General features: G+C 47.8%; 1 protein-coding gene across 1 annotated transcript; it reads right to left on the bottom strand.

Annotated features, from left to right (window-relative positions):
* Positions 1–4,876: 4,876 nt before the first annotated feature.
* ANKRD11 (ankyrin repeat domain 11) lies at positions 4,877–37,390 on the bottom strand. Its single transcript, XM_006860102.1, has 11 exons — positions 37,245–37,390; positions 24,053–24,191; positions 16,785–16,955; positions 16,488–16,691; positions 15,800–15,942; positions 14,997–15,144; positions 8,297–14,748; positions 7,906–8,004; positions 7,686–7,829; positions 7,381–7,473; positions 4,877–5,062 (listed from the first exon to the last, which is right to left on the bottom strand). The coding sequence occupies exons 1-11, from the start codon at positions 37,329–37,331 to the stop codon at positions 4,877–4,879; spliced, it is 7,866 nt and encodes a 2,621-aa protein (XP_006860164.1). The 5' UTR covers positions 37,332–37,390.
* Between the last annotated feature and the right edge of the window lie 25,805 nt (positions 37,391–63,195).

Below are 63,195 nucleotides of genomic sequence, written 5' to 3'. Positions count from 1 at the left end.
GACAGTTGATTTACATGGTGGGCAGGGCAAAAAAGGTAACAATTCCTATTAGTGCAGTGATTCTTGCCATGAGAGTAAAGACACGTGGCATGTTTAAGGGCCAGGCACGGCAATGATTTGCCTAGCTTCTGAAAACATTAACAGACAATAAAGCATATGATGGTTGATGAACGATCGCAAAATCAATAACATCTGTTAACTCCCCATTCCCCACGCTCGACAAGCAAAGCAGGAGAAAATCCCTCTGTCTCTGAACAGGTGCATTTAATCCATTTACATTCAGTGTAATTATTGATAGGTATTGATTAATTGCTGCCATTGTTTGTTTTTTGTGGTGTTGCTGCTTCTTTGTTCTATGTGTCTTCCTTTGTTGAGTTCATGCTTTTTGTGTTATTTCTGGTGAGTTTCCTCATAGTTTTAATGTTTCCATGTTCTTGGATTTTCATTTTCTTGGTATGTTGTGACATATTAATTTTCTTTGAGGTTGCCTTATAGTCCATTAACTTTTCTCTCCATTTAGTGCAGTCTATTTTATCCTGTAATTGACCTGATCTTCTCACTATCTGGATCTCTGTTCCTACGTGTTTACCTTCTTTCACATTGTACTTGTTTTGATCATAGACTGATCTCTCAGATTCTCTGAGTTTGTTCTTATAGTTTTGGTCTGTTCTCAACTCTTCCTTCTGTTGACTTAATTTAGGGTGATGCTGCCACGTATGTCAATCTCTGGTTGTTATCTGTTCTTGTTGGTTCTCAGTCCACAGAACTCCCTTTAGGATGTTTTGTAGCGCAGGGTTGGCTTTGGCAAAATCCCTTAGCTTCTGTTTATCCTGGAATTTTTTTTGTAACACCGTCATATTTGATTGATAGCTTTGCTGGATAAAGGATTCTTGGTTGGCAATTTTTGTCTTTCAGGGTTTTATAAATGTCTCCCCATTGCCTTCTTGCTTGCATGGTTTCTGCTGAGAGATCTGAGCTTATTCTGACTTGCTTGCCTTTGTATGTGACACTTCTGTTTTCCCTGGCTGCTTTCAGAAGTGTCTCCTTATCTTTGATTTTGGAGAGCTTGTCTTGGTGATTTTCTTTTGGGGTCTTTCCTTCCTGGGGTTCGTTGAGCTTCTTGAATGTTTATCTTTTCACTTTTCAGGATGTTAGAGAAATTTTCTTTCAGGAGTTCTTGAACTATTTCCCCTGTGGACTTGTGTGATTTTTCTTGTTCTGGAATACCAATAATTCTTAAGTTATTCCTCTTCATGTTGTCCAACATGAATCTTAGATTTTCTACAGAATTTATCCTTTTTCGTGTTTGTTCTTCTGTCTTAGTGGTATTGAGAGATTTGTCTTCCAGCTCACTGGTTCTGCCTTCCATCTCATCCATCTCATCTATTCTACTCCTCTGCCCTTTCAGAGTGTTCTCTATTTCTGTTATTTTGTTATTGATTGTTTGGACCTCTTTCTGTAGGTTTTGAATTGTTTCCAATGCTATATCTATCGTATTTGATTGTTCCTGTTGCACTTTCCTGGCTTCTTCCTTATGTTTCTCAACTCCATTGTAAAGTGTTTTGAAACATTTTATGATCATTTTTCTGAATTCCTTCTCAGGCATTTCCAAGGCCTGCCCTCCTTCCAGAATGGAGTTCAGGTCTACTTCTAGGTCATTTGTCTCAGACAATCTTGTTTCTGGACATGTGCTGATAAGGTCATCTGCTTTTGCTTCTTGGACATGATTAGTGTTTACCTATGGCCTTAATACTTGAGTATGTGTTTTGGTATTTTTTTATGCTCTCTGATTGCTTCCAGGAAGATTTGATCAGGATGTAAGCTTCTCTTTTCACTCTTCTTATTGTTTAACTTTCACAGTGTGGTCTGTTTCCCTGCTATATGGCAGTTGGTATTGGCTGGGTTTTGGTGTTTTATAGAGTGTGATTGTAGGTTGGCTGTATGGCAGCAGTTGCTGACTCTTCTTGTGTAATATAGGGAGACAAAGAGTCCTCCAAAGGCAGAAGGGGGGGCATATAACAGCCAAACACCACCAGCGAAAGAAAAAAAAAAAAAAGACTGAAAAACAGCAAAACAGCAACAACAAAAACAACAAAAATAAGAATAAAAAAGAAAAAAATCTGTTGCCTAATATGAGCTCTCTTTCCCTCCCTACAGCCCTCTCCTTGTCTTTCCCATGTTAAAAAAAAAACAACAACAACAACAACAACAAAAAGCAAACAAGAAAAGTTCAAGGCTTGCTCTTGGGCTGAGTATCTGTTGGCCGTTTGGTTTTAAGTGGAAACTGTCTTTTTAAATTTCGAGGAGATCTGTGCGCATGCGTAGTAGAACCCTCTGAGGGTGGGGCTGGGGTGCCCACTAGCTCAGGCACCCCTAGTCACCAGAATGGAGGTGTGCAGACAGCAAGGGACCAATGAACTGCTACCAAAAGAAAAGAATGTCCACACCTTTATCTCAGCGGTTCTGCCAGGCATCTATGGCCGCTCCGATCCTTCCCCACGTGGTCTCACCCAAGATGGCGGCTCCTGGAGCAGCCGAGCGTCCCGGACTAGAAAGCAATAGATTTCTTGCTTCTGCCACAAATTCCCCCAGCTGTGAGCCTTCCAACCTTCTAACTATTCCTTTGTATGTGGTTCAGAGTTCTGGGACCAGCCCCTGAGCCTGCTTGGTCCTGTATTCTGTGTTGTTCCCAGCACAGCTTGTTACTGCACTTCTACCCACTAAGTTTTGTTTTTGTTTTTTTGTTTTTTTTTTTGAGAAGATTCATTAATGCTCCTGGTGGTTGTCCTGTGATTTATTCCTTTTTCTTCTTCCCATAGTTAAAAGTCTAGTTGACTTCTGCATTTGGAAGCTCTGTTACTACATTCTTTATCTCTTTTTTACTTTATAATTATCTTCATTATAAATTATGTCTCTGGTTCCCAATTCCCAGTCTTTTTGGGTTATTTTACTTTGTGTGGATCAAGAAGAAAAAAAGAAAAACAACAGCAAGAAAAAATATTTAAAAAGACAAGGAAGGGGAAATAAAAATAAAAATAAGGGAAGTAAAATTTTTTAAAAACCTACAACAAACCTAGGGAGGGAAAAGAAACAAATAGTAAAGAATCAAGAGAAGAAAAATAAGCAAAGAAAATCCTCAGACTAGAAAGGCAGAGAAAGGAGAGGGGATAAGTAAAACGGGGAGAGAAAACTGGGGCTGGCACCTGCTCAAACCAAGTGAGCGCATGAGATCTGGGAAGGGTCCTGGTTGGGTGTCCTGATGGCTTAGATGTTGTCTGGGTTCAGGACACCTGATCGGGAAGTAGCTCTTGTCTACTCAGAGCATGGCTGAGGTCAGGGTCCTTACTCCCGAAAGGGGGTCCCACAGGGTCACTGGGACAAGACAGCTGTGTATGGAAGGTGTTCCTACTTGTTTAGGGCTGGTGCGGACCTGAGATACAGGTCTGTGTGTTTTGCTGGTTTGATGGTGTTCACATGACTCCAGATCTTGGGGCGTTCCACCTGGCACCTGATCCGTGAAGGCATGGCTGTGACTTCGGCCAGAGTGATGTCACCAGCCACTGGGTGAGTGAGGGGAAGTAGGGGGGATCTTACCTTTCTCTTCACTAGCCACCGGTGTGTGTGTATCGTGAGGCTACTGACTCAATCACAAGCTGCTGTATCAGGCCAACCAGAAATTCACCTGCCTCCTCTCTTGCTAGTCAGCCATTCACCCTCTTGTCCCTGTTGGTGTTCCGTCCACTTCTGTCTCCTTTCCACTGAAGCTCAGGTTCCACGGTTAGCATTCGTCTTTTTGCATTTAGTCTCTGAAATCTTAGTTGTCAGACTCCTGGAGTGGTGCTGTAGGATCCAGTACTGGACTACGAATCACAAGGTCTGTACTTCAAACCAACCAGGGTTAATGTGCTGGACTGCAGAGTCGGTTTGAACTTGGAAAGCCTATCGGGGTTTCTATGGGTCAAGAGCCTACTCGATGGTGGCTCTTAACAAGCAGGCCTGCTTGGCTCCGAGGGAGACCTCCCAGGACGGTGCTAGGCCTGTGGCTGAACCGCCCCCACCACCCATCTCGGCTCCTGTCCAATCAGAGGCAGGAGTCCGGAAAGGTGGTGGGGGCTTGTCCTGGAATACAGGACCGCGCACACGTACGTCTGTGGCCCCGCCATTGCCTGGGGTGGGGTGGGGTGTCGTGGGGATCACAGGTGTACCGAGAGCATTTTAATTAATTTATTTATTTCTTTACACATAACTGAAAGTGATGTTACAGTACATAAGTTATTTACAACTGTGCAGTAATGTGTTGCAAAATAAATTATCTAGAAGGCAGCAAAAGTACATTGTGAATGTGTAGAAAACTGTACAGCGTTTACGGGATACACTTTTATATGATTATTGGCTCTGTAGTGTTTCAAGTTAGGTTCTCAGAAAGAGAAACAAAATGCCCAAGATTAAAGGAAAAATATACAAACCACGTGGATTTGACTCCATATTAAAAACACAATCGGAAGAGTCCTGGCTCTGTCCCACCAGTGCTGGGTGGGCGGGAGTGCACTTGGACCCTCCGCTTAGCCCAGAAGCCTTAGGTTTCGCCCGCCTCCCCCAACCTCGAGGTCTTTGTCCACGCGAGGTGGTGCCTTGGTGTGTCCTGTAGTCGATCAGAATGGAACACGGATCTGAGAGCGCTGGAGACAAGGAGCGCCATGATGTCCGTGTCTCACCCGCCCCTCATGTCCCTGTCATCACGGCTGGTGGCTGAACAAAAGTGCAGTCTCCCCTCGGCTCTGCCTCCCGACGCCGCGCGCCCGCCCGCCTCCTTGCAGCCCGGCCGTCAGCACCGCGGGCACCCTGGAGGCCGTGTCCTGGCCAGCCCGTCGCTGCGTCACGCCGGCAGCAGCACGAAGTCATCGTTGACATCGACCATGGGCACGTAGAAGGAGGGCACCTCGTTCACACACAGCGACTTGTGCCCGGCAGGGTCCAGCTCCTGTACCTTCAGCTGCCACTCCATCCTCTGCACAGCGTTCAGTGCCGCCGCCTCGTGCTGTTGCCGCATCAGGAGACACGTCTGTGGACAGACAGACAGACAGTACAGGGAGGGGCTGACCTGGACCCCTAGTGCTCAGCAGCCCTGCCGCCGCCTTAAAAGGAGCTACTAGGAGTCCTGGGATGGTGCTGTGGGTTAATGCACCAGACTGCAAAGCCGTTTGATTTGCAAGGTTGGTGGTTCAAGCTCACCAGCTGCTCCTTGAAAACCCTATCCAGGCTCGCTATGGGTTGGAACCGACTCAGCAGCACTTCACAACTACACAACAACAACTAGCATAGTGGCTTGTTTGGTTGGCAGTTCAAACCCAGCAGCTGCTCCATGGGAGAAAGGTGTGCTGGTCTGCTGTTGAAAGAGAAACACTGGAGAGCAGGCTGGGCCCCACAGGGTGGCTCTGAGTCGCAGGCAAGACGATTCATTTTAAAGAGTAACGAGCCGGCACAGAACAGTGGCAGTTTTAGCATGGAGTCCCCGAGGAGTTGGCTGCCGCTGGCGGGGTACACCCAGGACTCGCCTTCCTATGGGGCCTTGAGATGTGTCCTAGACAAAGGTCGGGAGGGAGTCCAGAGTGGCTCTTGAGATCCTCCTTTCATGAGAAGGACCTGGAAGGAATGCCTGGCCAAACTGGGGACAGTTTGGGGTACTTTAAAACCCACAACACCCAGAGCATTACGAACCTCAGCGCAGACAGCAGAAGGACTGAGTCTGCGCATGCTCACACTCTGGGGACGGGGGACAGTGGGGACGGCTGTCAGAGTAGAAGAACCTGTATGAGGGGCCAGTCTCGTGTCTATAAAGTCAGTCTGTGGGCACTCATGCCTCCCATTACTCTGTAGTGGCTTCTGGTGTGACAGTTGTGACAGAGACAAACCATGTGTGCTGGTCCTGCCCTGCTCTCAGGACAGATGGGAGTCTGACGAGCCTGGGAAATGCTACACTGACTGAGGGGTTGGTGGACTGGCGTGGGGTCCAATTCCCTCTAAAAACGTTGATGCTTGCTGTCAGTGAAGCAGCCCCAACCCAAGCAATCCCGTATGTGTGTGTGTGTGTGTGTGTGTACACCAAGTTGGTCGCCAGCCCTGCCTTCCGAGCACCTCTAAGTGGGCTTCAACTGCCTCTACTTTTCAGCCTCTACTTTAGTAGCTTTAACTCCACCACAGAGCAATTCCCTCTTCAAACTTCCATGGTTGGCTGGTGGCAGGTGGTGCCAGGTGGGGTTGTCTGTGTCTTCCCCATGCATACACTGTCCCTCAGGGCTCCCTCTTGTGATTTCTGGTCTGCTGCTCCCTGTACATATTTCTAGATGATAGTTTTTATGTTGTAAATGAGGACAAGTGACATTTTCCAAGTTGTGTGGAACGATAGGATCAGCACTGGATTGCTAACCACAGAGTCGGTTTAAACTGCAATGTGAGCATTTCAAGCCCACCAGCTGCTCCTTAGGAGCCCCATTATATAGGTTGCTATGAGTCAGAACCAACTTGATGGCACTTTTTTGACTGTACCCTGACTACCAGAAGAACGAACAAATTTGTCCTGGGGAAGTATAGCCAGAATGCTGTATAGAAGAGAGGATGTGATATAAGGGGTCTTCTGAAAGACTGTAGAAATGCCATTTTTCCATGAACTTTTTGAGCAGTCCCTGGAAAAGGAAACCACGGTTAAAGTAGGTGGTCAGCGAAGAAAAGGAAGACGCTCAGGGACGTGACTTGACATAGTGGCCTCCAAGATAACAACTGTGCGGGTGGTACAGGCACGGGCGTGTTCCACACTGCGGTGCATGGGGGGGTCAGGGCTGCTGTCCCTCCGAGCAAGGCTGTGCTGTTGGCAGTGGTCCACAGCCGCCGCCTCTGGCCTCTCACCAGGGACCCCGCACGAGCTCCGTGGGACATCTTCCTGGAAGGCCCAGCATTTCCTGGCCATTCTCTTCCATCTTGTTGTCCTTTTGGTTTGCACGCTAAGAAACGAATGTTCTGTGGCATGTTTAATGTGTTCCTGTTAAGTGCTGTTGTCGAGTCGGTTCTGACCCATAGCAACCCTGTACAGGGTTTCCGAGGAGCAGCTGGTGAGCTTGCACTGCCGACCTTGCAGTCCTTTAAGGGCTTTGCAGTCTGGCGCGTTAAGCCACAGCGCCACGCCAGGACTCCACGAAGAAACCCTGGTTCCTGCCTTAGGTTCTTGTTCTCGTGTCAGGAAGAAGCGCTGGGGGTGAACGCAGGCCTGCTGCTCTCCTCTCAGTGTGGCCACACGGTAAAGTGGAGCTCAGGGATTGTCCTGTGCCTTTGAGGGCCAGGACCTCTCTTGAGAGGTCTGTTCAGGAAGCAAAGGCACTAACTAACCTTCATGCGGTCGTACTTGTCGTCCACATCCTGCAGCCACGAGATGAACTGACGTGCGTTGAACCGGTCTCGCACCGACTTGTTCTCGTCCCCCTGTGGGAGAAGTCAAGCACTGAGCTTTTATAGGGAAGCTCCTCCCACAGCTGGGGGCGAGGGGGGGTGGGCGTCACAAGAGACCTGGTGGCCTCCTGGTGTGGCCAAGCCCACCTTTTGTTTTACACTGAAACCTGCCAAGCGGGGCCATCAGGGCAGCCAGCAGAACAGGGGGGTGGATGGGGTTTGTGCGTTTCCTGCTCTAAGCTCACCTGGCTCTCCAGGGGCATGTTGTAGACCTCTGAGTCCAGCAGCATGGTGCAGGCGCTGAAGGGCACCGCTTGGTTTGCAATGGTCCTCGCCGCCCGGCAGTGTACCCGCAGGATCTCCTGTTCACAGGACACGATCAGCTTCTCCTGGAGGGAGGAGAGTGGGTGAGCCTGGACGCGGTGTGGCTGCGTGGCACCGTGCCCAGGGCCCTGTGCGCCTTACCCGCTCGATGCTGTGTTGCAGGCGTAGCTTCCCACGCACAGCCTCCTGCTGCTTGAACAGCTCCTTGAGGGGCTCCGCCAGGGATGGAGGGGGCGCGATCTACAGGCAGAGGGGGAGTTGTCGGTGGACCCAGGTCACACCTTGCCCGCACTAGTGAGCGAGCAGGTACTGCGGTCCACGTGGTGGTGCTGGCCTTCCTCTTTCCAGGCGTGAGGCCTAGCTCTCAAGACCGAGACACCCCCACCCAAAGGAAACACCACCTCAGAGAAGAAAGCCCGCGGTCACCAGGCGGGTGTGTGGCCAGCCTAGGAAGTAAGATCAGGCGTGCTGAGCAGTAGAGGTTCCCGGGGGCTCTCACTGGGTACAGCGGGGTCTGGGTCTGGGGACTCACCACTGGGATGTGAAGCTTGCTTAGGGGTTTGCCGTCCAGGAGGTAGGAGCCAGTGTAGGTGACGTACTCGGCGTAGCACTGGGGGGCCTGGGGTGTGATGTAACACAGGATCTTGCGCTTCTCCTCGATCTTCTTGCGGATCTGCAGGTACTCGAAGTAGGGGTTGGCCCTGTCACTGTGGTAGGGTTCAATGGCATCCAGTTTGATGGCGTCCACAATGGCGGCCAGCGTCTGCTGGATCATCTCCCGCGTCTGCTGCGTCGACGTGTTCATCTGCTGCTGCAGCTGCTGGCTGGAGCGCTGGAAACGGCGCTTGCGAGGGTGCTGGGCCTGGGCATCCTCGTCCTCAGGACTGCGGCCCTTGGCTCTGGGGGCCGGGGCGGCGGCCGGCAGTTCCCTCTCGGGGGGCGGTGTGCCCTGCTTGCCCTGGCTGGCCAGCATCTGTGCCCGGTTCCTGGTCATGCGCTGGGGAATCTCCTCGACGCGGGGCACCTTCGGGGCCTCTGGTGGTGGCTTTGGGGCGGGCTCTGTAGCTTCCGGCTGGATTCCGCCTGCGGGGGTTTCTGCCTGGGTTCGGCCAGTACTGTCGGGGAACCCAGCCCCATCGAGAGCCTGGGCCTCCTCATCAGCAGGGGGGCTGTCCAGAGCAGAGTGGGGTGCCACCTGTGGGTCCATGGCCTCTCCTCCCTCGTCCCTGTTCCCTGCTGGGTGGGGCTCAGTGGGCACCCCTGCGGGTGCTGGATCAGAGTCCTCAGGGCTCGTCTCTCCTGACACGTTTTCCACCTGCACCGCAGCATCCAGATGCGCTTCCGCCTGGGTCTGGTCTGTGGGCACAGGCTCGGCACAGAGCTGTGTGGAAGCCTGGTCGGGGGTGGGCTGCTCTTCAGCAGTGGAGGTGGGGAGGTCCCCCCCACTCATGACCGTGGGTGCCCCTGATGGGGCTTGTTCCAGGGGAGCAGCGGGACTCGTATCCATAGGTCCCGTGTCCACGTCTGAAACGTCTTTTGTTGGTAGCGGAAGTTCTGGCAGTGAGAAGGGTCCCAGGTCTAGATCATCTTCCGGGTTTGTGAAGGGATCTGGCCAGGGGACCGGCTCCTCTGGACCAAGGGCAGAGAGGCCAGGGTTGCTGTCCAGGTGGTAGTTGTCCAGGGGACCCAGGGCCTCCACCTGAGCTGCAGTGGCCACACACGCAGGCTCAGGGGGTACGTTGGGGGCCGTCTCCACAAGGGGCTTGCAGTTGCTGAAGAAGGCCTGCAGCCCCGAGGAAGGGCCATACGGGGCTGGCTCCTCTGAAGGCGAGACCCCCACTGGGACCCCTTCCACCATGTCCTCCTTGGCCTCTCTGAGTCCTGGTTCAGGGACCGACAAGGGGAATGCCAGAGGAGAGGCGGGGTACGGGGGCTCTGTGGCAATGAAGGGCACGGGCTCCGTGGGGCAGAAATGTTTGGGGGACTCAGGGAGTCTCTGAGGGGATTTCAGCAGTAGCTCCGCCCCCACAGGGGGCCAGCTAACAGGGTTCTCGGGGACTCCCCCGACCAGGGTGGTGAGGGAGTGCTCGGTAGCTGCAGGGTGCGCCCACTGGCCCGGGCTCTCCTCGGTGATGACCGTGTTGAATGGGCCCTCGTCGGACGGCTCCAGGTAGCTGGGCTCCGGGGGGATGATGGCGGCTGTGGCCTGCTGGTCCTCCGTGGCGTCGAGTGGGAGGCCCAAGTCTGGCGGCAGGGCCCCTTCCAGGGCAGGGGCCACCAGCTCATCCCTGTGGGAAGGCGGCGAAGACTTGGCATGTAAACTAGAGAAGATGCCCTCTGGGGACGGGGTGGTGTTGATGGCAGCGGCAGGTGCACAGGGCAGAGTCTCCCCTTTGGGCGAGGGCAGCCCATAGTCGGGGGAGTAATACCCAGGAGACAGGCAGGGGAATTTCTCAGGGGCGGCAGCCACTTTGTCCTCAAGCAGGTGCCGTGCTGGTGAGTCGTAGCTGGTGGTGGCAGGGACACTCTGCTGCCGGAAGAGCTTGTCCCCGACACTGACTTCCTCCTCGGGGGTCCTGCGTGTGTCCACGGACACTGAACGGTAGAGATTTGTGGGTAGAGTCCGCGTGGGGGTCTGGCTGGGGTTCTCGGGAAGACCGCTCAAGGCGGCAGAGAACCTGTCGAAGAAGGAAGGGGAACAGGTGCTGGCGGGTGTGCTGATGGGCTGGGGGTCGGCGCAGTCGAACATGAGGTCGGAGTAGTCGTCGGTGCTGCAGGACGGGGTGCGGGGGGTGTGCATCACCTCCTCATAGCTGGGACATGAGACCACAGAGGTAGGGGTGGGCACCCCGGTGGGCCGGCTCTGGTCTGGCCTGGGGGAGGCGGGCAACACCTCCTTCATCTGGGGTCCCACCAGCCAGTCCCTGGGCTCTGAGCCTGCTCCGGGGGGCCCTTTACTGTCGCCCACGGGCGTGGTCGGAGCCAAGGCCGTGGAGTCCTTAGGCTTCTTGTCTCGGAGCTGCGTGTCCAGCCCCAGTGGCTTTTTTGTGGGAAGCTCCAAGCTCTTCTTGCGCACGTCCTCTGCTGACTTGGTCTTGTCCTTGAGCTTCGGGTCCCCTGACCGGTGCCGCATCTTCTCCATCTGCTTCATGCGCTCCTTGTGGCGCTTGTGGCGCTCCTCGATCTCCAGGTCCTTCTGTGAGAGCATGCGCTCAAAGCTCGTCATCATCAAGTCCCCGTCCCCGAGCAGCTTCTCGCGGGGCCTGTGCTCCTTCCTGCTGGGCTCTCGGGGCGGCAGCAGCTTCTCGCTCCCGTTGCTCAGCTTGGCCGAGTCGCCCTTCTCCTGGCTCTCCTTGAACTTGTCTTTCAGCTTGGCCTCACCCAGCCGCAGACTCTCCTCCTTGGACTTGTCTTTGAAGTTGGTGTTGGGGGGATTGTCCTTGGGGTGCCGCTCCCGGTGTTTCTCCTTCTCGTCCCTCCACTTCTCTCTGTGTTTCTCTCGCTTCTTCTTCTCTCTCAGGACACTCAGGGCGCTGGAGCCGTATGGTTTTAATTCTTTCTCTATTTTCTTGGAAGGCTCTCTTTCAGAATCGTTTTTCTTTTCAGTTGAAAACAACTCCATAGTCTTCTCTAGCTCGTCTTCGATGTCGCCTTTCGTGTTACAGGACAGGCCATACGTGTCCCCGTCCAGGAAGTCCTTTTCGTACTGGCTGGAGTCCTTCCTACTGCCCGCCGTCTCCTTGTAGTCCTCGCTGCGGTCTTTCTTCTCTTTCCGCCCCCTTTCTCGGTCGTGGCTTTTCTTGGATGAGGATGAGGAGGAGTGTCTGTGCCTCTCTTTGAGCTTCTCCTGCAGGCACGAGCCCTCCCTGACCTTTTCCTCGGGGGGCTCTGAGAAGGACACCTCCAGCAGGGTGGCCGGTCCGGGCTCCTGGCCTCGGTCGGTGAAGCTGTCAGACGAGATCTCGCTGATTTTATCATTGGAGTCATCTCGGTACTCGTGGAGAGCTGCTTCCTCCAACTTTTCCAATAAGCTCTTTTCCATGTCGGCACTTTTGGAAGCCTTCCTCTCTTTGGAATGCTCCTTGTGCCGGCTTTTCACCTTGTCCTCAGCCGAGTGCTTCTTCTCCACCTTTTCACAGAGTCTCTGTTTGCTTTTCTTCTCCTGAGTGGAGTCAACTGAAGTTCGGTCCTTCCTGTCCTTACACTTTTCTATGGACTCTTTGTCCTTCTTCTCCTTGTGCTTGTCCGAGAGTTTCTCTCTCCTGTCTTTGCCCCCTTCGCTGACGCCTTTGTCCTTTTTTTTGTCCTTGGGTTCTTTATCTTTCTGCTTCTCTGAGGAATACTTGCGGTGCTCCTTCCCCTCCTCTCTGTCCTGTGGACCCTCCACCGCCTCCCCGAGTTTGAACCCGCTGGCAGCATACTCCTCTTTTTCATCTTCACTCTCATCTGTGAAGATGTCTGCGATATACCAGCTTTTCTCCTTGCCCCTTTTTTCATCTTTTTTTTCCGAGAAGTCTTCTGAGAGAATCCCAGGATAAGTCTTCTCCCTTTTCTCTTTAACTTGATCAAGGGAAGGTTTTCTTTCTTTGTCTTTGCTATGTGTATCTTTATGTTTGTCCTTCGTTTCTTTTTTCTCCTTAAAACATTTATCAAAGTCTTTGTCTTTCTGACTCTTTTCAAGGAGGGATTTTTCATTCTTGTCCTTGTCACCAGACTTGTCCTTGTATTTTTCTGCTTTTCCTTTCTCTTTTTTTTCCTTATCGAGACTGTCCTTCTTGTCTTTTTCTTTCACCGAATGGTGTCTTTCCCAGGACTCCAGACTTTTCACAAAGTCTGAGTCAGACTTGTCCTTGAAAAAACTGTCACAGCTGAACTCTTTGAGCTCCTCTCGGTAGGTCTCCTCAGGCCTTGGCCTAACTTCTTTCCTCTCCTTGGTGCTCTCGAAGGAGTCCTTTCTGTCCCTGCAGATGTCGCTTAGATCCTTGTCTTTCCGCTCCTTGGCTCCGTCCACAGACTCTTTCCTCCGCTTATCCTTCTCTGACAGGTAGCCGGGGAGACCTTTATGCTTCTCAGTTTGGTCTTTTCTCTTGTCGGCATTTTTATCCAGATAGTCCCTGTCTTTCTTCCGAAAGAAAGGGTCTCTGTCGCTGCGCCGCTCACCATGGTCCCTCCTGTCCCTGTTCTTGGCCTCCCGCCTCTTTTCCTTGGAGTCCTCTCTGGCCGTCCCCAGGATGAGCTTGGCCACGGACTCACTTTTCATCTCCCGGAAGTCGGGCACCGGAGAGTCCCAGCTGTCCTCCCCTCTTCTGAAGTCAAAGGATGAATCCGACAGGTCAGAAAACCACCGCTCCTGCTGCTCATCGGAGAGGCTGAACTTGGTGTCTTCATTCTCCAAAAACTGATTTTTATTACAATACTCGTCAAAAGCCGAATCGTCCCGGTACACTTTATCTTTTTTGAGTTTGTCTTCTTTAAAAGTCTTTTCCTTCTCTTTGGAAAGTTTGTCCTCTTTGAAATCATTCTTCTTCTCTAGTTTTGAGGGCCTGTCTTTGGACTTCTTCTTCCTTTCCTCTTTGTACAGCCTCAGCTTCTCCTCCTTTGGGGATTTCTCCTTCATGATTTTTTCCTTTTCTGACTTGTTGGTGCGATCTTTCTCTTCTCGGTAGCACTTAGCGACATCTTTACTCAGATCTTTGATTCTCTTGAGTGATTTCTCATCTTTGGAGACCTTTATTAGTTCATCTTTAAATAACCATTCTTTGTCTTCTGACTTCATTTTGCTTAGTTTCTCTTCTTTCTTGAAATGGTCTCGCTCATGCTTTAATGCCTTCAGCTTGTTCTCAGTGGGAAGATCGTGGTCTAGAAGGATGGCCTTGTCGGACTTTTGCTTGGAGTCCTCATACTCGTAGGTAAAACTTTTCAGTTTCACTTCCTGGCTGACCGAACACTGTCCTTTCTCCTTGTTTTTGTGTTTATGCTTTGTTTTGTGTTTTTTGATGACCTTCCCCTCCTTGTCCAGCTTTGGGATGGCACCATCCACGCTGGCGTGAAACATGCTCTTCTTCTCAGAGAAGGCGCCCTTCCTGTGTTCCCGCTTCTTCCGCACAGGTTTCAGGGACTCCAGGCTGGAGGCCTCCGAGGAGCACTCGGACTCACTCGTCAGCCGCGTCCTCGTGGAGTCGGACAGAGAGCTGACCTCTGACCAAGCGGGAGAGGAGATGCTTTTCCAATTGTCTGTCCTCCAGTGCCTGGTGTGCTGTTCGTTGTGGCTGGGGTTATGCTTCTGGGAGGCTGTGCTGCCATGGGAGGAGGTGGAGGAGGCGGAGAGGGAGCTGAACAGAGAGGGCTCCTTCAGCACTAGTGGGGAGCCCTGGGCGCAGCCAGAGCTGCCAACGGAGCCATCGTCCTCATCGCTGCCCAGGGGCTCGCTCTCAGACTCGGAGGAACAGAACTTGTCGCTCCTTTTCCCAAACCGCACTTCTTTGCCTTTTGTTTCTTTCTTTCGCTTCTTTTTCACTTTATTTTTTTCTTTCTGTTGCTTAGAACTAGAAGACTCTCGTGTTTTATTACTGGGCAGCATTGTGTGTGCCGACAATCTCAGTTTTTCTCCTGTCCCCACGGTGACGCTCACTTCCTCTTCATCTGACGTGTCTGACAAGATGCGATGTGCAGCTTTCTTTGGTGCAATTGTGTTGTTTTTAGTGTAACTTTTAACTTCCATTTTGGGTATAGAAATAAAGCTGTTGGACTTAGTCTCTTTCCTGTAATCCTTTTTTAACAAGTGCTTATCGTCCACAGGAGGGACCCTGTCTTGCTCGTCATCCTCGTCAAACTCGTACTCGTCCTTGACGGGGGTCACCGTTTTCTGGGGCTCTGGGTTCTTGGCCTTGTGCTTTAGGCCCTTTTCAAATTCAGAGTCTGTGTTATTACCATCCACCGAACTGGATGGGGCAAATGAAGGTGCGTCTTCCTCCTCTGAGCTTTCTGCTGGGGAGAGGGGAGAAGTGTCAGAAGGCATCTCAGAACAACACCCCCAAAACTCAGGCCCTGTGCAAACTGCTCCCCTTGGGCCTCTGGAGAAGCAGTGGACAGAAGTCCAAGGCTGACCACCAGCAGAGGAAACCAAACGGAGCGTTTGCTGAGAGACAGTGTTCCCTGAGCCCAGACGTTCCTGTGAGCGCCCAGTGTCCAAGGAGGCTCTCTGCCCTGACACCCTCGTTCCTGGGCCTCACCGGTGGAACTTTCTTCGCTGGATGTGTACGTGCCCTTGCCCAGCAGAAGGTTCACCATGGTTGGGGAATTGGCAACTTTCAACGGGGTTTCTCCTTTCCTGTTGCTTTGCTGAGGGTTCCCTCCATAGCGTAACAACAACTTCACCACCTGCAGAAGGGACAGCTCGTTAGAAGCTCTGAAACGCCCACCCGCTGAGTGAGGCCACCCAGGCTCTAGGGTTCTGGTCCTCCCGGAAAGAGGCCCCGTTCCTCGCAGTCCTTCCTTCACTCCTCCGAATGCTCTCACAGTGCGCCCTGAGAGGAAACATTACGGGGCTCGTCTTCACCCCGAACAGCCCTTTTGGAGGCCTGGGAAAGTCTGCTTTCCTGCTGCTTTTGGGCAGAGCCCCCCCATCTCCTGCTGCCTGTTGGCCTAAGGCCCTTTGCACCACTTAGGGCCTATATAGCTGACTCTGCCTCATACTCTGACCCCTGGGAGATACCCTGTGACCACACGGGCCACCATCTTCAGGGGCCTACTAAACTGCCCGTTTAGGGGGACGTTCTGTTGATCCGGTCATGTTCGTGGAAGTTTAGAGAATTAGGGCATGACCCCTCCCTGTGTAACCCCTCTAGGTGCCAGCTCATAACCAGTCTCTCCCGTCACCAACACCTGTGCACCACATCGTGTCCTGAATTCCTTAGTACCAAATCATGCAGGTGGCCCAGAGCTCACCTCTGACTGGCCCCCTCTCCCCTGCCTATGTTGCCTCACAGGACGAGAGGCGTTGGGCACATTCCCAGCTGGGGGACCCAGACCCCACCTTGTAGTGTCCGTTGTTGGCTGCATCATGCAGGGGCGTGTCATCATCCAGGCCTTTTGTGTTCACCTCGGCGCCTGCTGCCAGAAGCTGCTTTGCGACGTCGTAGTAGCCGCGGTTACAGGCCTCGTGCAGAGCTGTCCAGCCTGGAGACAGACAGCCATGACACATGCTGCTTGAGCCCAGGGCACCCTCCCAAAAGGTCTGGGGGATGGAGCACCCATGAGCCGTGGCAGCCACGCCTGGGTCACACAACAGAGAGCAAAGTGTCTAGAAGGAGACCGCCTCACATACCCCCTTCTCTGGAGACAGGGGCCCCGGCTGAGCTCCAGTAACGGGGCCCTAACAATGACCGGGACATTTCTGCTCTAGGTGTTCTAGCTGATGTCCTTTTGTGAGGGGTGATGTATGTGGTCTGTTTGAGAGGGCCTGAGACACCCTCGAAGTCACTTCTCATGTGGAATGAGTTGTCCCAATTGTCTTGAAAATAACGAATATTAAGAAAACAATCTTACTTTGAAACTCTTTCCAAGAAACACCATCAAAGTAGGTGCACTGAGCCCCAGGCTGAACAACGCGCCCCCCCCCCCCCCCAGGCTGTGCTGCCCCACTGAAGCCAGCCCTATAGCTGGCTCGTGTGCACCAGGACCCTGGGCCCTTGACTCTGGTCCCCCTAGCTGGCAAACAGTACCTGCGAAGTCCTTGACATTAACGTCCGCGCCTTCACTGATGAGCTCCTTGATGCGCCTGGCGTCCCCTCGGATGGCAGCCCGGTGCAGGCGCGTCTCCCCGCGCTCGTTTCTCTTGTTCACTTTATCTTTGGTTTTTGAGGCAGAGTTGGGCGTCCCCTTCTGACACACTGCAGACTGGGCGGGGTGCTTTGGTGTCGTGTCTACTGCAGAACAAGGGCAGGGCAGAGCGTCAACAGCCATGGGGGAATCTCCAGGGGTCCACCCTCTCCCTGTCCAGGGCCACCCTGTCGGCTCACCTGGGCTGTTTGCAGACTCCTCGGCGGTCATCTGCATGAGGAGGGCCACCTGCTGGCGCTCGGAGAGGGGGTAGCCAGCTCGGATCCCAGAAAGGCCCATGCCGAACAACAGGCCGGCCTTGCGCGTGGCGGGCTCCTTCTTGACTCTCTTGCGCTCGGGGCCCTGCTTTTCTGTGAGGCAGGGAGAAGGAGACACGTCATGGCTTTCTCTCAGCAGGCTGACTGACGGCTGACGGACGGAGAGCCAGGCCAGGAGCGCTCAAGCTCCCATTGCCCCTCTCAACATGGAGACTGTGAGACCAGCTTCCTGCCAGCTCTGCCCATTCCAGGACTCTCCCAAGCCCCAGACGATGGCCATACACAGCAGCCAGGCTGGGCAGCTGGGGTCAGCACCGACTGACACCAGGTTCCTAGACAGAGGTGTCTAGAGTCACATTCCACACCCCCTACACCTCCCTCCGACAAGCAGTGCAAATTATAAACCGACAAAAATTGTTTAACGTAAGCCAAGGCCCACGCGTCGGTACTGTACCTTTCTTCTTGCTTCTAGGAGCCTCCATTTCATGCCATGGTGCTTGGAGGGGCGCACCGGCCTGGTACTGCCGCAACATGGACTGAACTGGAGGCATCTAAAAGCATCAACACAGAGCACTAACGAGAGGCGCAGGGCAGCCGGCTACTTCCCGTGAGTTCGCCCTCCTCTCTGAGCTGCCAGCACAGTGCCCAACAGGGACACTGACAGAGCCCTAGCCGGTGGCACCTGCCAATGGAAAAGGTCTGACAGATGCGGATGTCTCCGCTCCACCCAGGCCACGGGGTTGAGAATCCAAGGCATCCATCAGGGTCACAAAGGGTATTTAAAGCTCCTTAAATGCAGAAACTCTTGCTTTTCTGGCCAGCCCATTCCTATAGCCGTGTGACAGTTCCCTCCCAAGTGGCTATCACTAGATGACTCACTGTCTGAGGGGGGCTTTGGCTCAGCTCAACACAGCATGAATTTGACTGGATGAAGTCACAATGTTTGTAAGAGTCAGACAGCCCCAGACCCGCCAGGGGCAAGGTGCCCCCCACAGGTGGACGCTTACTTGGCATGTTGGGGCCAACTGCTTCTGCTCTTCCCCCATCCATGTTTTACTACAGTTGAAAAGCACACACCAGGATGCAGTGGAAGCACCCTAAATCGCCTTTTAAATTTCAGTTTCAGAGCCTGAAATTCTGTGCAAGGTCTAGTGAAAACTCCTAAGAGAGGCCCCAATCCTCCCAGAGAGGCTCTGTATTGTCCATGATGAGACTCGGCTCCAGACCTTCTGGAGGAGGTCTGCAGCATGTTTCTGACGGTAACAGTTTCCAAAAGCAAGCCCTCCCAGAGACAAAACTGCCAGAATTCTGTCAAGCTGGTATCTGAGGTGGAAACACAACACCCAGCACTGGGCAGCAGCCTGTCTGGAAAGGAGGACTCGGTCTCTAGTAAATTAAAAGTGTTAAGGAGATCAAAATGCCATCCCATCAGGGAGAGTTGAACCCTAGTAAATAGAGGGGTATGTGAGTCCACTCTGGTTGTGAAACAGTAGTTGCCATGAAGTTGGTTCCAACTCAGAGCAACCCTGAATAGGGTTTTCGAGGACTGGCTGCTGAGTTTGAGCCACTGACCTACTGTGGCACCCACCCACTCTAGCCTCAAACAAAAGCTGCACAGCCAAAACCACTGATCCGCAAACAACAGCCTCTTCAACACAGTGCTCACACACAGGCAAAGCATGACGCTCACACCACAGTGGTTGCTGCTAAGTGCTGTAGAGTTGGGTCCAACTCCTCATGATCCCATATAGGGTTAGTGAGGAGCATCTGGTGCATTTGAACTGCAGACCTGTGACCCAGTACTTTATCCTACAGCACCATACCAGGACTCCCTCACACCACACATGACAGGTATCCAAAATGGATCACGAGCCGGAACGGAGAAATGCTTTAAAAACCCCTAAACCTCTGAACCTCTGATTTAGTGATGGATTCTTCTTAGGAGATAAGACACTGGCTGCAGGCACTGTCTTAGGGAAAGCTCAGCAGAAGGGCTGGGTCACCAGGGGCCTCTCTCAGCCCAAGTCCACTGAGGGGCTACAGGGGTGGTTGGGCTTCGCAGTTGGGAACCTACCTAGCTAGCATTTCTTTGGGAGAAGACTGGAGCAGCAAGCAGTTCCACTCGGCGCTGCAATTGTTGGTAAGGGCCGTCAAGTTGGTTCCAACTCGTATTGACCCTATGTAGGCAGGATTTCTGAGTTGTGGCTGGTGAGTGTGGTTTAAACCGACCCTGCGGTCTAGTATTTACCTAAAGCCCCATGCCAGGATGCTCTCCTTTGGGGACACAGGACATGTGCTGTTAGCCCGGCCACATGCCCCTTTCTTTGCATCAGTCTACGTGATGTCTTCACCTATATGTCGAGGTCACTGAAGCCCCTCCTCTGTGTCTGAGCCCCTGGATATGCCCATGTCCCTCCCAGTAACCAGCATGCTCTCCGTCTGAAATACCTACAGGGCCTTCTTGCTCTTTGTTAGGACATCTTACTCAGAAACTGGAACTGTCTCTTGGGGTTCAAAAGATACATTTCCTTGTGGTAGATGGTTCTTGCTGGCTCTCATGATGTGGTGTCTGGAAGCCAGGTTGAAGGGCTTTATCAAAGCCCATTACTTCTTCAACTTGATGTTTCCAGTAGCCTCAGGCCAATTTCATGGAGGGGAGGCATGGGTTATAATCTCTGGAAGTAACTCACAGCGCCTCAACCCTCCCCCCACATCTGGCTGGTGGACCATTTCTTCTTGCCAAACACCTCCTGGGGTGCAGCTCCCTTGAGGTGACGGACTTAGGTATTGGGTATTTTAGCCTTAGCGTTTCTGCCTTATGGTGGGCCTGGCTTCTCCAATGCCCTCAACAGTGTTTGAACCACACTTCTCTGGACATTCCATAAGGCCTGTGAAACTCAGCCTGTCATTGTTGAAGATGACTTGTATGTGTTTTGTCACTGATCATACCTGATTTGGGGGCTTTTCGATGCCATATTGTCCAAATAGGAAAATCTAACTCCTACATCTTTGTAAAACAAAACCCTAAAGGAGTGTTTTAATGTCAATATTTCAAAATGTTGTTAAGTGCCTTTGAGTCAGTTCAGACTTACAGCAACCCTGTATTGGGATTTCCAAGGAGCAGGTGGTAGGTTTGAACTGCCGACCTTGAGATTCCAAGTACAGTGCTTGCTCATCTTATAGTGTCATAACCGGAAGTCTAGTATTTCAAAAAGTTGGTAATTTATTGCACCTATCAGTAAGGAGCTCTGGTAGCATAGTGGTTATGAATCGGGCTGCTAATCGCGAGGAAAGCAGTTCAAAACTACCAGCTGCTCTGCGGGAGAAAGATGAGGCTTTCCGCTTCCGTAAAGATTTACAGCCGTGGAAACCCTGTACAGGGTCGCTATGAGTCGGAACCAACTCGACAGCACACACCAACAACAAATCAGTTCTGGATACTAACATGAAGCAGAACAGATGACATTAGCCACTCTGTTTTCTTCAGCATCAAAACCACGCTCTTCAACTACATGGCTGCTGAGATGCCCTTCGACAGAGCTCTCACCAAGAACCTCAGACACAGGTTGCGTCCCTCCAGGAGGCAAAGTAGGGGATCACTTGACCCTCTAGTGCACCTCACCTTCAGCGGCAATAAAGTGGAGACTTTTCCCACTGCCCCAGTCATCTGTGCAGTAGTCTTTTTCCATTTTCTCACTTATGTAAAAGGAAAGGGAAAATCCTAGACCTGCCCCTCCCTGGCCCTTGAGCTCTCTGGTCACCCTCACCCTACTCTGTGGGCGTTACGGCCTCTATGTCTGAACGACAGGCTCAGAACACCAGGTGGCAGGACTGCAGCAGCGCTAAATAAGCAGGAAACCAGAGCACAAGGAAGGGTTGTCACATGATGGGCTCGGGCCACAGGCAACCAAGAGCAGCAACCCAGCCACAGCCACTGTCACTCCCTCAGCTGGTGCTGGGCCCCTTCCAGACCCCTAGGAGTCACTGTGAGCAAGACTGTGCCACGGGTTGGGGCGCACACACATCCTGCCCTGATGGGGTGGCCCCTGGCACCTCAGAGTTTGGGAGGAGAATGCTGAGAGTGATGGCGCCCTGGGGAGGGATTTGGGGACACCTGCACGGTGTGCATTCATAGTATTTCTCCCTGGTGATGTGTGAGGTGTTGGCTCACGTTCGTGAGCACGGTTCTGACGTGTTACCGGGCCAGGGGCTGTCTTGATTTCAGTAAACCTGTCATACGCAGTGTTCGTGTCTTGGCATTCAAATACCAGGAACAAGCACTATGTTCACAAGGTGAAAGCGACTTTCAGAAAAACTGGGAGTTTCTCCTTATTCCAAAGAAGGGAGGCTGCCAGCAATCACTTCCTCTCCGCGAGTCACATGCCGCTGGGGGAGAGCGAGCAGGGATCCCCCAGGTCCAGACATGAAGGGCCAAGATGAAAATTCCCATCAGTCAGGGAGCCAGGCAGGGACCAACAAGACGCCTAATGTACTGCATTCTTTAAACAGAGGAGCAGTAGAGCTGGCAATGATATAGACGAGAGATTGTGAATCTCCACTGGAGGAGTGACTTGGGGGTGGTGATTTGTTTCATACTGGACAGACGGCCCGGAGTGTCCACTAGTGCCCACTGATTCTGGCGAGTGGACAGTCGATTTCCATGAGCATACACAGGGCAGATGAGTTGGATGCTGGGCATTCCCATTCATGCAGCAGAGGTGAGTCCAGTGCAGGGTCCTACTGATGGAGGCAAGCAGCTTCAGAGGAACACTGGCACATCTGCTCACCTTCCAGACACCTGGGCTCCAATATCTCTTCTGGTTGGCTCTGGGGGTTAACCCAGTGCAATACCAAGTGTTCTCAGCAGAGGGTGCTGAAGCAGCATGTCAGAGGAAGGGGCTCCGTGAAGAAGCCAGCACAAGCTCTGAGCCTTCTGCAGCCAGGGAATCAGGGCCTCCTTCTACACTACCTCTGGCCCTATGGCTAAATCCCACCTTCTCCACCTCTAACACCCTACCTTCTGAGTTGTCCCTCAGCCAGGGAACCACGATTTCACCCATCTCCCGACAGCTCAGGGCCTGTCTGTTCTGCACAGGGTCAGCCGTGACTCCAGCCACACTTGATGGCCCAATGTGGGTTGTCTCACCCCTATATTAAGTTGAATGGCTTCATGCCATCAGCTCCAGATTACAATCTGAGCAAGAAGTGAAGGTGGACAACTGGACTCATAAACAACTCCATGGAAAGACAGAAGGACAATGTCAAGGATCTCATTTCTACAGTCAGTGCTCATGGAAGTAACAGTCCATAAGTCAGACAACCTACTGCATTGTGAAAATCAACAGGAAAGACCTCAAAAATGGCAAAAAGCACAGTTGTTCTAAAGTCACTTCATTGCATGCAGAAGCTGGACAATGAGAACAGAATGCAGAACTGATTATTGGTGAAGGGTGTGTCTATCTAAGAAGAAAAAATAACCGGAATGATGATGGAGAGATTGCGTCTTGCTTACCTACCTTAGATGTGTGTCATCAACAAAGACCAGTTAATTGGTGGGAAAGGACATCACAATGAACTCTAATGTTACACACCTCAGGTCACCAAGACTCAGAGGCAAAAACAACCAAAAAGCAGCCAAACACCAGCCTGTGTGTGGAAGCAGCCTGCCACCTGACAGAAGGGGTCTGGATTAGAAGTCATCTCAGGAACAAAACACCTTTAGCCTGAGAGACTCTTGCTTACACAAGACACTTGTGTTTGGTACAAATGGTTCACGCTGGCTCGCAACTTAATTATCCCCAAGAACCCCTTCTGGTGTAGTTTGCTCTGTAAACTACAAAGGCTTCCATTGGGTTGGAGTCAACTAGATAACAACAGGTTGGAACAAGCAATGATAACCTTGCTGGAAAGTCTGACAACTAGAACCGGGCCGACATAACATTTCCTTGTACCCTTCACTACTGTCTCCGTTCAGCAGCACTCCCTCTTGGCCTCACTGAGAATGCAGAGGAGTCATGTGATTCAGATTAGCTCGGTAACAAGGTCTTCCCCAGGAACAGACCCACAGCAGTTCACAGAGGCTTTGGAAGAAGGCCCCTTAAGGTCTTCAAGTCAGGTCAAGAGGGATTTGCAAGCGCTCAGCCCGCAGCAGACCCCTGTCCTGAGACAGCATTAGTCTCCCCAGCCCAGGACAGTGCACACTGACTGGGGGGCACCCGGCCTCATGATATTTACAGAAGCAGATTGCCTGGGCTTCTCCCCGAGAGTTGCTAGTGGTTTCAAGCTGTCAACCTTTTGGTCAACAGGGGACATCAACCTCCCCTCCTACCCCCCACCCCCCAATTACAATTCCTTTTAACTAGATAGTCAACTTAAGCATCACAACCAGGAGTAAGGCGGCTCTGAGCCAACCACTGTCTACTCTCCCTTCCGTCTCCTCAGAGGAACATCTTGGCCCAGCAGCCAAGCACACCATGCTCCAGGACCAGAGCAACCAGTGAGTAAACATGGACCTTCTAGGAGGATGTTGAGCATCGCCGCCGTTGGCGCCCCGTGCTTCACCATCCGGCCCGCACTCTCTTTCCTGGAATCACTGGGTCCAGATGCTGTGGCTGCTGCTTCTCATCCCCTGATTCCCCGCAGTTTTCCCATACTGCGATCGGCCGCCTTCCCGTCTGCTGTGTACCAACACACTGCCATGGCCTCTAGCCTGGTCCTGGGTGGCCATACGATGTCTGAGGACCAGGCAACAAGATAGGGCAGCCCATGGACCCTCGGCAAAGTTCATGGGAAAGCATCCGCCACCCACAGGAGGTGGGCACATCTCACACAGCAGGTGAGGACCCCTGTTCTGGGCTTACTGTCTCATAAATTCATGTTACGGATTAAGGAACCGTGAGCTGGGAGCTTCTACTGGGTGGGTACTCAGCCCCACTGTTGCACTGGACCAGCACAGGTGGGTTCCCTGGCATGCTGGGGGCATTTCCCACATCTCTAGTCTTCCCCCTCACTGTATGTGTGGGAAATTCCGACTGTGATGGGCCATGCCCGAAGGGGAGAAGGTGCAGGAAGCCTTGAGGAGAAGGATGTGACAGTGGCAAAGATAACAAAAAGGTCAAAGGAGCAGTTAGGGGCAGCTTGACACGATTGGGCAGCCACCAGGACTGTCCCAGTGGCTCAGCGTCTCCTACCTGTGTCCGAGTCCTTCTGCTCTCCATTGGCGCTGACAGTGAAGGGCAGCTTGCGCTTGGTGGTGCGCTCTCTCACTTCCTTCCCTCCATCACTTCGGTCCAGTTTTGGGGTCTTGGTTAGAGAAACTTTATCTTTATCCTGAAAAGAAAGTGCAGCTTCAGACAGGATTCCCAGGGTAAATTCTCAGCAAAACAGCCGCTCTTGGCCTCACAGCCTGGCCACACTGCTCCTTGAGGATCTCGGGACATGACCGACAACTAATAGTGCCTACAAGATGGGGGAGAGACCGCACCCACAATGAGCTGAGGCCGCAAGGCACAGGGTCCAGTGCTGTCTGGGAAGGTGACGCATCACAGCCCACAGCTTCTCGCCGTGGGCTCAGACACACCAGCCCACAGCTTCACTGCTCAGTTCACCCACTTTTGGGCAGGCTTTCTGTCCTGCCTGCTTGGGGGGGATCATGGCTTTTTTCCTCATCAGTAAGCCTTCTTTTCTTGAGTGTTCTCCAGGTAAACTGGTATGTAACACAGCTCCGATCACTTTCCTGTGCCGACCTGGCAGTGTCTCCTTGCACACATGGCCAGATCTTGCTGGCTGGGGTCAGAGGCTGTTTGGGCACACTGCCATCACCTGTGACCACATCAGCAGAACCCCAGGCATGGCTTGACCACCAATCAGCTGGGGACATCATCAGCCTCCAGAGGTGCCCATTTGATCCCAACAGATTCTCCAGGTAGTCCAGTTAACAAGGTGTGTGCCAAACCTGTTGTTTAGAAGTGCCGGTGGTTATAAGTATCTCAGTGCTTCTTTGACAGCACTACACTGGCAGTCTTTAAAAAGAAAACTTTGGAGAACTGTGTTAAAGGTAATAAAATATTTTGCGTTTACATGTTCACAAACTTCTAGGAATTGTTGAAAAAGCACAGCTCATCAATTCTGGAAAAGTCATCAATAGACCGCTCTGAAGTCATTTTAAAAATACTGACACAGGCAACCATGAGGATAAACTTCACAAATATGAGGTGGATGAAAGGATTACACTCGTCCACCTGCATGAAACACGAGGTGCCGGTTGTGTTGTGTGTCTCAATGTAAGAATGCATAGTGAGCCTGGGAAAGGACGGAGCCCAGTCCATTTTCAGAGGAGACTTCACAGTACAGGCTACTTGGCTGTGTGGTGACAACTGCATCGATCCTGACCTGCGAGGCTCACAGGACATCTTCAGTCAGAGAAACCAACCTGCAACAGCAGGTACTTGGGCACAGAGCACACCTCTATCCTAGGCTCATCCAGACAGTAACGGAGACCTCCAGAACAAGGGGTCTGCCGATCAGAATGGTGTTCATTTGGGAGCCCCTCCCCTTCCAGTGGCATGTGTCTGACTTGACTTCAGGTCCTAATACAAGACAGAAAGAGCAGGGCCGCCAGGGAACCCGAGTGCACAGTTTTCGGTGCAGATGAGAAGGTTAGTCTTTCCTACTATAGAGCGCTTCATTAGTTCTCAGATCACACAGAATCTAAAATTAACATGCTTTCATTCCAACCCAGTCATGGCTGCATGGAGCAGAAGAGAATGAGCACAGTTTCGTGACTGTTCAGACACGGACAGCTGCTGACCTCTGCTTTGCTCCCCTCCAGAGACATGCACCTACCAGCTTCGACACAAAAGGATCTGCTGATCATTTTGAAATGGGACTACATTTTTTTTTTTTCCTTACATGTTTTATTGTGAAATATGTGAGAGTTTACACGGGAGAACATTAGTTTTACGGAGACTACATTTTTTGAAGGAGAATAGGAACTTATCAACTCCACGTTATTGTCATATTTCTGGTAGCACTACCAAAGCTCATCTCAAAACACACCCTGCATTCAAAATCCACGTGGGGCAGGCATTCTAGTGCATCCACTCCAAGCTCATGTCAAACCCCGCTTCTGCTGCCCACTGGGATGCATTGTGTGGCTGATGTCAGACGTTTGGAGCCTCCTGCTGAAGGCAGCTTAGGGGAAGCGGGACCCTTTCTGAAGACACTGGGAAACTACCAACAATCGGGAACTGAGGGCCCTGGAGAGAGAAGACTGACTGCAGTTTCTGCTCCTTGTGTGGAGGACGGAAGAGAATCAAGGCAGCCTTGTGAATGGGCTACACAAATAGGCAGCCTTGTGAACGGACTACATCACAAAACCCAGCCAAGAAATCTAGTTGGAGTAAAATTCTGGCAGAGAATTCAGCACTCACGATTCTTCCTAACAGAATTTGCCCATCCATGACAGAAAAGTGGGCCTAGATGGGGGTTCCCTTCATCCAATAAAGGTTACCTACCCAAGAAATCTGCTAGTATCAGCTGGTTTTCTTCACATTTTATTGGGGGAAATGTCAAGCATACACGGTAAAAGCCTACAGTCAACACTGGTTCTCCAATTCGTGTTTTCTGCGGTTTGCTTGATCACACTTTCTCTCCACCTATACATCCACCCTTCCAAGTAAACAACAAACATAAGCCATTTCACCCGTAAACATCATGCATGTGCCATCCTGAGAATTGACTATTTGTTGCCTGTGAAAGCCACATTCTATCTGATGAAATGAACATTTTGTTCTATGAGCTGGTGTTGGGAAGTACATGCACCTGTGAGATGCAGATGGCCGCTCTCAACTGGTCTCAGCACCCCTTTACTCATAAACTTGGCCAGACACATCACTTTTTTATCAACTGAGAATTTATATTACACTGGAACTTTAAAATGAAAATTAATTTATTTTATCACAAACACCTTTTAGCAATCAGAGAAGTGTTGCTTTGCGTCTCTGCCAATTATTCAATAGTATAACCAGACCGAGGATAGCTGGAGTATCAGATCTGACAGTCTTTTTGCTGCATTCGGCTGTCCTGACTAATGTACAGGCAGCAAATCTGGCCTCACACAGACTAGTGGTTGAAAAAGGGAGTGTGATCCCTTAACATCATGTGCTTGATCATTTGTCAAATATTGACTCCCAAGTGTTAACAAAAATCAAACATCATTATCAACATGGATTTCATCAGGAAAGTTTTCAGTTCTTAAATATGGGGAGAACTTGATATTCAGTTGAGACACATAAAATTCTCCAACACTGCAAATCTTTTGAAACTTACAAGGGGGGGCGGGGGCTATCTTTTTAAAGAAGTGACAGGATCACTTCACACATTTGGCGAAAGTGTCTGCTGATAGAAAATGTCTCTGAACAAGCAATGTTTGTCTGAAAGATGCTCTTTCAGGCTCAGAACTCCCACAGCTGCACAAATGTGCAGAGCCACAGTCTCTTCTGACCTGTAGCGGAAGCGTTTCCGTGCAGCTCCCTGTTTGTCAGAGAGTGTCAAAAAGAAGTGCTTCCAACATACCCTCATGAGGCCTTACGCGGGCTAGCAGAGGTCTCGGGGTAGGTGGAGAGGCTGTTTCAGTCCCTGTCCTGCAGGTCCACCTCGTTCTCACTGGACTTCTACCTAAGCAAGATGCAGTGTTACAATCCTTGCTTCTAAAGAGCATCGGGATTCTTTGCCAGGACTACAATTCCAATGTGCCCGTTATTCTTGGTATTTTTTATTGTCCACTTTCACATGAATATGAAATAAATGAAATACCATGCATGCCTTGTCGATTATAAGAACCTATTTGACTCTGTGGTTCAGAATAAGTTAACATTGTACAAAATGGGAATTGCAGAACACTTCATTGTACTCATGCAGAGGCTGTACGGGGTTTCAAGTTGTAAAAGACACATGTCACAGCTGTACCCGTTCACCAATACTCCTGACCATCCTGATACTGAGCAAATCATCTGAGAAGATGGACTACATGAAGAAAGCAGCATCAGGACCCGAAAAGACTTGTGAGATGAGGTATGCAGATGACACAACCCTGCTCGCTTTGAAGCCCTTAACTGATGAAGGCAAAAGACGGTCTTCATTATATATAGTTTACATCGAAGCATTAAAACGAAAACAAACCAGACCAATAAACCACCATGATCAGTGACAAAAAAAAAAAATTGAAGTTGTCAAGGATTTCATTTTACTTAGATCCACAACCAACAACCAAAGAATTAAAGTGTTAGAAGAGCAAAGGTGTCACAGGTGAATACAGTGCATGGAACAACCCAGGTCCAACAGAAAACTCAAGTTGTTTGGTCTCTCTTAACGTCTAATTGGAAAGAGTTGTACCCTGAGCATTTCTACTCCTCTGAGTAACTTCCTAATAAACACCCTAACCGAGAGTATGCTGTCTGAGTGCTAACCTGACAACTCCAGCTGGGCAGTAGAAAGCACTATGGGAAGGACAGGCTTGGTGCCCATTTGCCCATTTGCACCAGACCCAAGCCATGGCATAATTAGTCACCTCATATGCACGCCCACTTACACATGATGCTGAGCCACAGGCTCCCTTTGGGAGATGTGAGGCCCTGTTGCTGTGTGCTGACTGGTAGGGCCACCCGAGGAAGACTGCATGGGTGAAGGTGACTTTCATTGGTCATAAGTGCCACAGGTTTCCAAACTGTGAGCATTTGTATCTCGGGGAAAATTTCTCACCTGCACTGCCTGCTCAAGATCCAAGACAGTTCAAGAAAACACATGCCTTGTACCCGGAGTAATTAGGGGCTTGACTCTGAGCTCTGTGAATGGCTAGGTACATGGCCAACAAGGCCTCCTGGACTGTGTCTGAACGCTTCCCTATCCTCACCAGTGAAGTCAGCATCACAGAACATTCTCCAAATGAGCACCTATTTGTCAGACCCTGAAATCCTACAAAAATCAGTCTTCCCCACACACCAGTGAGGGACTCACAATGAGCCATCTACAGCCCAGGAGAGGGAGGAGTATAGCTCAACTCCCCCCCACCCACCCCCACATGTGAGGAAGGCAGCACACAGGAGAAAAGAAAAGTTGTCCTGAAAATGGCCACAGTCTAATTGACCCACCGACCCTGGTACTACATTAACTACATTTACCTGATCTGAAGCTATGATTTATTGATGGCCAAGGCATCTCCAAGGAATTTTGGTAGCGTAGTGGTTACGAATCAGGCTACGAACCTTAAGGTCAGCAGTTCAAAACTTTCAGCTGTTTCACGGGAGAAAGATGGGGCTTTCTGCTCCCATAAAGATTTACAGCCTCAGAAATCCTGCACAGGGTTGCTCTGAGTTGGAACTGACTCCATGGCACATCACCACCACCAAGGGATCACCAGGAGTTCTGGTGTGGTGCTTTGGGCTAATGCGTCAGACTGCAAAGTCATTTGATCTGGTGCTTCAAGCTTACCCAGTTGCTCCTTGGAAACCTTATACAGGTTCACTATGGGTGGGAATCGACTCAACACTACCACCACCAAGGGATCACCAAGAACAAAAATCATCACAGTAGCTTAAAAAACAACAAAAGCAAAAAACCCATAAATAGGTCAATCCAACTGTTACAGCTGTTTGTTGGAAAGGTGATCCTTTCTTAATGCAGTTGGCTTTGGTGTTTTTGTTGAAAACCAAATGACCTCATAAGCATGTGGTCTACTTGTGATCTTTGTAATGTTAACATTTCGATGTGTCTGTACTCACACCAATAACACCCTCTTGTAATTGCAAGTGTGTAGTAAGTATTGAAAATTAGATTCTGAGTGCCCCAATTTTGTTTCTCAAAGTGATTTTGGCCACTCTAGGTCCTCTGAATTTCCACATGAATTTTAGATTCAACTTGTCAATTTCTACAACCAATCCCTTAGAGGAATTTGAGTTGACACTGTTAAAATTGAAATAATATTGAACTTTTCTGAGCAATCAACATGGTTTCTCTTTAGTTTCTAGTTCCGACTTCTAGCAACCCTGTATAGGGTTTTGAGGGCTTTAAATTTTCAAGGGAACAGAAAGCCTCATTTTTCTCCCATGGAGTGGCTGGTGGGTTTGAACCGTAGACCTTGTGGTTCACAGTCCAGTGCTTACCATATGGAGCCACCATGCTCCCCATTCAACAGTGGCACTGAGAAAACACAGTTTTATACGCTAGGTTTGAATTATATAACCTTACTAAACTCACTTTTTTTGTTGTTTTATTGTGAATTATGTGATAGTTTACATAGGAGAACATTAGCTTTACATTCATCCTATCATGTATCGTTTCATTGCCATGGTTACAATCCCCTCCACGCATCATCAACCAACCAAAGGGTATACACTACAAGCCTGCCCGCTGGTCATCAGCACACAGTCGCTCTCCCTCTCTGGGTCTAAAGTCTCCAGCTGCTCCATCTCGCCACGTCATCATCTCTGCCTCCATCTCTGGCGTCAATGCTTCTCTGGGTAGGGGCCCGCTCTCCGCTCTTCTCCCTTGATGGTGCCATAAACTCGATTTTTTCCATAGGTAATCATTTGTGACTATAAAAACATTTGTTTTTCTTTGATTAGCCTTATTGTGGTGCTTAGAACCTTCGAATACAATGTTGATAGCGGAAGGCTGAGGATTGCTAGCTGTGGGTTAGGGTTTAGATGATCGATATCATTCCCCTTTGTACCAATTTTACTGAGAGTTCTTATGATGGTATTGAAGTCTGTCCTGCATCAATGTAATATGATCATATGGTTTTCACGGAAGTCTGATAACATAATGAATTGCAAAAAAATATTTAGACTATTAAACCTTGCTTTCCTGATACAAACCATGATTAGTAATTTGTGAAATAGTTTTAATGTTTATATTCATGAGGAGTGTTGCTGTGGTGGTGGTTGTCAGGTGCAGTTAGAGTCAGCTCCAATTCACAGCACCCTTAATGCACAACAGAGGTAAACATGACCTAACCCTGTGCCCTCCTCAACAGCTTCACTGCTGTAGCCAATGTGTCAAATCTATCTCATTGGGGATCGTCCTCTCTTTTGCTGACCCTCTACTTTACCAAACATGATATGGTAAAGCCAGGAACTGGTCCCTCTTGAGAACATCCATCTTTGCTTTTTAAGGAACATTATGGCAGTACTTCTTCCAAGATCAAGATAGATCTGTTAAGTCTTCTGGCAGTACATGATATATCCAGTATTCTTTGTCAGCACCAGAACTGCAAGGCGGTGATCCTTCAATTTCCCTTATTCATTGTTCAGCTTTCGTGTGCACGTTTTAGGCAAGATCCAAGTTAAAGATCCAATATATCCTGGATAAATGGATTCTTCTCTCCATTTATCATGACACTGTTGCCTACGGGTCCAGTTGTGAGGATTCCTCTTTTATAGATTGAATCGTAATCCATAGTGAAAGCCTATCCTCTTTACTTTCAGCAAGCAAGGTTGTGCCATTTACATACTGCAAGTTGTTACTAAATCTTCCTTCAATTGTGAGGCCACATTCTTCTTCATTTAGTCCAGCGTCCTTATTGATGTATGGCTGCAACTGTCTATTTCTGGAAACATATCTGCATTCTGTTGGGTCATCTTTCTTTGGAATGTGCACAACTTTGGATCTCTTTAAGTCAGTTGGCCAGGTAGCTGTCTTCCGAATTTCTTGGCATAGATGAGTTGCACACATTTGTTGAAACATCTCAAGTGATGTTCCATAAATTCCCCCATGCCACTTGAACTTATATACTATCTCCTGAAATGGCTGAAGGAGCCCTGGTGGCAATGTAGGTATGATAAGCACTGGACTGCTAACCATAATGGCCACAGTTCAAACCCAACAGCCTCCTCATGGCAGAAACAGGATGTTTTCTGCTCCCGTAAAGATTTAATGGTCTCGAAAAAAACATGAGTCAGAATCAACTCCTTATTAGTGGATTTTATTTTTTTGGTTGTAATGGTTGAATGTTGACCAGTTGTTTTTGGGGCAGTGATTCTGTGTATTGCTTCCATCTTTGAATGCTTCTGGCATCATTCCAAAATTTCACTCAACATTACAAGTTGAGGCTTGAATTTTTTCTTCAGTTTTTTGTCAGCTCTAGAACTTCTGAGTGTTTTCTAATTCCTAGTGTGTACACATTTCTCAAGAGATGTCTTTTGAAATCTCCGTTCAGCTCTTTAGACTTGGTGTCTTCCTGTTGCTTCAGGTAGTCTGTGCATTCCACAGCAAAGTGCAGAGGTCCCTCTGACACTGACTGTGCTCTTCTCCTTACGGCTCACTTTTCAATGACCTCTTGGTTTCCTTGTGTATGAATGATGTCCTTGATGTCACCCCACAACTCATCTGGTCTTTGGCCTTAGTGTTCCATGTATCAAATCTGTTTATTAGATGATTCTGTGAAAATCTGAAATTCTGTTCTGCCTGCTCCCTGATGCAAACATCAGGATTCCTCTGTAAAACCTTTTGGTTGTTCTGTGGCAGCTTATGCGTGGCTATGATGTGTGCAGTTATGCCACCGGTATTTTAAATACCAGCAGGGTCATGCATGGTCATGCATGGTAGAGATAGCTTACAGAAGAGGCCCACTTTGGAATGGCTCACCACTGAAAACCCTGCTAGTAATAGCAGAACATTACCTGTACCTGAAGTAGTGGCAGAAGATGAGCCCCTCAGTTGGAAGAGGTTGGAAGGTAATAAAATACGACTGGGAAAGAGCTGCCTTCTCAAAGGTCAGTTAACCCCTTCATGATGTGGATGGAGCAAAGCTTTCAATTGCTGGTGGGGCACAACTCAAATTGAGAAGAAACAGCTACTTAAATCAGACTGTGGACTGTATGAAGTGTATTAATCTAGAAAAATTGAAAGTGATCAAAAATTAAACACATAAAGAACAATCAACTAGACATTAGTGAGCTGAAAGGGAGGGACTGTATTTATCGGTCATTTTGAGTTGGACGCTCATATGGTTTGCTACTCCAGGAACAACAGAAAGGAGTGGCATAGCATTTATTAAAGAACATTTCAAGTACAGTTGTTGTTGTTGTTAAGTGCCGTCAAGTCGGTTCTGACCCATAGCGACCCCGTGTAGGGTTTCCGAGGAACAGCCGGTGAGCTTGAACCGCCAACCTTGCAGTTCAAACAGCTTTGCAGTCTGGCACATTAACCCACAGAGCCATACCAGTCAAGTACAGTACTGTCTGTAATATCCATACAAGGAAAAGAAGTTGACATTTATACTTAGACATTTAAGAGGTAGCACATGATCAAGAACCTATGGTATTGAAGGAAAAAGTCAAATCTGCACTGAAGGCATTGGCAAAATACAAGGCTACAGGAATTGATAAAATACAAAGGGAAATGGTTCAATCAACTAACGTTGTACTGGAGTCCCTCACTTATCGATGCCAAGCACAATTGGGAGTGCAGTTTCCTGGCCAAATAATTAGAAGAAATACATATTTATGCTCAGTCCAAAAAAGGTGACCCAATGGAATGTGGAAATCATTGCGTATTATCACTGTGGAAATTACTGAACAATATCATTAATAACACACCTGCAGGTAAGATTGTGGTGAGGATAGTACAGCATTAAATCAATGGGAGTTGTTAGAAATTCAAGCTTCAGAAGAGAACATGGAACTAATCTGGAACTAGTGGTCTCATTACTGACGTCAGATGGATCTTGGTTGATAGCAGAAAATACCAGAAAGATGTTTGCTTGTGCTTTATTGACTATGCAAAAGCATCCGACTGTGTGGATCATAACTAACTATGGATAACATTGTTGCAAGAAAGGGAATTCCAGATATCTAACTGTGCTCATGAGGAACCTGTACATGGCTAAGAGGCCATACTTTATTCAATTTGTATGCTGAATAAATAATCCAAAAAGATAGATTATATGAAGAAGAATGTGGCATCAGGGTAACAACCTGCGATCTGCAGATGGTGCAACTTGCTTGCTGAAAGCCAAGAGGCCTTAAAATCCATACTACAGCCTTCAGTATGGATTGCACCTGAATGTAAAGAAAACGAATCAACATTCATGGAAGCAGCCGTCAAAATAAATAAATAAAACGATGTATTGCATTAGGCAAATCTGCTGCAACAGACCTCTTTTTTCAGTGTTAAAGAGAAAAGATGTCACTTTTAGGACTCAGAAGGACCCGAACCAAGTCATGGTATTTTCAATTGGCTCATATGTACATGAAAGCTGAACAATGAATAAAGATGACCATGGAAGAATTGATGCATTTTAATTATGGTATTTGACTGAGAATATTGAAAAGTACTGTGGACTACCAGAAGAACAAATAAATCTGTCCTGGAATTAGTACAGCCAGAGTACATTTCAGAAGCAAGGATGGTTAGTCTCTCATACTTCACACACACAGTAGTCATGAAATGGGACTTCATGTTTGGTAAACCCCTCAGCGAGATGGATTGACAGTGGCAATAACAATGGACTTGGGCATGGTAACTATGGTGATGACAGCACAGGACTAGGTGATGTTTGGTTCTGTTGTTACATGTACATTTCTGATTCGCTGTGAATCAGAAATTAAAGACTCAATTCAACGGCACCTAACAACAAAGCACACAATATGGAGCGCACACAATAGCACCACCTGTGTGTGTGTGTGTGGGGGGGGGGGGGGGGGGGGGGGGGGGGGGGGGTTGGCAAGTGCCATCGAGTCAGTTCTAACCCACAGCAACCATGAGGAGCAGCTGATAAGCTTGAACCATTGACCTTGTGGTTGAAACTGACTTTGCAGTCCAGTGCATTAAATCCACAATGCCAGTTTCATCCATGCAGATACCACTCCAGAAGCCCTGGCTATGGCGCTCTAGGATAGCACTGGATTGTTACCTGCAAGGTTGACAGTTCAAATCTATGAGCCACTCCTCAGAAAATGCTATAGATGTACAGGTTCGCTATTCATCAGAACCAACAGTAACAGCTATTCCAATGCCTAGGTTTCCAGCCCATGTTGACACTACAGTCATACTTTGATCCAGAGGCAGGGCTGGCAGTGGGGTGGGAGGAGGCCTTTTTCACCGTCATCCTTCCTTCCTAACCACATGGTCTTTTCAGCACGGGCACAGTCATCTCTATGGCCCAGAGCCCTGCGGCAGCTACCCTTCTAGTCACAGCTCTGTTTGCTGAGTACTGAAACTAAGCTAACCATGAATTTTAATAAGTTCATGTACAAACAATTAGCCATCCTAACATCAACAGAATCAACATGAATGAATTAAGCTACTACAATAAAGGAGCTGTCCAAAACCCCTGAGGACGACAAAAGAGGCCACAGGCAGAAACTGAGATGCTCTGCAGTATTCAGTCTGAGGAGGACTAGTGTTGGGATGAATATCCCTAAAGCACAGCCTGAAAGGGACTGTGAGTCTTACCATAGTTTATGTCTTTCAGGGAAACTGGATCATGAAAGAGACAGACTAGACTGGGGAGGGTTGGGAGGATGCTGGATGTACTGCTTTGTTTCTTGAACCCGGTAAGTTATTGCATTTCAAACTGATTAGGAGACAAAGCAGCACCAGTGGGGCCCTCTTTTAGGGCCTGGCAGAAGGGTAAAGTGCCCTGAAAACCTCAACGCAGACACTAACCCCTAACTGCACTTTTGCCATGACCCACATGCACTTGCATGCATCCAGTAAACCAGTAACATCCAGTACCTCCAGGCATCCAGTAAGCACCAACATTAATTTATAGCTAAAAGTATCTGCAGTCCAGGAGCCGGACCATCAAGGGAGAATAGCGGAGAGCGGGACCCTATCCAGAGAAACAGTGACGCCAGAGATGGAGGCAGAGACGATGACGTGGAGAGATGGTGCAGCTGGGGACTTTAGACCCAGAGCGGAAGCGGGGTATGCTGACAACCCAGGGCAGGCTTGCAGGGTATATACCCTTTGGTTGGTTGATGATACATGGAGGGGACTGTAACCATGGCAATGAAATGATACATGATAGGATGAATGTAAAGCTAATGTTTTCCCATGTAAACTATCACATAATCCACTTTATTGTAAATATGGATCTAAGAGCTCAATTAAAAAAAAAAAAAAAAAACAACCACCCTTTAAGTCTCTCTGCTTCAATCTTTGGGCTCAAAGCATTTCTCATCCAGCTAGCTCACAAGGTGAAAGTGGCCATAGCTGAAGGTGGGCTGTCTCCTCCGGTCTTCTCTTCTACACGTCAGGGGGCCGTTCCCACGAGCAACACCCCTTCCAGTACGGGGAGCAACTCCTGTGACTCCATCAGATCACAGTGAGCTAGTGGGAATGAATGGGGATTTTGCATTGTGGCTACTATGCTTTGTAAGAAAGCCCTTTATCTGATAGGCACGCACATACACACAGGTATCTGTAGGAGAAAGCTACATAGGAGAAGATAAATTTAACAAGATGGACCAAGTGTTGGCAGTTCTTGGAAGTGGGTTGATAGGGGACCCACAGGACAAATCACAGCTCCTTCCCACTTCCAAACTTCCCACTTCCACTGCCTTCTCTTGGATGAGGATGCAGAGCAGACTTTGGGTCATGGTGCCTTTTACTGAGATGGGCCTACTGACCTTTGCTGAGTCCACGTGGGATTCACCTGCCCAGACCATCCTGGGGCTTTCCTCTCAGGATGGTAGTGCCCGATGCATGGGGCATATACAGTACAGACAAAACAAGAGCTTCTAACTCCATTGGAATCTGCATTCCTAATGGAACATTCTCCGTGCTGTCTGGGAACACTGCAGAGCACCTGTCTAGTACAAAAGACCACATGGAAACAGGGTCAGAAAGCAGCCAGCAGCCATCTTGAGGCCTTCACAGTCCACGTGCCAAGACACGTGGCAAGGGAGGTGCCAGGGAGGAAGCAGTTAGAAGGACGGGCAAAAGAAGTCCCGGGGTAAAAGAAGGCACACCCAGGGAGCAGCAAGCAAAGAGTCAAGGTGAGAGCAGAAATGGGGGCACAGCACTCATGCCGAGCAGCATGCCACATGGTCCCCGAGCCTGGACTTGACCCGTCTGTCCAAAAACAGCCAACACTTCTGGGGAGCCCACCACACAAGTGGCCAGAAACATGCTCAGCTCCGTGCTGGGACCTCCAGCCACAGCTTACGCTTTTATAAGACTTCAGTGTGGCTGCAAGTCGACAACCCTGTTATCTAAAGCTGACCTTGCGGCCCCCCTAAAGGAAACAGGCTGCTGATCACTGCCCTGCACCCACTTAGCCGCGCTCCTGAGCCCCTCTGGCTATGAGAGCAGGCTGTGATTCTGCTGGGCCTCCCTACAGACTAACGCACCCCAAGTTGAGACAAGCGTGAGTCTTACCTTTTTCCCAGTTTGTTTCTCCACCATGTCGTTGCTGAGAGGAGATTCTTCTGCCTGTGGTGTTTTAGAACACCCACCCTTGGGCATCGTTCTGCTCCCTCACGTGATCTTCATTTACACCGCCGTCGTCTCGTCATCGTCGACCGCTGTATCCAGAGAAGACACAGATTAGTCATCCGCCACACTCAAGGAGAAGACACAAAGCTGTGTAAAACTAGGAACTAAAGGAGTTCCTGGGCACAGGGAGGACATGCTAAGTGCATAACCCAGAAGGGTAACACCTATTACAAGGTTGTTAGGAGTCAGAACTGACTGAACGGCACCGAACAACCACAGTAATGTAATAGGCTCTCCAGCCGTCTGGCCAGCCTCAGGACCAAGAGCTCAGTCCATAAACAGGCCACGCCCCAGGACTGATCCCAGCCAGCTCTGGCCACTGTTTTGCAGGGTCAGGGACCATACTTGCTTTGTGGCTGCCTTCCACTCCTTGATAAGCAAGGCCATTCAGCCTGAGCCGTGTTCCTGGTCATTGGTTAAAGCACCCACTCACAGAAGTCCAAGACTAGACCATTCAGCTATCTGAAACATGACACGCTCCCGATAAATATTTGGTCCCAATAACTCAGAAATTCCCAGGAGCTCCCAAAGACCTGTGTGGCTAAGGGTACATCTTGATCTCACCACATAATGTCCACCCAAGTCCAGGAACTGCCACACCTCCCCACACTCTCACAAGAAGAAGTTATGGAGGCCTGCGGGCCTGCTAAGTTCCCAGTGCTCCAAGGCCACAGCCGTAAAGTCATAATGCTCTGAATCAGCTCAGCACATGCATGCATCCAGCCTGCCCACGCACAGAGTACAACATACACAACCTAGAGAGGACTACAGCCAGGATGCTGGGCCCAACACTCATGCTTCTGCATCACTTGAATGCAGAAATAAAATTACTGTAAATTTCTCTTCTAGTCAACCAACTGGCAAAGTCAAGCAACATACAGACACAGTGTTTGTGTGGTATGTGGCCAGGGCACACTCGGAGCTTAGGAGCAGTCCTGGCCCTCTTGTACACTGCTGGCCTCCTCACTTTTGTAAGGAAACCAAAACGAGACACAGCAACCTCGGTCACTTGCCATGTAACCCAGCCTGACTCAAACATGTCAGCATCTCTGAGGTCCAGCGTCCAGATGATGACACACAGCTACCCTTTGTGCCATGCCTCCTGCTGTAAGCAAGATCTTTCTTTGTTTATGCTGAGAAGAGTGTACACTGTCACTTCAGATCCCACCATGCCCTAAGAGACTGAGTCAATGTTCTGAGCCCAAAACAAATTCTTGTTGCCCACTCTTCTTTGGCAGATGGGGTGAGGGGGTGTCACAGATTTAAAATGTATTAGCAATATGAATTTGTCCCTGTTGGCTAATTGTTTTTTATTTACAATACAGGTATACTAACTAGTGTTTATTGTTACTCTGTAACTCTGAAAAACTATATACAACACACCACCACCAGGAAACGGTTGTCAACACAGAAAAAAAGACCCTGTTAGTTCACCAGGCTCCCTCATAGGCCTCTACAAACACCTGCCAACCACCAACAGGCTCACATCTCTAGGATGCTATGAACGGAATCACACTTACACAACTTTTTGGCACTGGCTCCCCTCACCCCCACCTAAATGCATCCCTTTGAAGTTGGTCAAGTATTGATATTTTGTTCCTTTTCATTTTTTTGCTGAGTAATATCCCGTGAATGGACATATACAGTTGGTTTGAAGCATTCAATCATTGAAGGACATCTGTGGTCTTAACAGTTCTTGGTAATTATGAATACAGCTGCTGTGGATAGCAACTGTACAGGTTTCATGTGAATGTGTTTTCATTTCTTCATGATAAATACTCATGAATGCAGTTCCTGGAGGTCATACAGTTTTTTTTTAAAGATGCTGCCAAGCCCCCTTCCAAGGTGGTTGTACCATTTTATGTTCCTAACTCCACCGTTCTTAACAACAACAAATCAGCAGTGTGCGAATGGCTCTCTTTTCCCTGTTGGCTCAGCACCATGAGGTGGTGCTGCTGGTTTATCCTAACCACTGAGTATCTCATTGTGGTTTCAATGTGCAGCTTGCTAATGGGCAAACAGTAGTGAAGATCATACCACCTGTATACAAGGGGGCTTCAAAGAATTCACTAAAAATGAAAAGATGATGGAATTTTTAAAACATTCTTATTTGTTATTATGTTGGTGAGGAGTTTAGTATCTGGGTGTATGAGGGCTTCTGCCGTTTTCTCTTTTGTACTATTTTTGGCGTTGAGATTCCCTGCCCTTCTATTTCCTGGAAGGGAGGAGTATACAGAACTGGTGTTAATTATTTAAATGTTTAAAATTCTTCAGGCAAAGAGCCTGAGCATCTCTATGTGAGAGCTTGGTAAAAATAAACAAACCCAAATCTATTCCATATTCAGTGAGTTGTGACAGTTTGTGACTTGTAAGGAACAAAGTTGTCACTTTTATATGTGCAGGGTTGTAGTATTGTTTTTTGGTGCCTGGGAGAAAGATGAGGCTTTCTATTGCCATAAAGCCTTTTAGAGGTGGTTATGAATCAGAGCGGACTCACAGGCATGCAGCAGTAACCCCAGTAGGAGCCGGGTCTCTGAGTCTTCTTCTTGATACAGGGAACTTAAAAGTTGTTTTTCCTTTTCAGTCTTGCTGGAGAGTTGTGAATTTCATTGATACTTTAAAAGAATCAAATCTCTGTGAGGTCCAAATCCACCAGCTGCTTCTCAGAAACCCTATACAGGGTCACCTACAGCATTTAACAAAAACACCAGTCCTTGATCAGCCTTGTCCTTTTTCTTTCTTCTCTTATTCTGGAACTCTCAGATGTTAGATCTTTTGCTATGGCCCCAAGTCTGTTTTCTCTCGGTGGTTCATACTGGGTAATTTCTAAGGTTGTATCATCTCGTTCAAGGAGGTCCCGGGGTGGTACAAGAAGCTGGTGACTTGAACTCTGCAGCACCACCACAGAAAAAAGGCCTGATGGTCTATTTCTACGGAAATGTCTTAAGTTACAATTGATTAACAGCAGCTAGTTGTTACGCATGAAGCATGGATTTTGAAATACAGTGTAAAAAACACATTTTGTGAGCGCCAAGTCCAGTCCATAGATTTTTCTGTTTGTAAATTGTTTGTAAATTTGACCCTTCCTTGCAATCTTTTGTGACCATGTGACATTTTTTGACCTTACCAACTCTTTTCGAAATCTGGTCTCAAAGTATCCTCTTGGTACTTGAGTATCTCAGAATACACATAAATTTACTTTGGGGCGAGGAACAAGACTAATTTATCCATTTCCTGAGACTTTCACCTCTCTGTACACACAATGTAGATAAACACTGTATTTCCTTCCATACTCCAAGGCTTGGTCCAAAAGTGATATTTCCTCTATTTGAAACTATGAATTCCATGCTTTCCTCCAATTTTCCACCAGACACTGGAACATTTCAGCCTGGGGAAATGATACCTCAGGGGTCTACTTAGCCCCTGAAACTCACATGCTGTGTATATTGCAGATGGCTATCTTGAAACTTAGTGATGATACTTACATAGAAATTTAAAGACTATGAGAAAGTTACTTTTGTACCCCCTTCTCCTTCCCAACCTCAATTGCCTGCTTTCTTTGCTGGGGTTGTTGTTAAGTGCCATCGAGTTGGTTCTAACCCACAATGACCCTGGATAGGGTTTCCGAGGAGCAGCTGGTGAGCTTGAACCACTGTTTCACAGCATCTGGGCCAGAGGAGTACATGCATTGTGATCTTACTCTTTAAGCAACTGATTTAGCTCACTCAGTGTCCCTAATACTGAATGGTGCTTCTATTCCAAGTTGCGTTTGAAACCAGGTTAGCAGAGAAGCCAGCTAGTGCTGATCCCTAACCCCACCCAACTTATTACACAAGGAAAAGGCTGCAGCTGACTTCCCTCATACAAAGAGTGCAGAAGACCCTGTGAGACCAATAGGCTTCAGTAGAGGGACCAGGGCTCAGCAGTGTCCAACAACTGGGCTGAGCAAGGCAGGAGAAGGCATGTCCAGCAACTGCAAATGAATTTGTGGTTTTTTATTTAAATGTTTTATTGTGAATTATGTGATAGTTTACATGGGAGAACACTGGTATAATTGCCATGGTTACAATACCCTCCATGCAATCCTTCCCCCATGCCCCCCAGGTCTTAAGCACACACTCGCTCTCCCTCTCTGCATCCAAAGTCTCCAGCTGCTCCATCACTCCACGTCATCATCTCTGACTCCATTTCAGGCATCACTGCTTCTCAGGGTAGGGTCCTGGTCTCTGCTCTTCTCCCTTGATGGTCCTAGGGACCTCCGCTCCTATCTCTGCTCTTCTCCCTTGATGGTCCTAGGGACCTCCGCTCCTAGACTGAAAAGTTAATCACTCCCCCTTCCTTGCTGTAAAATGTCTACCTTTATATTTCCAACCCTCACAATCAGTCCTGATAATAATTATTCACTAATTGTATCACAAGAGACCCATCTGTATTTCACTGCATCAGCCCCGGCTAGTCAGATTAAATACTACTCACTGGAGATTCTACCTTCCTCCAGGCCCTCTGGATCTAGGTTCCCTCTTGAAAGCTTGTAAGCTAGTCACTTCTTGCCTTTGTAGCCCCCCACCCCCCATTTTGGGTAGCCAGTGTCCAAGTTGCCCATCCCTGTCTACTCTGTGTGTGGAGGGGGTGGGAATGATTCTTGCTGTAAGGAAGGACTTGTTCCCTCTTTTGAGCTACTGCTTCCATATGTGTAGGTCAAGTTCATCAAATTGCATGAGAATACTTTTTTTTTTTCCCTCTTCTTTTTACTTCTGGTTGAGCTTCTGATCATCCAGTTATTGAAGCCAGGACAAGTGGGTATTATCCGCAAGTGTGGGTGCTCTTATGCATATGCTTTCTCTTCTCAGCTGGACGCTTCACTCTCCACTCTGGTCCTCTGTGACTATGTCACTGACTCTGGATCCAAAAGTCCCCAGGTCTTGCCACACTGCTGGCCAACCAGGTCTTCACCTGGGTTCACAGAAGTCTATTGAACGTTGTAGGGCTTAGCTCACAGCTTCATTGCTGTTTTTCCCTCACTTCCCCTTATCGGTGTCGAGCGTGGTTACCAATCACAGCGTATATTCCCATTGAGTCTTAGTCTTGGAAGGGGGTTGTCTCTGAGGGGACCCGACCACTTGCCTTGATGTTTCCTGGGGCAAATGAATTTGAAAGCACAGGTCCAGCGTGACAACTGTGACCAGAGGTCTCCCCATTGGTGATCTTTAAGAGTGACCCCACCATTTGTAAAAAGATTGAAAACCAGAGAGTCCTAAACCAGTGGTTACTATTTAAAATTCAAACAGACTTAAGATTGCGAGTGGACTGCTAACCACAAGGTCAGTGGTGCAAACCCTATACAGAACCGACTCAGACTCAACCAGTCTTTTAGCTTCAGCGCCTCCTAAGTCAAGTCCTGGACACACTGCAGTTCCACCATCTGCATTTGTCCTCTCCTGATCAGAAGACACTTGCCAGTGTTGACATTTGATGAACTATCAACTAGCTCATTATGTGGTGTCATTTGGAGAGTACGGAAACGGGCACTCAAGAGTATTACCCACACTTACATAATCCCGACCCTATACTAGAACAAGAGTAACTGTTTACATTTTGGCAGGTAGCCAAGCATGCTGCTGCTGCAATTGTGTTGGCTGCCCGTCCAAGTGTGTCACACACTCCTGAAGCAGCTCTTTTCAAGGTCCCTCAGAACGACAGGACTGCAGAAGAGAGACACTTCCCGTGTTCCACTGTGGTAGGTTAGGCTTGTATCCCAGGTGATGAGAAATACTCCACACGTCCAAGACGAAGGTGCTGCTTACCAGCTGTTCCACGGGAGAAAGATGAGGCTTTCTGCTCCTGTAAAGATTTACAGCCTCAGAAACCCTGTACAGGGGTCACTATGAGTCGGAACCGACTCCACGGCACACAACAACAACAACAACAAACCCCAACTACTCAGAACTAATGAAGACTGCTAGACTAACAGCAGCAGCTACTGGGTTTCCAGAACTTCCTGGGAAAATGGAATTGACAAGAAGCCGTCTAGTACTAGGAGGAATCATCATCTCTTTATAGAGTTACTGAAACCAAAGGTTACAAGTTCTTTCAAAGTGATAGACTTCAGATTTGCTGAAGATGCATTTTTGGTTACGTTTTAAATGGTGAGCGTGCAGATGGACATACTAGGTCAGACCCACCCAATCCCAGATGCTCAAAGACTTCCAGTGGGGTGATTGTTAGACAAGGGCCTGTTTGAGGGTGACCTGTGCAGCCTGGGACCACTGAGCCCTGACTTCCTCTGGCTCCCTGCTCCTCCTCTTTGCAGGGTTGTATTGTTTCCTTACAGGCCCCCACTGGGACACACCAGCCATCTCTTCTAGACAGTTTTGGGGCTTTCTGACTATTCTGCTACACAGCTGAGTACAATGTACACTTCTCCCAAGAAGGTGCTATGTTGGAAAGAGACCTCTCACTTCCAAATGGTCAAGTGTCTGGAATGGAGTGGGTGCTCTGAGGAGACCCTGCACATCCCCTGAAACAAGAGCTCTGGGCACCTGCACTTTCCTTGGCCCATGTCACTTAGATTCCAGTGCCAGGAGGTTCCCCCAGTGGACCCCACCCCAAAAAGCAGGCACAAGCCTAGTCTACTAAACCTGCCCGCTAAGTATTCTAGCCTCTTTCTGTCTTGAAGAGTGACAAGGCCCCACTTCAGCCAGGTCCTGGGTCTTCCAGTGAGCTGAGCTGAGGACAAGGCCCTACCCGATTTTATGCTTCAGTCACACCTGCTACAAGGCGGGACTGTAAGGACATAGCCTCCATTCTAAAAACTTACGTTGAATCTCGGAAAAGGATGTAAGTCAGTTTGGCAGAAAGCCCCTCACAGCTGGCACGTGGCCGATAGTCAGTCACTCCCTCCTCTATCAAAGAGGAAGAGTCCAGAGGAAAGGGGTTTTGAGCTTCGTGTCTGTGTGTGTGTGTGTGTGGTGTGTGTGTGTGTGTGTGTGTGTGTGTGTGTGTGTGTCCCCTGGGAACAGCAGTCACAGCTAGGAAAGCAGTGGTCCCAGTGTGGTCCTTGAGCCCTCACCTGGGTGAATCAGGGCACCCCTGTGGCAAGATACAGAAACCACCTGGCTTTCCCTAATGCCAAGTAGTGATTTCTTTAATGTTTTATTGTGAATTATATGATAGTTTACATGGGAGAACTTTAGTTTTACATTCATTCCATCGTATATCATCTCACTGCCATGGTTCCAATCCCCTCCATGCATCATCAACCACCCAAAGGGTATATCCCAGAAACCCGCCCCTTATACTTCCCCCTTCTCCCCCCTGTTTTCGGCCCACAGTCCCTTTCCCTCTCTGGGTCCAAAGTCCCCAGTCGCTTCATCACTCCACATCATCATCACTGTCTCCATCTCAGGCATCTCTGTTTCTCTGGGCAGGGTCCTGCTCTTGGCTCTTCTCTGTTGATGGTCCCAGAGGCCTCCGCTCCTAGCCTGGAGAATTAATCACCCCCTTCCTTGTTACAAGGTAGTGATTTCTTAAAGACAGAAATGACCATGGGCCATGGACGGCAACAGAGCCAACCCCATAACCTCTGCCAGGCCAGGGACCTTGTCCCCCGATGGGCTCAGCGGGACCCACTCTCTATGCCTCCCCCTCATTCCGGGTCTCTCTTGGGGACAGTGCACAGGGCAGGATGCCTCTCTGTGGAAGAGTCTGACTTCACAAATCCGCTGTGTATGTCTTCCCCCCGCCCCCCTACCACATCAGGGCAGAAGGCCCTGCTCTAGAGAAAGCCCAGCTTCACATCAACTCTGTGAAGCAGAGAAAGGGGCAACTGTGGCCAGCGTGGGAACCGCTGAGGGGAAGTGAAGCCACAGGGACAGATGCCACTTGGCGCAGCCTGAGTCTTTCATGGGGTGCAGCCGTCCCAGCGCCCAAGAGCCAGCCAGCCTTTCTCTTTCACTGTTCAGATGGGCAGAGCTCCCACCCTCATGAAGACCACTGCTCTGAGCCCCAGCTGGGATTGCACAAATCTCTCTCATCTTCCCCAGGGCCAGGGTTCCTCTCTAGCTTGCCCTCCTAAACCACACTGCATAAGCCACCCTGTGAGTCATTTCCTCTTTGCCTCCCCCTTTCCCATCTTATCAGGCCTTGAACTCGCTTTCTCAGCCTGACATTTGCTGCTCCCTAGAGCTCCTGCTGAAGGTAAGAGATCATTCCCTATCTCTGATTTCTGTTCGTGTCAATATTACTGTGGTGTGCTATAGAGTCAGTTTTGACTCATAGTGACTCTGTATAGGATTTCCATGGAGCAGCTGGTGGATTTGAACTGCTGACCTTGTGGGTCGCAGTTTAGTGCTTAACATACAGCGCCATACCAGGAGTGTCAACATTAATGGGGAGCTAAAACCAAGCACCAGTGTGGAACACACACAGACTCTCCATATATCAAAGGATTGTAGACCATGACTTTCCTGACACACCCACATGAGAGTAAAGACGCAGAAAAGCAAATCTCAAACAGCAAAAAAGAAAAGAGAGGCTAATTACTAAAAAGAGTTTTTAAGAGATTCCACACAGCAGCCCACCAAAATTCGTAGGGACATGAAGGGGCTGAGGCAGCAGCATCAGAGGAAGGGTTGGAATGGGTGCACACCCAACATGGGAATGGGGAGCATTTATGAAGAAAAATTCAACATGAGATACTATGTGGCAACAAACACAACTACAGCATGGCTTTGAAATATATACTGTGTATTTTTACATAGTAGAAAAATGTGGCATCAGGATAGGAGGAAGACTCACTAACAACCTGCAATGTGCAGACGACATGAAAGCCAAGAGCAATCTTACTGATGAAGATCAGTCTGGGCTGCATCTCAGTGGAAAGAAAACGAAAATCCTCAGAGCACTGGCCCAATAAACAACATCCAAGAAAAGATTAAAGTGGTCAAAGACGTCATTTGCCTAGGATAAACCATCATCAACACTCATGGAAGCAGCAGGCAAGAAATCAAATGACTTATTGCATTGGGAAAATCTGCTGCATAAGACCTCTTTAAAGTGTTGAAGAGCAAGTAAAGATGTCAGTTTGAGGACTAAGGTGCGCCTGACCTGGGCCAGGGTATTTTCAGTAACGTCATATGCATGTGAAATTTGGACAGTGAATAAGGAAGATGGTAGAATTGATGCATTTGAGCGCTACTGCTGGAGGAGAATATTGAAAATATCACAGGCTGCCCCAAAGAGCCAACAGACCTGTGTTGGAACAAGTACAGTCAGAGTGCTCCTTGGAAGCCAAGATGACCAGACTTAGTAATCTCCCTTACTTTGGCAACATGGAGGGTCAGAGAAAAAGAGGAAGCTCCCCAAGGAGATGGACTCGCATAGTGGCAGCAGCAGTAGGCTCAGGCCTAGTTTAAACAATTGTGAGCTTGGTGAAAGATGGGGCAGTGTTTCCTCCTGTTGTACATAGGGTCACTATGAGTTGGTACTGACTCAATAGCACCTAACACCACCACCACAGACATGGGGAACAGATGAAGGGTTGCCAGGGACAAGGGGGCGGGTGTGGGCAGAATAATGAATAAGAAATGATACCATGGGACATTACTGTGAGGTAAACTGCACGTAGCCAAACGTGAATGTAAACACTGCTCAAAGGTGAGTTGGGCCTGTAGTTCAGTGTTGCTCTGACACTTTAATAAGACAACTTGATAATCCTTGCAGCTTCCAGCAGGTTCACAATTACTTTGTTGTATCTCAACAAATTCTGAAAAAAATAATGGACTAAGAAGCATAATTGACTAATGAAGCATAAATAATTAAATCCCTACAGTAAGAGGAAAGGAACAAGAGAGGTGGTAAGATGTATATTTCACTGTGTTCTGCATGCTTTGGAACCAGTTAAGTATTTTACATAGTTATTAAAAGTTAAATATCAAAAGCAGTACCTGTACCTGTATTAACAAGCTACCCAGTCATGAGCATCGCGGCTCACACCAGTCCTCGTCTGGGTGCTTGCAGCTCAGGGGTCAGCCTCCAAGGCATCTCACCCACACACCAGGCAGGAGGCCCAAGAGCACACATGAAGGAGCTGCTGGTGACCACCAGCGTTGGGGAGAGTATGGAGGGGCCTCCACAAGGCCTTTGTGACTTCATATGGGCGTTACCCATGGTCACCTTGCCACATTCTATCAGTCCAGTCACAAAAGGCAGCCCATGCTCAAGGAGAGAGCTGTCAGGTCCACCCTGAATCAACGGTGGTGGTGGGGGGGGGGGGGCTTGAGGGGGGTCTTGCAGAGTCTGTACCCATGTTCTAAATGTGACTTCAGTGTCAGATGCCCTGCAGGCAGCAAGCAAGGCCAGGGAATGTCTCCAAAGAGCCTGATTAAAGCACTGTCTCGTGGGTGGGCTGCTGAGTGTGTCGTTTGGAATAATCCACCTGCCTAAGTGCATTGCTGTCTTCAGCAGAGATTTGTGCAGTGGGAGGAAGAAGTGTATGGACTGATAAGTGTATACAACACTATGATAAATCAAACTAGCAAAATAACCCTGAAAGACAAAACACCAGACAATAGTTATAGAATGTATCAAAGGACTGTTGTGGTGGTGGTTATGTGCCGTGGAGTCGGTTCCGACCCATAGTGACCCTGTACAGGATTTCTGCAAGGCTCTAAATCTTTACGGGAGCAGAAAGCCACGTCTTTCTCCCGTGGAATAGCTGGTAGTTTCGAACTGCTGACCTTGTGGTTCGCAGCCTGATTCACAAGCTGCCTATAAGCATAAATACAAAAATCAGTAAATAGCTCATGATCTTGAGACCTGATGATTTGAAGCTTTGAGAAAAGCAGTAACTCAATTCAAATTCCTCAGCTCTAAAGCCAGGGAGAAACACGTATGAACTCCCAAATGTAGGGTAACTCCCAGTATCCTGAATGAGGGGAGACGCACCTCGGATTCCACCAGCGATGTCACTGGCCAGTCACTTGGCCTTTCTGAGTTTCAGGTTTTCTTCAGGAACAAGGCAGACAATTTCTATGCTATTCTTTAACAACCAAGTTAGACCCACAAGCAATCTCCAAAGGGTTGTTAATGTGCCATAGAGTAGGTTCCAACTCACAGAGACCCTATCTATGTAGGGTTTCTGAGGAGCAGCTGGTGCTTTGAACCACAGATCTTGTGATTAGCAGTCCAGTGCTCATCCTACCATACCAGAACACCAAAGAGTTAAGAATGGAAATTAGTTGGAAATGGAAAGAAGGAGGAAGAATGGAAACAGAAAACACAGAAAGGAAATAGGATAAGTGATGTTTCATTGTGGCGATTGCGCTACAGAATGTGTAAAATTGTTGAACAGAAAACTGATCTTCTCTATAAACCTTCAACCAATTCACAAGTTGTTCTTTTGTTTCCAAAAAAAAAACCTGTTTTAGTTAGCCAAAGTGATACATTCTACAGGGAGATCCAATGCTTCTCTCAGTGTAACTAATGGGTTTGCTGAACCTGAATATCTTACAAAATGGTTTTAAAGACAAAAACCAGGGCAGGTCAGAGTGATTAAAAAATGCCACCCAGAAAGGGTAACCCAGACAGAAGTAATTCTATTTTTAGCTAAATAAGAAATTGGCTCCTAAAATAAACAATATCCCCTGGGATATTGCACCCTTAAAAACAAAAACAACTAGGTGAGACTAAAAGGTCAACATTTACCCTAAAGCAAAGCTTAGGTGGTCAGCAGAGGACCAGGAAAGCTAGGCTTCTGGAAGCAGAGCAGCCAGAACAGAAACAACTGATACACACGTATATAAAATGTGTATATAAAATGGGAACCTAATTTGCTGTGTAAACTTTTACCAAAAAGTTAGAGAAAAAAAAAAAATCCAACTGTGCTGTAGAACCACATATAAGTGGAAGAATAAGATAGCCTTTTCAAAGGCTTGAAAACAGGGAGTATAGGAGAGAATGATAGGAAAGGAAGGACCTCCTCCTGCCTTTTGAGTTTTGTTGTTTCTACAATGCCTTAGAGTCAGCTCCCACCCATAATGACTGGTAAGTTTGAACCGCTGACTTTGTGGTTCAAACTGACTGCGGTCCAGCACACTAACCCACAGCACTCCTTGAGTTTGATCCCTGGGCAAATATTACCCTTTGAACTGGTGTGGTTGGTTGTTCTAAGGAATGCATACCTCCCCAGTGTTGTGGTTCACTTTATAGACCTATTTTCTAGCTGAAAGTTAAGCCGCGAGATCAAGTTCAGTTTCTCAGGCTTGAAGCATGACTAGTCTTTTCAGTAACAGGTAAAGAAATAGAGGAGTTTGATTCTGAAGAATGACAAAACCAGCTACCCAGAGTGGTTTTTCTGAGGTCCTTGAAGACTAGGTGTGCTTGCTGGTGAGATGTAAGGATAGAGTAATGCCCCCCCCCCCCAAACCTTTTACTCCTTTCTTGTGTCCATTACAAAGAATACCAGGCACAGCACATTGGTTACATGCTGGGAGGAGCAGTGCCAACAGGTTCCCTCCAGAGCATTCTGAAGAGCTGAAAGGAAACTAACCCGGCTGGGGCAAACCACCCTAGCAAAAAACTACAGCCTCCTTTTAGGATTCAAGGTATTATGCCTACATAAAGTAAATGTTCTCAAGAGCCATCCTTATAGGCAAACTTAATTTAGAGTGCTCAAAACAAGGTGCCTGAGGAGCTTGTCAAAACCTGGCTGGAGACTGCCAGACTCCAGTGCTGCAGCGGCTATGCCACCTCCCAGGTTTACACTGAGAGCTGGGCTTCATGCTCCACAGTGAGAGCGGATGCAGCAACCCCTGGGTACCAGTCCCTCTGGGAACACAGGTATACACAACATGGAAAGTTGTCTGTAGAAAACTTTGTTCGTTCTATTTTCGCTTGACATAATGTTTAAAATCACCACCTTAGGAAACCTACAGGGCACTTGTACTCTGTGCTATGGGGTCACTCTCAGCCAGCCCATGCAGTAACGGGGTTTTGTTTTAGCCATTTCATCTTTAACCAGCCATCTCAGAGGAATTTTTCAGAAGTACATATTCTTATAAAATTGTCACAAAATGACACTATCCTTTCAAAGTAACTAAAAATATTTATATTTTTAAATTCTTGTTAAGTGCCATCATGTCGGTTCCGACTCATTGCAACCCTTTTAGAATTTCCAAAGAGCAGCTGCTGGGGTTGGAACTGACTTTGCAGTCCAGCACATTAGCCCGCAGGGCCACACCAGGATTCTCTAAGAGCAGACTAACAGTTTACCTCTGATTCTGCCTTAGACAATGTTGGTCACAGATCTGTGGCATCTCTGTTTCAACTTCAGGAACATAAACGATGCAGTCTTCCATGTGAGATTCCAAATTTCAGACTTCTTTGGACAGGTTGTTTACAAACTGTCTACTGTAGGCTTTCTGCTCCCATAAAGATTTGTAGCCTTGGAAACCCTGTGAAGAGTTACTGTGAGTCAGAACCGACTCCAACAACTGTATGACAGGAGTCCTGGTGTGGTGGCACTGCAAGGTTGGTTTGAGTTGCAGTCAAATCCACCAGCCACTCCCTGGAAATCCTATACAGGGTCCCTGTGAGTTGGAACTGACTTGAAGGCCCTTAACAACACTCTAAGCTGCTGACTGTCAGCAACACTGACACTCTGAGGCCAGTATCTTTTCTTACCCATCTTACTCTGGGAATCACTCAGGTGCTGTCATTTACATTAAAATGACAACTCAGGGTGCTGCTCTGCTAACAGCTGGTTTAGCCCCTCCCAGCACCTTTGAGTCCTGGTGTGGCACGGTGGGCTAATAATGTGCTGGACTGCAAAGTCATTTGAACCACAAGGTCGGTGGTTCAAGCTCACCAGCTGCTCCTTGGAAACCCTGTACAGGGTCGCTATGGGTAGGAAACGACTCGACAGCACATAGCAACAACAACCTTTCAAAGGTGCTCTGGTAGCACAGTGGTTCTGTGTTGGACTGCTAACCTCACGGTCAGCAGTTACAAACTACCAGCTGTTTCGCAGGAGAAAGATGAGACTTTTCCCGTAAAAATTTACAGCCTTGGAAACCCTATATAGATAGGGTCCCTATGAATCAGAACCGACGCCAAGGCATAAAGTCATTCATATGAAATTTCCGGTCCCTTTCCTTGCAGGAGCAGAAAGCCTCATTCTTTGTGATTCGAAGTCCTTACTCTGTGCCATTTTGCAACCCAGGATGTTTTTTCCAATCCAGGATGCAAAAGAACAGAGCCACAGTCCCAAGTCAGCACCCTTTCCCAACACCCTAAATGCCTTCCGGACCGGACCTAGTGTTCTGTGTCTGGGGATAGAGACCCTGGGCCACAGGAGCTCTGTGGAATCAGGCTGCTGACCACAAGGTCAGCAGTTCAAAACTAACAGCTGTTCCATGGGTTCTGCTCCCGAAAAGATCTGCAGCCTTGGGAACCTTGTGCAGGGTCAGTATGAGTCAGAACCGACTCCATGGTACTTAACAACAGATTTATTTTTTTTAATGTTTTATTGTGAATTGTGTGATAGTCTACATGGGAGAACATCAGCTTTACATTCATTCCATCATCCATCATTTCATTGGCATAGTTATTATCCTGTCCATGCCTCTTCACCCAACCAAGGGGTATACCCTGTAAGCCTGCACCCCACCACAGTCCTCAGCCCCTTTCCATCTCCTGATCCCAAGCCCTCAGCCCCACTATTTCTTGACGTTGTCTTCTCTGCCTCCATCCCAGGCCTCAGTACCTCTCTGGGTAGGATTCTGCTCTTCGCTCTTCTCTATCCCAGGGTCCTCCGCTCCTAGACTGCTCCTAGACTGTTAAGTTAATCACTCCCCTCTTTGCTACAAAATGTCCATCTTTAGATTTCCAACCCTCACAATCAGTCCTGATAACAATTATTCACCATTGCAAGACCCATCTATATTTTGTTTCATCAGCCCTTCCTGGACAGGCTGGACACCACTCACTGGAGACTCTACCTCCCTCCACACCCTCTGGATCTAGGTTCCCTCTTGAAAGCTTGTAAGCCAGTCACTTCTTGCCTTTGTAGTCCTCCCCCCATTTTGGGTCACCAATGTCCAAGTTGCCCATCCCAGTCTATCCTTTGTGTGGAGGGGGTGGGTATAGTTCTTGCAGCAGGGACTTGTTTCCTCTTTTGAGCTACTGCATTTATAGGTGTAGGTCATGTTTATCGAATTGTATCAGATGATGCTTTTTTCCCTCTTCTTTCTTCTTAGGGTTGAGCTCTGATAATCCAGTCAAATGGGCATCATCTGCAAGCGTGGGGGTTCTTACGTCTGTCCAGCCTCTTTTTATCTGTTGGCCACCCCATTCTCCACTCTAGACCTCTGTGGTTGTGTCACTGACCCTGAGCCCATGAGTCCCCAGATGTTGCTTCGCTACTGGCCGACCAGGTCTCCATCTGGGTTCACAGTAGTTTGCTAAACGATGTAGGGCTTAGCTCGCCTCTTCATTGATGTTCTTCGGTCACTTCCCCTTCTGGGTGACGTGTGTGGTTGTCAGTCAAAGTGTATATTTCCCTTGCATCTTAGTCTTGGAAGAGAATTTGCACTGAGAGGATCTGATCACTTGCCTTGATGTCTCCTGGGCAGGCCACCTGTATGTTCCTGTGGTAACAGTCGGACTGCCCTTATTGTTTTGTATTTTTCCTGTAGGTCCTTCTTTCAAGAGGTATCTTCTGGTTTTCTAGCTGCTCCTGGCTGGTCTGCTTGTCCTTTCAAGTGGAGAAATTTCCCGTCTCTGAAGGTCTGGTTGTGGTTCGGGCTTCCACCTATACTCCCATGTAATGCAGAGGCTCCTCAGTAAACACTCCTTCACTGGACACATTGTAGTCCCATTTTAGGTATTTAATCAGTTATAGGCAGACGGGCTTACAAACTTTCCATGTTGATACTTCTGGTTATTCCTTTCTCTCCCCCCCTTCCAGTGTCTGTTTTATAATGTATTGCAAGGAAAACCAAAGTTCAAAAAATAGCCAAGCATCTTGACATTATTGCCCCCTTTCCCCATTCCATCCATGTCTCAGTCTCTGTATTCCCGAGCCCTGTTGTTCTAAAGCTGTGCCTACCTACGTCTATTTGTTCTCCCATCTGCTTTGTTCTTCAATTCCCCTCTCCCTTCTTGTATATTGCCCCCCTACCCAATATTCAGATTATCTTGTGTCTATTCCCTGCCCTGTGTTCTACCTTCCCCTGCTACCCCTATCCCTCCCTACCCCTACACATCCTAACAACCCCGTAAGAGTCCACTTTAGTGGATTAGTACGGGTTCTTTTTCCTAGTCTTTTACATTAGTGGTCCTATGCAGTATTTTTCCTTTTGTGACTAATTTCACTCAACATGTTAGGAAGTGGCATACAGCTTCCTTGTTATTTTTCAAGGTAGCATAATACTCCATTGTGTGTATGTACCACAGCTTGTTTATTATCCATTCTTCAGCTGATGGGCACTTTGGCTGACTCCATCTTTTTGCTATTGTAAATAGTGCAAGCTATGAACATTGGTGTGCATATATCTTCCCGTGTTGTGGCTCGTTTGTCTTGTGGGTCGATACCTTATGATCCAGCAATTCCACTACTGGGTATTTCTATTTTCAACCTTCTGAGGAAACGCCATATTGCTTTCCAGAGAGGTTGGACCATTTTGCAGTCCCACCAGCAATGCAGGAGTGTCCCTGTCTCTCCACATCCCCACCAGCATTTATAGTCCTCAACTTTTTTAATCCTTGCTGTTATTGTTGGTGTGAGATGGTATCTCATTGTTGTTTTGATTTGCATCTCTCTTATGGCTAGTGATTGTGATCGTGAACATTTCTTCATATGTTTGTTGGCTGCCCGTATCTCTTCCCTGGTGAAGTGTCTGTTCATATCCTGTGCCCATTTTTTGATTGGCTTATTTGTCTTGTTTTTGTAGATGTGTAGTAATTTCCTATATATTTTAGAGATGAGTCCCTTATCTGATATGTCATTGCAGAAGATTTTTTCCCAGTCTGTGGGTTCCATTTTTACTGTCTTGGTGAAGTCTTTTGATGCACACAAGTCTTTATAATTTTTAGTATGTCCCACTCGTCTATTTTGTCTATTTTTGTTTGTGTGTTTTTCAGAATGTGTGGCAGTCTGAATAGTCCCTATTTTTTTATTGATGATCTTCATAATTTTAGGATTCACATTTAGATCTTTAATCCATGTTGAGTTCATTTTTATATAGGGTGTGAGGCAAAGGTCTTGTCTCAGTCTTTTACATATCGTTTTCCAGTTCTGCCAGCACCATTTGTTACAGTGACTGTCTTTTCCCCATGCAATGCGTCTAGGCACTTTGTCGAAAATCATTTGGCTGTAAGTGGTTGGGTTAATATCTGGATTCTCGATTCTATTCCATTGATCAATGTCTCTTTCGTTGTACCAGTACCAGGCTGTTTTGACCACCGTAGCCATGTAGTAAAGTTTGAAATTGGGGAGTGAGAGACCTCCAACCATGTTCTTCCTTTTAAGCAGCACTTTGCTTATCCTAGGTCTCTTTCCTTTCCATATGAAATTACTAATTGTCTTTGAAGAATGTTGTTGGAATCTGGATTGGGCTTGCATTGTATGTGTAAATCGCTCTGGGTAATATTGACATTTTCACAATGTTGAGTCTTCCTATCCAGGAACATGGTATGTTCTTCCACTTCTGTAGGTCTCTTGATTTCTTGTAGTAGTGCTTTGTAGTTTCCTTTGTTTCTCTGGTTATGTTTATTCCTAAGTATTTCATCCTTTGTGTGCTATTGTAAATGGTATTGCTTTCCTAATGTCCTTTGCATCGCTATTGCTGTTGCTGTAGAGAAATCCAATTGATTTTTGTATGTTAATCTTCTACCCTGCCACTTTGCTGAATCTTTTGATGAGGTCTAATAGTTTGTTTACTGAGTCTTTAGGATTTTCTATGTATAGGATCATATCGTCTGCAAATAGGGAGAGTTTTACTTCCTCTTCGCCAATTCGGATGCCTTTAATTTCTTTATCATGCCGTATATAGCTCTAGCTAAAACTTCCAGCACAATATTGAATAGGAGCGGTGATAAAGGGCATCCTTGTCTGGTTCCTGTTCGCAGGGGGAAGGCTTTCAGTTTCTCTCCATTGAGTGTGATGTAGGCTCTTGGTTTTGAATATATGGTTTTGATTATGTTGAGGAATTTCCCTTCAATTCCTATTTTGTTGAGTGTTTTTATCAGGAATGGATGTTGGATTTTGTCAAATGCCTTTTCTGCATCAATCGACATGATCATGTGGTTCTTCTCTTTTTTCTTATTTATATGGTGGATGACGTTGATCGTTTTTCTAATGTTGAACCATCCTTGCATCAAACCGACTTGGTCATGATTTATTATTTTGATGTGCTGTTGGATTCTGTTGGCTAGGATTTTGTTGAGGATTTTTGCGTCTATGTTCATGAGAGATATTGGTCTGTAATTTTCTTTCTTAGTGATGTCCTTTCCTGGTTTTGGTATGAGGGTTATGCTTCCTTCATAGAAAGTATTAGGGAATTTTCCATCCTCTTCTATGTTCTGGAATAATTTGAGTAGAATTGGTGACAGTTCTTCTCTGAATGTTTGGTAGAACTCTGCCGTAAAGCCATCTGGGCCTGGGCTTTTGTTGGTCAGGAGTTTTCTGATGACCTGGTCAATTTCTTTTGTTATGGGTTTGTTCAAATTTTTTACTTCAGTCCGAGTAAGTTTAGGTAGGTCGTGTTTTTCTAGAAATGTATCCATTTTGTCCAAATTTTCAAATTTGTTGGAGTACAGCTCTTCGTAGTATTCTGTTATTACCTTTTTTATTTCGTTTGGTTCTGTTGTGACTTCCCCTGTGTGGTTTCTAATGCGATGGATTTGTGTCTTCTCCCTCTTTTCTTCAGTTAGTTTTGTGCTCCCATAAAGATTTAAAGTCTTGGAAACCCCATATAGGATTGGGTTGGGTTTTAAAGAAGAACAGTGTATTAAAAAGTTAAACAGCTCTGTATTCACATTTGTGCTTCCAAGGAGCACACAGTATGGAGTTCAAACCAGCCCTAAACAAGAGGTAGCCCAAACAGGATGACCTGTGCGGCCACCAAGTAGAATTCCCAGACACCATGTGGATTTCAAAGGCCAGACAAGAAAACGTGTATGCTGTTACAAGTCCCATCCCTGAAGGGGGCCAGGCTAGTGTGCTCAGATAACCCTGGGTGGGTTCCTCTGCTCCCACCCTGTATTCCACCCCCGACCACATGTCACCAACTCTCCAGGCAGCACTACTGGATGCCCTCATCACCACTCTCAGGATGGACTCTGGGTGTAAATGTGCTGTAGACCCCGCCAGTGATGCCAGTGAAGTTCCAACAGGCAGCACATGGGACACCCAGGTCTACCACCAACAAATGGAGAAACTTAACCTCAAATCTGAGGCCACATACCATTATGCAAATTGGGAAGTGTCTCTCCTGGTCATCATTTGAGGCGGTGCATGGACCCCGCCCTCCCTAGGGTCATTTTCATCATTGCCATTCTAGAATGGCTTCCAAGTGCCAACAGGGAAAGTACTGTGACAACCTGGCCAGACTCGTGCATGCGGTGCTGCTGCCGGCCTAACCACAGGAGCCAGGAAGTTCCTGCCTTTGCTCTTTGACCTCTGGGCACTGAGCCATAACCTCCTCTCTCTGGGTTACCTTCCAGAGCCAGGCCAGGCCTGTGTGCCCATGTCTCCACAACGTACACTCTCCTAGAGGATTAGCTAGTGAACTAGTCTCGCTGATTCCCACTAAGCACGGCTTTAGCACAGGCCATTCCTGGTGTGGAGCATGTCTATCACGTGACGAAGATGGTCAGAAAGTTTCTGGTGCTAGCAGTGGACCCTCTGCAACTGTCTGTGTCTCTGCATCCTTCCACACTGCCGCCACCACCTCCAGGCACACTCCCCAGGACACATACCTTCATCTTCCTCCCACGGGACCAGGACGGGACAAATGCTGGCTGGCCGCAGAACTACATTTTGAAAAGACCCATCTGGGTTAGCGACACTGTTTTCACACAGACTCTTTTCTTAAAGAGCAGATTTTTCACAGAAAAAACACCACCCCTTCTCCCCCTCCCAGAAAAGACTTCTCATCTTTGTTTTCCTTACATTTAGAAAATCAACTGAGTAGAATAATCTCCCTTACTTAGCTGCAATATGTGCAAGTGGATGCTAGCGCAGAATGAGCCTCATTAGTAAGGACTAAATCATCCCGAAATAAACCCCTAATGAACACCAGCCACCTCCTTTCCCCCTCTAGATCAGCACCCACTGGCCATGCCCAATTAAGAATGTAAAGTCGAAAACAGGACAAGGGCAATGCTACAAAAGTGGTTGAATGTTTCAAAATTCTTTCAGTTACAGATTTTCACCAAGAACTGCTTAACTTTAAGCTAAACATTTCAGAGGACTTTGGAGACAGGCGGTGCAGGCTCAGGAATGGAGCATTTAGCAGCGGATGCAGTTAAGTCCAGTATCCAGGGCCCCTGGGGACTGCAAAGTGGAGCCTCTTGGCTGCTAACAGTACTATAGGGAGGAGCAGTGATACACACACTGACCCATAGCGTCCAACGCCTTGTACACCTGACCAACCCTCCTTCCTGTCAGGCTCTGTGATGTAGGACAGAGTGCAGCTGTGTCTCTCTCCCAGCCTAGCTGGGGCCACAATACTCAGCTCAAGGTGCAGCAAGTGCATTTCTGCACTGGACCTCAAAAAACCCTCTGCTGTCTCTTATTTATCATAATAATCTGTGAACACAGTTTACACATGAGCCCAGGACGCCCACAGCAAGCTGTGCACGCAGAGGCTCTACTCTTCGTCCTGACAGCACTTTGTCACCAGTGTGGACTGCCCACCTCACACCCCACAGGGGAGCACCGCCCCCACAGTGCCTGTGCAACTGAGCCTTAGGTTCTCATTTGAGGGCAAAGCATAGGATCAGGAAAATCAAACACCCCCTTGGAGCTGAAATGACATTCCTACTGCTGGCCTCCCCCTGCCCCCCCCAACCAGCCACAGTGGACTACTCCATCCCTGTGTCCTGAATCCTTGCAAATATATAGTGCACACTGGCCCTCAGGTAGTCATGCTGAAGCAGCAGCACATCAGACACAGATGGTGACCAGGAAGTGCCCTCACGACCGCTGTGCTGCGCAGAATGCAATACACCACCCTGCCCATACATGCCACACCGCGCCCCATCACCCATGCACTTCCACAGAAAACATTTTTTTCAAAGTCTAACCAATAAGTTTGTGGACACACCAAGTGACGCTTAATTGACCCAAGACACAACTGCAGTGGTGTTAAAGATGAGGAACCGAAAAGCATGTGCAACAACCCCCACCTGGTAGGGGAGCTTCAGGCATCCCTGAAACTCTCTAGCAACCTGAAAAGAGGACTTTTCTATCCAACTTTTCCAGTAAGCCAAGACTGCTCACCTGCACCAAATCAAGGCTGCTGCTCCTTGGTGAGAGCGCCGAAAGCATGGAAACCTGTAAGAGCCCTGCTGCTTTCTACCTCTGACACATTGCACAGCCTCACCACTTTATATTGCTCCTCTTAGGGGGAAATATTTGCCTTTTCCTTCTCTGAAAAGTTTCTGTCTTACAGAAGTATACCAGTTTTTTGCAGGCTTTACTGTATTTAGGGAAATTAAATGTCATTTTTTCCTTATCAAAATAAGTACTCATTTTGGAACTACATTTACTCAGATAGTTAGCTCTTGGTACAAGAATGTTTACAGCATCAGAATCTGCACACAACCTGGCAATGCGGGCTGCGCTCCAACCACAGGATGGAGTACTTGGTTTGTTGTGAAGTGCCATTGAGTCGATTCTCACTCCTAGCAACCCAGAGTGGACGGATTTCATTCAGCAGAGCTTCCAAGCTAAGGTAAACTAAGGATGGAGATGCACACCGAACGGTTAGCCATGGAATCCCTTATGAATAGCAACAGAGCATTCTCTGATATAGTTCAGGGTGGAAGGCACTGGGGAACAAACAGCTGCCTCTTACTGATGTGGGATGGAACAAAGCTTTTGGGACCTTCATTTGCTAATAGGGCACAACTTAAAATGAGAAGAAACCACTGCAAACATCCATTAATAACGGGAACACAGGATGTACAAATAAGAATCTACGAAAACTGGCAGTACTCAGAAATGAAATTGAAATTGAACGCATAAAGCGAGCTAAAATGGACAGGTATTGGCTATTTTCAGTCAGATAATCACATGGTTTATACTATGCCAAAAATCACAAATTCAAGAGGAGTGATGTTATTTTCACTATCACAAAAATTCATTCCATACCTGTCTTGAAATACAATGCTTTCTGAGACAGGATGGTGTCTTACAAGGAAGACCAGTTGATAAAACTTGTTATTCAAATTTGGCACCAACCACCAAAGTCAGTAATGGAAAAAATCTGAAGTGTGGTGCTGTGGAATGAATGTACTTGACTGAACGATCGGTTTGAACCACAAGGTCGGCTGTTCAAACTCACCAGCTGCTCCTTGGAAACCCTACAAAGGATCACTATGACTAACTCACAGCACTTCAACCTTCTTCAGTGTGAAAGTGATCCAACATGCAATCAAGATGTATTGATGCTAATAAACCCCAGAGGGGGCCAAGTCTGACTTCCTCGGGCTTCACAAGTGGGGAGAAGAATCAAACTCAAAATCAACCCCAGGCCGATTCCTATGAATTGGAAGTGAGACATGCCTCCATCCTACAACCTTCCCATAGCACTCTTGCTTCACAACTGGATTGGACACTCTGTTGTAATGGCCATACAGAATTCATAAAAATACTCACAATTAGGGGTTTAATAAGGGCAGCGAACAGGTTACAATTCAGGATCAAAACCAACTCTGTATGCAGCAGTTTTCCAATCTGGAACGCCTGTTCTCTGCCAGTACAGACACGCCTCACTTTTGTCTTCAGCTTCACAGACATGTGTGCCTGCCCACCCCCCACCCCTCAACCTGCTCAGGCAAATACTAATAAGCTCTTTTAGCCAGTCTGTGAATATCCAAAGGGCACATTATGCAAGCCAGTCTCCTGCCCATAGGCACTCAACTTTTCTCAGTCCGTGGGCCTAGAGCTGAAAGCTACTCTGTCTCTCCATTCCATTGCCTCTGCCATGGCAGCTTTTCTAGTTAGGTATCTCAAACTCCACTCATGATCTTCCTTCTCGATGATCCTGGGATCATCTATTCCTGTTTCTGAGATGGCTCCTTTTAAATCTAGCTGGAAGGCAAAACTAACCAATTCCAGCCTTAGAGTCATGTACATCCTATTTGCACGGTCCCACCCAAGCACTTTGTGGGAATTAAGCCGTGGGCTAGAAAAGTCATATCAAGTAAATCCAACATACCACAATCGATAATTGCGGGTGATTGGAATGTGACAGATACAAAGAGAAGGGATTGGTAGTTGGAAAATATGGTCTTGGTGGTAGAAATGACACTGGAGATTACATGATAGAATTTTGCAAGACATTCACGGCAGATACCTTTTTTCAATAACATAAACTTGTTCTTGAGCATGCAATAGTTAAAGTGAATGGAAGAAATGATTAAGTAAAAAAGATGAACAGTAATTTCCAAAGGGCAATTCAAGAAGACTAGTGTTATCATGAAATGTGCAAAGAAATGGAGTTGGAAAACTGGAAGAGAACTCAACATTTCTCATGAAAGAACTGATGAAGCTTTGACTCGCCATATAGGAGTCCTGTGACACAGTAGGATAAGCACCGGACGGTTAACCACAAGGTTGGCGGTTCAAACCCACCGTCTGTCCTTTTAAACTCTATACAGGACTACTGTGAGATGAAACGGACTCGACAGCACTTAACAAAAACAACAATATGGGCATAAGATTGAACAATTCAGGAAGCATCAAAAGAAGATGGAGGGTATACACAGTACTATACCAAAAAGAATTGGTCTATGCTGACCCAGTTCAGGAGGTTGGTTCATGATACTGAAGTAAGAGGAATACTGCAACGGAAGCCAACTGGTGAAAAACCAAGCCTCCAGAACTAACTGAAATGCTTCAACAAATTGATGTAACACTGGAAATTTGAAAGCAGCTGTCTGGCCAACCCAGTACTTAGTCCATTCCAAACAAAGGTGACCAAACTGAATACAGAAATTATCGAACAAAAGTAAAATTTTGCTGAAGATGATGTGCTGCTGCAAGCAATTTTGAATTGATACGGAACTGTCAGAAATTCACGATTCAGAAAGGGATGTGAAAAGAGATATTGTTAATGATGTCTGATGGTTCTTGGCTGGAAGCAGAGGATACAAGTAAAATTGTCTGAAAGCAGAGAATGCAAGTAAAAAAAAAAAAAACAAAGAATATATGTGTTTTCTTGACTATCATGATTCACACAGTCAAATGTCTTTGCATAGAGAGTAAGGATACACTGCAAAGAATGGAATTCCCCAAACACTTAACTGTGCTCATGCAGAACCTGTACCTACAAGAGGCAGTTGTTTGAACAGAACCAAGAAATAGTGCGTGGTTCAAAATCAGTGAAGGCATGTATCATGGTTGTATATTCAGTCTGTATGCTGAGCAAAGAATCCCACAAGTTAAACAATACGAAGAAGAACGCAGCATCAGGATCAGAGGAACACTCATTAACTAACTACTTGTGATAGGTAGACGACACAACCTGCTTGCTGTGAAAGCAAAGAGGACTGGAAGCACTTGTTCAGGAAGATCAAAGAATGAAGATAGCCTTCAGTATGAATTACAACTCAATGTAAAGAAAAGAAAAAATCTTCACAACTGGACCAATAAATCATGATAAATGGAGAAATAACTGAACTTGTCAAGGATTTAATTTAACTTGGACCCAAAAGTTCAAAGATGACAGAAGCAGCAGTCAGTAAATCAAATGATATATTGCACAGGGCAAATCAGCTTCAAAGCCCTTGTTAACGGGGTTTTGTTTTGTTTTTAAAGATATCACTTGGAGGACTAAGGTGTACCTGACTCAAGCCGCAGCATTTTCAAATGCCTCATGTGTATGTGAAAGTTGGACAATAAAGACTACCAGGGAAATGATGCATTTCAGTTAGGGTGCTGGTAAGCAATTTTGAAGGTAGCACAGACTGCCAAAAGAACAGATCTGTCTTGGAAGAGGTAGAGCCAGAGTAGCCCTTAAAAGTGAGCATGCTGAGACTTCATCTCCTGTATTTTGGACATATTGTCATTAAGGACCAGTCCCTGGAGTAGGACATCATGCTTGGGAGAGGGCCAGTGAAAAGAGGAAGACCCCAATATGATGGATTGATAGTGACTGCTGAGGCTGGTGTAGGACCGGGCATGTGTGAGCTGCTCTTAGGTACAGTGTGACCACCTGCTGCCTGGAGCAGCAGCGGATAAGGGAGAGTGCAGAATACGAGCAGGAAATAACAGAGTGTGTGCCTAACGACTTCCATGCACAGATGGCCCCTTTGCCTTGAGACCAAAAGAACTGGATACTGCCTGGCTACCATTCTTGAACATCCTGATCAAAGATTCCACCAGAGAAATCCTTATCTAAAGAGGAAGAAATGGGAAACAGAACTCCACTGATGCTGCATCAAGTACTGAAATTGTGGCCCTGAGATCATCTGTAGGCCTAAATGTAAATGAAAAAGAAAAGAGAGAGAGAGAAAACAAGTCCACAAGAGCCAAAATATGACCTTGAATTTATCCCACCTGAATTTAGAGATCATCTGAAGAACAGATTTGATGCATTAAACACTA

Source organism: Chrysochloris asiatica, unplaced genomic scaffold (assembly GCF_000296735.1).
Source record: "Chrysochloris asiatica unplaced genomic scaffold, ChrAsi1.0 scaffold00037, whole genome shotgun sequence".
In the NCBI taxonomy this organism is placed as follows: Eukaryota; Metazoa; Chordata; class Mammalia; order Afrosoricida; family Chrysochloridae; genus Chrysochloris; species Chrysochloris asiatica.
Note: the sequence above shows the minus strand (reverse complement) of the source record. Positions and strands in the feature narration are given on the sequence as shown.

Coding starts and splice junctions, on each gene's coding strand:
- ANKRD11 (XM_006860102.1), bottom strand. CDS start 37,331: ATGCCCAAGGGTGGGTGTTCTAAAACACCACAGGCAGAAGAATCTCCT. Junction 24,192..37,244: donor AGAAACAAACTGGGAAAAAG/GTAAGACTCACG, acceptor CTTTCTTTTCAG/GATAAAGATAAAGTTTCTCT. Junction 7,830..7,905: donor TGCAACACAGCATCGAGCGG/GTAAGGCGCACA, acceptor TCCTCCCTCCAG/GAGAAGCTGATCGTGTCCTG.